At 44.9% G+C, this 55,548-nt stretch overlaps 3 protein-coding genes across 4 annotated transcripts in view; 1 reads left to right on the top strand and 2 right to left on the bottom strand.

Annotated features, from left to right (window-relative positions):
* The window catches only part of tp53inp1 (tumor protein p53 inducible nuclear protein 1), a 9,727-nt gene extending 2,421 nt beyond the window's left edge, over nt 1-7,306 (bottom strand). Inside the window, exons 1-4 of the mRNA XM_030370207.1 lie at nt 7,082-7,306; nt 5,083-5,438; nt 1,598-2,153; nt 1-1,442 (exon numbers count right to left, since the gene is read on the bottom strand). The exon at nt 1-1,442 is cut by the window's left edge and continues 2,421 nt beyond it. Of these exons, the coding sequence (XP_030226067.1) occupies nt 1,193-1,442; nt 1,598-2,153; nt 5,083-5,209 (933 nt within the window). The 5' untranslated portion in view covers nt 5,210-5,438; nt 7,082-7,306 and the 3' untranslated portion in view covers nt 1-1,192. The remainder of the gene's footprint in view (nt 1,443-1,597; nt 2,154-5,082; nt 5,439-7,081) is intronic.
* Nucleotides 7,307-15,813: 8,507 nt separating this feature from the next.
* nagpa (N-acetylglucosamine-1-phosphodiester alpha-N-acetylglucosaminidase) lies at nt 15,814-29,352 on the bottom strand. The gene is made up of 12 exons (XM_030369936.1): nt 29,044-29,352; nt 27,917-28,122; nt 27,343-27,610; nt 25,531-25,670; nt 25,003-25,111; nt 23,626-23,754; nt 23,100-23,305; nt 22,535-22,582; nt 21,263-21,391; nt 20,624-20,755; nt 19,626-19,704; nt 15,814-18,029 (listed from the first exon to the last, which is right to left on the bottom strand). The coding sequence occupies exons 1-12, from the start codon at nt 29,121-29,123 to the stop codon at nt 17,789-17,791; spliced, it is 1,767 nt and encodes a 588-aa protein (XP_030225796.1). The 5' UTR covers nt 29,124-29,352; the 3' UTR covers nt 15,814-17,788.
* Nucleotides 29,353-29,373: 21 nt separating this feature from the next.
* ndufaf6 (NADH:ubiquinone oxidoreductase complex assembly factor 6) lies at nt 29,374-43,838 on the top strand. 2 transcript variants are annotated; one of them, XM_030369938.1, is made up of 9 exons: nt 29,374-29,664; nt 30,010-30,109; nt 30,457-30,579; nt 30,733-30,789; nt 33,178-33,280; nt 33,784-33,917; nt 35,322-35,423; nt 39,792-39,848; nt 42,658-43,838. In XM_030369938.1, the coding sequence occupies exons 1-9, from the start codon at nt 29,474-29,476 to the stop codon at nt 42,784-42,786; spliced, it is 996 nt and encodes a 331-aa protein (XP_030225798.1). In that variant the 5' UTR covers nt 29,374-29,473; the 3' UTR covers nt 42,787-43,838. The 2 variants fall into 2 exon arrangements, with proteins under 2 accessions (XP_030225798.1, XP_030225797.1); XM_030369937.1 differs by lacking the exon at nt 42,658-43,838 and adding an exon at nt 40,001-40,268.
* The last annotated feature ends 11,710 nt before the right edge of the window (nt 43,839-55,548 follow it).

Here is a 55,548-nt window from a genome sequence, read left to right on the forward strand (position 1 = left end):
TCCATAAATAAACGTTGAAGGACGCAAAGAGGATGCAAGCGACACTGGATGCCTAGAGCAACTATAGAGTGAGGTGAAAGCCTCTAAAACTCAATCTTTCAGGAGGAGAGATTAGACTTTAGGCCTGCTCCATGGTGCCGGTCTCAGAGCAGATCTCAGTCCAGCCCTGGTCTTAAGCTGAGAATGGCCTGCCCGATTCACTCCTTCCAACTGTCTGCTGCATCTTTCTAACAACAGGATTCCCTGTTGTTCCCTAATCTCCGACAGTGGCTGCTGGTGCACACTTGACCTTGTGATTCTATGTATCGTATTGCACTGAACAATTTGATTGTATACTGTGTTTTTCCCACTACCTTAGCTGCAGGGGAGAAGGCGAGATCTAGTCAATTTGGGATTAACACACAATAAGAAACAAAAGGGCGGTTTAGCCTAACTAAAGTAAAAGCCTCCTGCTGTCCAATCAAGTTTCCCCAGAGCGTTGCCAAACGTATTGCGGCCCCCTCATCCCCCTGATTCTATACAACCTCTGAATGACACCACAAGCCCTCCCCCAAACTCCTATAACATGATCTATCTGTGGCTGTCCTGGTATGGAGACGTTGTATGTGCCAATAATTAAAGTGACCTACAGCATTGATACTAAAAATTATGGAGTCCATGAAGAAGAACAGGTTGCTTCCTGGGAGGTGGGCTCAGGACAGTTGAGACTGACAAAATGGCCGGTGTATCAAAACGATGGGCGATGGATTGGGGTGATTAGAATGCCAGACATTTTTCTCACATCCCTTCTTTTAGGAATTAATCTGATGTATGATGGATGGATGGAGGGATGGACATTTGCACAGTAAATTCACTTTTAGCCGCTAGCCTGTGAGTTCTGTTTATTTTCCCTTGTTTCGAGCCTAACCGAGCCCACCAATATATCTGATCTAACTCCTCTAAATTGTCCCAAGCCAGAAATTCAAGTATGGTAGACCAACCAGATGGAAAGACGTGCATTGGTGTGTTTTGTTTTGGTCGTGTACGACATGGCTCTTTCTCTGGCAGAAGGCTGGTTATGGTGTCTTTCCTATACGGACATGATCTTCATACTGGATTGTATTCTTGGTTGAACGCTGGGAACTGATGATGATGGTGATGATGATGGTGATTGCAATGAGGACAACACGGTGGGCTGCGGCCCCAGGACCCCTCAGTAGTTGAGGTGTCTCTGGTTGGGCTGGTGGAGGTACATGGTGTTGGCCCTGCCCTGCTTGCTGGCGGCCGGTAGGCAGAGCAGGTTGCCGCGCCGCATGGCGTTGCGGGAGAGGGGCTGGCTGCGCTGGGCCCGCCGGCCCCGGGTCTGCCCCTGCTGCTGGAGCAGGCTAGCCCGGGCGGAGAGCGCCGCCGCGAAGCAGGTCGCGTGGAGGCTGGGGCGACGCTGGCTGTCTGCTACCTCCGGCCTGCAGGGGGCAACGTAGAGCAGAACAGCGCTCAGTACGTTGAATAGTAATTAACTATTACTATGACTATAACTATAACTATTATTTCACTTTAATAATTGACTTAATGATTAAGGAGGCTTTGGATAAATGCTGCTAAAAAACATGAGTCCTACCGGTGGCGGGGGTTGTCCAGGGAGCGTCGGCCCTTCTCCTTCCCAGGCGAGGAGCAGGGCGGCCCGGCCAGGCCCAGGCTGCGGTCCACCTCCAGGTTGAGGGAATGGGGCAGGGGCTTCAGGCTGAGCCGCGGGGGGCTGTGGTGCACGTAGACGGACATGCTGGGGTGCTCGATCAGGAGGTTCTCCAGGGGACTGGTCTCCAGCTGGATGTTCTTGCTGCCCCGGCCCGTGAAGCACGGGGGAGGGGTCACAAACCAGCTCTCCTCCAGGGCGCAGGCCCCCAGACGCAGGAAACCCCCATCCTCCTCCTCTTCCTCCTCCTCGTCTTCCTCTTCGTCCTCCCCCTCGTCGTCGGCCTCGTCCTCGGGCCCCCCTTCTGCGTCGGTGTCGGCCATGGAGTTGAGGGAGGTGCAGGAGGCGTATCGGACGCTGGGCGTGGCCATCGGCGAGGGGATCATCACCAGGTCTTCCTCGTCGTCTTCCTCGTCCTGGCCTGCAGGCCCAGCGGGACCACCGGCCAGGCCAGCACCGCCCGAGGTTGCCCTCGCGTCTCCTGCACAGAGAGACAAACATGAACCCGAATGAAAAGGAAACCAATGGATCACATGTACGGATCACAAACCAATGGAAACAGGACATATCTGAAAATCAAGTCAAAGTAAAGGGAGCTGGTGTACCATGGTACCCACAAAAAATATGATCGGTTAGAATCCCTTAAACTTTTGTTTTATACGTGTGGTGGACAAAAATCCGAAATCCACATTTGCCAGAACTTGGCTCTGTGCCAAAATTGTGTAGCAGTTCCAGTCGTACTCAGACCCTCTACCTGCTATAAAGGCACAGTCAAAGGGTTCACCCAGAAACACAGTGCCAGAACCGCAACCTTTAGGGACTTTGATCTCAGTATATCCTATAGGCCGCCTTACCAGCAGGGGGCATTGCAGACTGAATTTTTTTTTATCTCTGCGCTTTATACTACAAGACATGAAGGCAGACCCTCTTAGTACTGCCTCCTTGCCTTTGTTTTTTTTCAACTCTAACATGCCCAGGGTGCAGGCCATCAGTAACCACTTAAAAGTAGTAGTAGTAGAAGTACAGGCGGTCGTCAACCGTACAGAGATGCGTGTGGACAGTGGCGGACAGCCAGGCTTGAGTTCTGCTCCTAGTGCTGGAGGTCTGCAGGACTCTAATAATAACCCACTAGGCCCATAAACAGAACTGAAATCAAACAGGGATGTCTTGTCTTTCTCCAGCACAGATCCTCCATTTTAACTTACACTTGCAAACAAAGACACCCATGGCCCTCGTTCTGATTCTGTGAAGATTTGTTATGCTACTGTGCTAAATGTTTGTGTGACCATATGCATTGTGGGGCAGGATAGTCTCGTCAGTGGTTAGGGGGACTCCCAGCCGAAATTGTATGGGGTCAAACCTGAAGTTCAGCAGGATACCTTGCCCTACATGCTCCTTAATTAACTACCTAAAAGTTGATTTGTGTGTGTGTAAGACATTATTCAGCTGTTATTCATCCCATTGTCTGTTTAGAGCTCACAGTGGTGTCACGTGACACCGCCTGCCTGATCTTAAGGCCGTCATGCAGGTGGCGCCTGCACAGGGCACTTTGTTTACCGGCAAGCTTCTGTGTTTCCGAAAAGCAAGGAGCCTTGTTGATGATGCTGTGCTGTCCCCAAGCACCACACTAGGGCACTCCCAACAGATAACTGCCTCCCTAAACCCTGTCCCAAGCAATTAGCATGTAATCCTGTCAAGTGTGTGTGTCAGAGACAGCTGTTAAACACGCATGCACAGAGAAGGCAGCCTATACTTCCAGAACAAAGCATTGTAGGGTAAGAGGGCTGGTGGATGGCTGTGATCCTGTGTCGTGCATTGAATGCGGACAGGGCTGATGAACAGGTGCTATTGGGGAACAGAACATGTGCAAGGAGGTATTCTGCATTAAAGGACTTCCAAAAAAAATGTTGTAAAGAGAAATGACAATTTTTTGATGTCCATGATATCCGATGATATATCCGTGACAGGGTTAAATGGAAGGAAGACATGCAGGGCACCAGACATGCAGGGCACCCGACACGTATGCAGTGCAACACAGATCCCTTCCCTAGATAACGGCTAGGGGAGGGCAGGTTGGATCAATCACTAATTAACAAGCGATTCTCGGGTGGTGCTGGAGTCAGTGGTGTCGAGTTAAAGACCTTAGCAGAGGGAGCGGGAGCGCTGCGCGTCAGTATGGGAGCTGGGAAAACACTCCACAAAAGGTAAACAGACGCTCCACTTCAACTCACCACAATCCACAATGGCCACAAGGCTATTTGCTCAGCAAACTAACCCAGTGGCTGTTTTTAGAAGGTATTATTACTGTAAAATCCTTCAGGTGTGACGGCAGCACCAAGTTTGAACACCCAGACCTGCACTACAGGTGTCATGGGCTGTTTTGAGCTCCTGCGCAGCACTTATAATAGATCGCCTTCCCATAAATGTACGCGCTAGGCCAGCTACCTCTGGCCAGCTACCTCTGGCCACACGGGAGGCTATATTTAACCCCCCGGGGTTCTCTGGGGCTTTGTCTGACCTGGTCGCTCCAACGAGCGGAGTTTCAGGGACAGGCACAGAAGACCCTCCCCACCACAATTGGAGACCCCTCCCACTACCTCCGAGGTCAACAGGGGATGGGGTGGTGGGCATCTGAGGATATTCACAGTCCGTTGAAACTAGAGATGGGGTCAGATGGGTATAAGGGAGGGTTGGGAGGTGGTGGTGGGGCAAGTCTGGACCAGACTGAATACCTTGCCAAGATGTTACCCTGGTCAACCCCTAGGTACTGTAGGTCTGCTTCCACTTGAGCCCTGTGAATGCCTTATTAATGGCTTTACTTAGTTATACAACGTTCTCTGTAAAGTGTGTGTGTGTGTGTGTGTGTGTGTGTGTGTGTGTGTGTGTGTGTGTGTGTGTGTGTGTGTGTGTGTGTGTGTGTGTGTGTGTGTGTGTGTGTGGGTGTGTTTATCTGAAAATGGGAAACATGGGCAGGGAGGAGGCACAAAGAGGTTTGTCTGTCTCAATCTATATAAAACAAGGGGCACATTACGTTTGTGCTTGGGCTCCTGGCGGTCTGTGATGCTTTGCGTGTGTCTACTGGGATATTTGTTGCCGGCCTCTCTGGCATTGTGTGTAATTACAGGACTTTGTGTTCCCAACTGCCCAACGTAACGGCCTTTAGTCTCCTGTCCTACTCGCCACCAGGTACGCACGCAGAAATACGCAGAAAGACAATAATACAATGAATGTAGATAAAAAATAAGCATGCTTGATGCTTGGAGTTTCAGTTAAACTAGTTGTACAAGAGTGTGTGTGTGTGTGTGTGTGTGTGTGTGTGTGTGTGTGTGTGTGTGTGTGTGTGTGTGTGTGTGTGTGTGTGTGTGTGTGTGTGTGTGTGTGTGTGTGTGTGTGTGTGTCGAGGCACTCACCCAGATAGTCCACCAGAATCCAATCGTCATGCTCCTCCTCGTCTTCCTCACTCTGTCCTGGCCGATCGAGGCGACTCACATCGTCCTCATCGTCCCCGAACAGAGCGCTGGCGAACCTCTGGAACATCCCGGGGCCTTGGGGGGCGCGCGGGGGCCTGGGTTTGGGCGGGGGCCGGATTTCTGGCTCATCAGCTGCCGGTTCCTTGGCTGGGAGGAGGCTCCGTGGAAGGTGCTAAAGTGCATCAATGTGTTTTGGTCTGGGATCATACGAGGCTCAGAAGAGGGCAGGGTCTGAACATGTTCTCTTCAGGCCCAGGCGTCTCCTTAATCAGTGCAAGATACAGTACAACAAGGCCCTGCGTGGAGACAGAGTGTTTGGGTTACAGACCAATCAGACGTAGGAAAGGGTCACGTTGACGATCTAAATACACAACACCATCTGATACAATAACATGTTTATAACATGTTTAAAACGGATTCTGCCTTATCAGGAAACCCCTATGGCTATTATGACACACAGTGGTGCATTATCAAAAAAAAAAATCACATCCATATCATGGCGCCCACACCTGCACACTTATCTATAGCCAATGGGCACAGCTGATACGGAGTAAAGCATTTTTTTCCTAAATCCGTTTCTTGAGCTTATTTGCATGCAGCAGCCTACATTTACATGGAGGTGTGCGAAGTACATTTTAAGATGAAAGATAACAAAAGATATCCAAAACCATCCGGGCAAAACACATAATCGAGCCTTTATTTTCGATGTCTTTGTTGTCCTTCAGGTCTGGGTAGCAAGAGGCAGACACCAATAATGGGTCATCTTCTACTTTTCAACTACCCGAGAAGAATACGTATTAGCGTAAAAAGAAGGCTGCGTAGTTATTAGTCAACTAAAGATAATAATGAATCCCGTGTGTCATCTGCCGTCCGTCGAGCGGTTGACTGTCAGGTTCTGTACGCCTGTTCAGACATTGCAGTTGGCAGAGCTGGCACGAGCTTGAGCCTACTCGGTTTATAAAGGGGCCGATCCGATGCAGCTGGGCTATGGGGTCGGCGGACAAGGATGGCAGTTAGTAGGCCTTCGTCCTGACTAACAGCAGAGTTTTAATCTTCTGCACCTGTTCCGCTGTAAAGCGATTCATTCACGCTGTTTTTTGCCTCGATTCAAGAGGCCACTGACTGGATGCGCTGCACTTAATGCGATTACAGGCGAGCACCGGTTTAGTATCATCTTCTGCATAATGATGTGCTGCACAACCGAGAACAGCCGAGGCCCTATATATCCAGGACAATGTCGGCTCTGCGTTAAAGATGGTTTAGCATGACCCGAGTGGCTAAACAACAGCAGGCCTTGTGTTTACATGCCAAGGTCGGTACAACAACATACATTACGTAATGGTCTACATTCTGTCGTGAGTGTATGCGAGGAGAAGATGCAAGGCAAGCACGCTCACGCACGGTGGGCATTTAACGACCAAAGTACTGGGCATGTCTGGATCCAGAAATACCTGATTTTAACAGGATTAATGACTGTGATGACCGGACAAAATTTAAAATAGCAGAGCATATCGGGTGGTGTCTGGGCCGGGCCAGGGACCGCCTCCCCTGGGTTCGGCGGCGGGCTGAGGAGGAGGAGGCTGCTCTGTAACCCTACACTCGTTGGGCGTAATGCAGCTTGTTTAGCGTTAAGTTTTCTTTAGCTATATGTCGTGCTATTTTAACCAACTCGTTATTTTTAAGCGGTAGACCTTCCCGTGGGTTTGCTCTACCTAACCCTGTGCATGATGAGGGCTGATCGGCCGAATAGCGCATCGATATCCGAACATTTCTGAGCAGGCCTCTCGGATCTATTGTTCAACATAAAAGCACCCGTTCACTTCCGAAGGTGGTCGCCCCCCCCCCCCCACACTCGGATCGATGCGAAACAATAGTTATCATTTATTAAATGGTCAAAAATAAAAGGTGATCGTTAAAGAGACAAAGAACAAGCACTCACCTGCGGCAAGGAAAAATGTAAACTGTTAAAAAACGAATGATTTTCAATATAAATCCTTGTTAAAGAGGTAGATTACTTGTTTGGATAATATAAAGACCGTGGTTTCTTCACAGAAGAAATAAAAATATTTTATTGGGGACTATACATTCGGAGTCAATGTTCGTTACTTTTCTCGCCGTTTCCGAAGTCCCAACTGCTAGCTTTGTTATTGTTGTGGAGTACAGCTGATCGGTGCGCCCGCCTATGGGAGGGACGAGTCGTAAATCACAGAGCCAATCAGTGGTCGCTATTCGCTCTGAGTGACTGTCACCAACGCACGTGACAGACTCCAGAAAAGGGCATGCCTTGGCAAAGCACCGTGAGGCTCTGGGAGTGCCTCGCAAAAAAAATGTATATATTAGGAAATATTTTTTTATTTTTATATATCCAAAGCCAAATATATATTGGGAAAAACACTCATTCAACACAACTTGGTTCAATTTCTTGAGTAAGACCACGCTACATAAATAGTAGCATATATAAGGTAATTCTACCCGTGGCTTTTAAATTCGCAGTTACTCAGTGATAAAACACCTGACGTATATGGAAAACAGGTCCGTACCTATAAGTTTGACCTTTCTTCTGTTCTCTATCTATTTAAAAATGTATAAAGGATATACAGAGGGATGCCTCTTCAAAAGCAATAACCAACTCATCTGTTATTGATTGGCCAGAAAAAAACAACTTGTGCCTAAACACATTAAGCCTCGGCCTACTCTATAAACATTCAGCCCTACTCGCTTGGAATTTGAGATTTGATAAGAGCTGGATGTTGAGGGAACGGCCCACAACCCCTACTTTGTGTAGGGTTTTGTCTGGGATATATTAATCATGCAAGACTATCTAACTAACGTGTAGTATATGTCAGTTGCAATTTTTCAATCTACCATAACACATATTGATTGAGTATTTCATTAGATGGATGGTAGCTGCATGCATCCATTTTACACACTAACACAGCATACAACATACACATTTTTAGGGATGTTGAATTGGAGAAGGACCTGATGATCAGGAGGATGGTGAGAGGACAGGGCAGACAGACGATCTAGGTCAGGGGAGGGTTTCAGATAGGTCACCCCCCTGGCTTGGAGAATTGGGGGGTAGGGCTTATCTCTACAGTCTGGAGGACAGGACACAAGCTTAGGACAAAGACCTCCTAAAAAAGGCTGATGAACCACCGCTGCTGTCATGGGAGCTTTGGTTTTCTGACCTGGCCTGTCGTCGCAGGCCCACACTTCTCTCTCTCTGCTCCACCCTTGACCTCGTCACCCATTGTTCTTCCAGGTGTTAACATTTTGGGCTGCTTAGTAAAAGAACCATCTGGTGTATCTTTTTGTGTGGAGTCACCGTACATACGATAGAAGTACATTGTTGATAATACTCTACATCTACAGCCATACTAAGTGAGTTTAGGAAAAAGTTTAGTTTTACAATAGATTAATAGATTATGTATGAATGAATGTTATACATTTATTTCGGGTAATATGATGCAACATTGCATAATGTCTTAAAAAGTCCTGAAGATTCTCAATCATACAAAACGTAACATTAAATACAATAACTTGATTATAAATCGTTGTTATACATATATAATAATATACACCAGTATATGATAACATCAATACTAATGCTAATGATAAAAATACTAATCTAATAATAGTAATGATTATACTTATAATTGTAATGATGATGATAATAATATATTGGATGTATAAAGTAGCACCTTTCAGAAAACCTAAGGTGCTTTATTCAAACGCATACCTGAACCTATTGAGATAAAGAAACACGTTTTATTAAACAATCTTCCCCTTCCACAGATGTGCCCGGACAAAGCTCTATGGCAAGCCTCACCCTGTGTGTGTAGGAGCCAGGCAGTTAGGGCAGAAGGAGAGAGAGAGAGAGAGAGAGAGAGAGAGAGAGAGAGAGAGAGAGAGAGAGAGAGAGAGAGAGAGAGAGAGAGAGAGAGAGAGAGAGAGAGAGAGAGAGAGAGAGAGAGAGAGAGAGAGAGAGAGGGAGAGAGAGAGAGGGAGAGAGAGAGAGAGAGAGAGAGAGAGAGAGAGAGAGAGAGAGAGAGAGAGAGAGAGAGAGAGAGAGAGAGAGAGAGAGCAACTGAAATACTCAAAAGAGAGAGACAGAGTGAGAGTAACAAAAGGAGAGCGATAGAGAGAACACCATGATGAGGTCAGAGCCAAACATGTCATCTTAACACAACCTGAGATCTCCATAGAGCCACTAATGGGCCGTCTCTGCTGCCCAGAGTAAGAGAAGCGTGTTGAATAATGATCATATAATAATGATATTCTTCGGACACACACACACACAGGGCTTATTACGTTATAATCAATAAGACAAGATTTGAAGTTGGTTTGCAGTTAGGAGAACGACTTGGTGCATTGTTCATTCAGTTGACATTCATTCATTTTAGTTTCTCAAATGCTTCCTGTTCAACCTGGTGCTACACAGGAAACACAATCTCCCAGTTAACTACACAATAATGTTAACTACATAAGGAATAAACCAGGGCAGGTTGCCCCTGTATTGAAAACAAAAGTATTGAATTACATTATTTTCCAATAATTGGACACAATCAACAACTGTGTTTAGATATGCAGTACTTTCATCTTTAAGCCTATAGTTTTTTATCGACTGAATCAACTGAAATTAAATATTCTTCCACAGTGCTATTAGTATATTGTTTTGACATTGTCATGGATATATCTGGTAGATAGTAGCATTTGAGTGTTGTTGTTAATGTTGGATTTGAACTGTTGAACTGTTAGAAGGCAGTGGTGTCCTGTTGTTTAAAAATAACGCAAACCCTGTGAACATTATTGACCAATCAGAGTCGAGGATTCAGCTATGATGTGGAATAAATACATTTAATTGCCTTAATATACAGCAAATACATTAAATGAAAAGCAGGCAATTAACCACAGAGACCGGCTCTGCCTATCGGGTCACCCAGAAACACACTTATCTATGACAGTCCTTGTGACACAAACCTTGCTATGTAAGCTTGTGTACTGAAGAGTGACCCCTACCCCCCTCAACCTCCCACCCACTCGCCCATGTTGTTCAGTGGTAAAACCACCAAGTGTGAATCATACAATCTGTTGTATCACACACATTGGAAAAGCACACAGTGAATACGGAGAAAACAAACAACAAATTTCCATTCAACAACATACCGCACCTGTAATGTCCTGACCTCCGGGCAGTGATAAGATGTTATTGCTCTCCCATGGCGGTTGTTGCGTCACATCCACCTCACCTCCATGTTGTTTTCATATCCTATAAATCACCTTCTACGCCCCGCTGGACTAAAGAAAGAAAAAAAGAAAAGAAACAGGTGAAAATTAAAAGAGACCCTAATAATAACATCAGCAAACTAAAGGTGTATTAGTGTTTAGAATTGCGGTCGCGTCTAGCGGAACAAGCTTGTTTGAAATATAATATAACATATATAAGAATGTCTTAATCAGTGTATAATCCCATATAAGAAATCCCATATGAAAAAAGAATAAGTATTCCTGCCTTAGAATGGGCCCTTTATATCTACATTGATAGCGGGTCCTCTTGCATGGTGCACGGCATGTTGCTACAATAGCCCGGTTCTGCCTGCTCTATTCCAATGGTTTTGTTCTGTTAAACGCTATCACAATATTGAGCAATCAACTATCATAATTGTGATTTTACTTGTAAGCTATGACCTTAGTTTTACAGACTTTAACTAAATATAATTTAGAAATCTATCAGGGACCCTCATCCCTTGACAGTTGGCTACTCAATGCTGTTGTAGAGAATGGCATCTTTTATGCAAGTACCTAATGGAACCTTACAGTCCAGTACACACCACCCTAGCTTCACCTCCATCACTTGAAAGGGAGGGAGGGAGGGGGGGGGAGCCTCAACATAGCTGCCACCCAATCCTACACACTGCCACCTAACAATCAACCAACATATTGTTTGACATTGTGCCTCTGTAGGGACAAGGTGTCTTATCTGCTTTTGTTTTTGCCATTTGTCATTTATGAGTCTCAAAACATTAACGTTCCCTTTCCGTGTGCAACTTTGCTGCCTTACATAATCTAGCTAATATTTGCTGAGGTTTGGGCTTGCACAACACCGTCCGCTCCAGATAAGCCCATGGGAACACACTCCTTTGGGTTTTTAGTCGCTGAGGCCAGTGTGTAAACAATATTAACTGTTAACTGTTTCTAAACCAAATTTTCATTTTATGTAAATTACAATAGAAACTATTTGCAATATTTTGGGACAGACAGGGGCAGAATGTTTTTGTCCTCAGAAGTAAATGTACAACCATCATGTCTGCCTTTTTGTCTACATAGTTGTTTTTCAAACCACACACATTGACCTACTATGCATCAGCGCAGATACGCTTTCACTTCTAAAAGGTGGTCTTTTGAAACATACATAATACCCTTTAAATGCAAGTATAACTTTAATAGATAAAACATATTTGGTTCCTTACCAAGTGAAACTAGATACACATTGTTTTTCCGTTGTTCAATCCTTAATGAAATATATATAGTCTCTGCTGCTATATCCTTGTCTCCTAAGCATTATCTCATTGTAATTCAACAAATATGTTCCAAAAATGTATTTAAAAATGTTTAAACGGTGCAGTGAGTGGGCGGAGCCAGTGGACTGTGCAAAAACACAGAAAACACAACAAAGGAAGCCGGTGTCAAAGTTCCTGAGAATGTGTTTAGCGTGCTGGGAAAACATGGGCAGTTTTGTGTACTCAGACGGAGCCACAGGGATGTTATACCCACCACAGCATGCAGGGCTACTAATACAACCAATCTGATGCATTCCTTCCATCAGGACACTTATCTCACAGCAGACATCTCATCTTAAATCCCATTAAAAACATCTGTAGTGCAAGAGAAATCCAATCCCATTGAAATGCCCAAAGCCCTTGATGGCTGCACTTGGCCTCCCCGCCGACCAAGAGAACATTTGGTAGTTCCTCTCTGACCTCCGTGTTGATTAACATTCCTCTCTGTTATCAAAGGCCACAGAAACAGGCATCTACAGTTCCAAGTGGTCAATTCATGTGAATTGCGTCATTGTGAACAACATTGTGAAAACTACTTCTGTGTATAGTGGTTTAAAATAGTTTAAAGACTAACATAGACCATGGTGGAAGGTATTTTTAGTTCCTGCAGATAACACTGTGTGTGTACTATTATGCAACAAACATCTTATTTAACTTTTTTGCAGCACACTAGCTATTTCATCTTGCAGTAACTCTCTGCTTAAGAAACCATCTGAATACACACTTGTTAAAAAGTTAAAAACGGAAAGATGTTGGTGGGCTTTGTTTGGGCTGAGCACAACAAGATACTCATCGACTGGTCTGCAGGGAAAGCTACTCTTTCCTCAGAGGTCAGAGGACAAAACGGCCAGTGACATTTTAAAATACGTTTCAGGAAACCCATTGACACTGGGACTTCGAACTCTGCTGTAAAATAGCAGAATTATGGCGTGATTATATTGGACTTGGATTCGAATGGCCTTATCCATTTAAACCAATCGCAGCTAAGCCTGCTTGACGAATCACAAGTGGGCATAGTGTAAGTCAATACAACGGGAGGCAAAGAGATTGGTCAAATTACACCTAGTTATTTTGAGTCACAATTTAATCACTAAAACAAATAGGTTGAACAATAACATGGTCTTAAACATCTCAAATGTGTCACAACCCCTTTCTATTCTTTAACGCTGAAAATCTCTGCCTGTGCCTTGTTCAATTTCCTACTTCAACTGTGTGGTTTCAGTGTGAGAACAAACAGATCCCGCTAAGGAGACATGTCCTCCATCTTAATAGCAATGTAGCCATTTTGTTGTTGTTATCATAACCTTCCTGACCCTGTGTCTTGCCCTGATAATCTGTGGTGTGTGCTTGTTTGTGTGTGTGTGTGTGTGTGTGTGTGTGTGTGTGTGTGTGTGTGTGTGTGTGTGTGTGTGTGTGTGTGTGTGTGTGTGTGTGTGTGTGTGTGTGTGTGTGTGTGTGTGTGTGTGTGTGTGTGTGTGTGTGGTGTGTGTGTGTGTGTATGTGAGCCAGTCTGCAGGCTTTTTAACTTGGTGTAGAATGTGGGTCATGTTGGGAGTTACTTATGCCTCTGGTGTGAGAATTCACAGCCAAACAGACTTACAAAGAGAATGGCATGTGCATGCTGCTCGCTCTATAAAATCTACTCCACAGCCACACACACACACACACACACACACACACACACACACACACACACACACACACACACACGCAAACGCACACACACACACACACACACACACACACACACACACACACACACACACACACACACACACACACACACACACACACGTCCTTACAGTTGCAAGTGGAATGCAATGCAATAATTTCCATACAGAGTTGTTGACATACAAATAAAAGCATAAAAACCAATAATAGTGCTTAAGAAATTGCTTAGTGCTTCTTTTATGTGCAACGTCTTTGTCAAAAACGTCCTTGATCCCCTTTTTGTTGTTATTATTATGTTATTCTAGAGGAAATCGCTTAAGTGAGGGAGAGTGACATACTGTTCCTAGGTTGCATCAGCTGGGCAGAGGACAGCAGGGGGGCGGGCCGGACTCTAGGAAGCCGCTGGTCCTTGGTTGTGACGCAGTGATACTCTTGAGTCTTCCATGGTTGACCTCCTTGTATTTATAAAGTTGCACTCAACTCAAACTGCTAGTAAATGCCTAACAAACTTAAACTTATTTGTGAAATTACCCCTAAAATGAAACTAGTTATTAACTTCAAGGGATATTGTGTATAATAACCACATTGAATCAATTGAGTATTGTGTGTAGCACTTTAAAAAGTGATTAAACATCTTACTGCATTTATAATAAAAATATTTATAATTGTGGATGACCAACTGAAACTGAGAGACACACCCTGTGTTTGGGGTTGGGAGGGAATCCAGCCCTCCTGGTTTGACGGGACAGCCCCAGGATCATTTAACACAGGAAACGTCCTTAAGATTCTGATGCGTCACTGAAAAAAACGTATAATTATGTACAGAAAAACATTTCTGGGGGGAGGGGGACATTAACTTAAAGAGGAGGTGCTCTAGGGAGCAACCAGCGAACACACATTCCCAATGGTTTCCGATACCGTAAGGGCTTCATTCAAGGATACAACTCAGTAAAGGTGACTTCCTGGCATGGGCGTCTGTTTTCTGGCTCAGGACATACTACCAGTCATAACTCTGGTGTTGTTTGTTTGCTAATCTGCATATGACAAAAGCAATTTTTGTGTTGAAATGAGAGAGAGAGAGAGAGAGAGAGAGAGAGAGAGAGAGAGAGAGAGAGAGAGAGAGAGAGAGAGAGAGAGAGAGAGAGAGAGAGAGAGAGAGAGAGAGAGAAACCTATTGGTATAATCAAGTCAACCGTGTACAATCATATTGAGTGCTTGCCTTAGAATACCTTATTATTATCAGCAGATGGAAACAGGATTAGTGAGCGTTCTGAGCGGTTCCCTAAGATGGCACCCATTTGAGGGTCCACAGAAATACATTACTAAATCAACCTAAATGAAGAAGACCCAGAAAAAACGTTTTTTGTATGAAGAAAAATGTTGCCCGACTAACAGCATCATTTTCAGGTGATGTATAAAAAAAATATTTTCATTTAAGGGTGTTCATATTGTAGCCAGATTAAGGATATCCGTACTTATTCAATTTGACACGCCTATTCTAAAGGACAGTAATGTTAAAATAATAAGGGCAGGATCATTCAGTGGCTAGAGCGTTTGACTTCCAGTTGAAATGTGACTGCTACCCCAGTGTCCAAAAACTCCCTGGAGACATCCTTGAGCAAGATGCCCCTGAGCTCGACCTTCTCCTTCATGACATGTATTTAGAAATCACCCCGGATGAAAGGGTTTCCTGAAGGACCAAACTGAAATCTGGACCGTAACAATAAGACATGGGCACTGCTTTTCCACACCAACAAGTCTAATAGTGGGAATGCACCAGAGGAGTGAGGCAGGCACGCTCACTTCGCACCAAAGGTGATACATCGGACTCGAGACATCATGGACAAACGCAGAGGAGGAGCGTCTGGAGGCTGGTGTGAGCGGTGGAGGTGTGAGCGGTGGAACTGGGTCACCAGTGGCTCCTGCAAGCTAATGTTGAGCATTCACTTCACTGTGGTACACAGCAGCGCTGACACACATCCGCATATCCAACGCATCCAACATGGTCGGACACATTCCTTACAGGCTGTCTTTTAGGAATTCTTTCTGATACTGAGTCATCAAAGAACATACAAACACACAAAGCTTATTCAGACTGTCTCTTGCAAACCTCCCATCAACTGTCTGCTGTCAGTAGTAGAATGTATCTTACTGTTGTTATGACGTAAGTAAGTAAGTATTTTATTGTCTCTCTCACGAGAGAATTTTTCTTTGGGCACACAGAGAGCATATTTCATTCCTATACCTTATCTGCACTGTCTAGTTCCACTAGCTCTAGCTTTAGCACTTGCTCATGCTTCTGAAACTTCTCAACCTGTCTGTTAAGGGATCTTAAAGCATCTTGACAATCTCCCCACTCTAGACAGAATAATAAGTGGAACAAAAAAATGCATCATCATCGAGTAATCTATCATGCATAACAACAGAAGACCGAAAACTCAGTAAAAATGTTTAATGGTAAAATAAACAATCTTTCTAGAACTAAACAGAATAGCAGTTCACATATTCTGTTCACAGAGTGCCAAGTGCAGTGTAGGCAGAGCATTATTCCATTTTATGGCTGCAGAGGTCAGGGGTCAACGGCTCAGAAATATGCTGGTGGGTAGGAATGTACCACAGAGCTAAACCTAGAGGGATGAACACTCCCCTCCCCCCAGATGAGGAAGAGACCAAGATGACTTTGACAGTACAAGACAATTGGCATGTGGTTGAATTTGTAGCAAAGGAGGCCAACACATTTATTTTATTAGGTCAATGGGTTTTTCAACTGGGTCTTTGAACAACCACAGCCAAAAGTAGTCTGTTATTAAACTATAACCGGGCCCTGATGTCATGCATATTTCCCATTCATCAAGTGACTGTTAGGGGTGCCACTAACAGCAGCACTAAAAGCTCCAGCCAGGTTCCGAGTTTACTTTAATCAACCACTTTTGTTCTTAAACCCTCCCAACATGCTGCAGTAAGGATAGCCCTCCTAGACCTAAGAGGAAACGAGACCAGGCGGTCACAGATGATTGCAGAAGCACAGCTGAGCGCCGCATGTTGTAAACAACGGCCGTTCCGTGCGGGCGTTAGACAACGCTGCTGCTGACCCAGCTTATATTTACATTTGTATATTTAAATACTGCTGAGAATGCTGAAAACAGAAACCAGTTTTGAACCATAATAAAAGTTTCAAATTCGTTCTGTCTTGCATTGTAGTCCTCAAAGACCTAAAAAATACCATACACCACCCAGGATATCCCAAGACAAAAAAATGCTTTGTCTCGTGGTTACAAGTTCAGGAAGGTCAACGCCTAACACACATAACACCAGAACTCTGCTGTTCTACCAGGTCTAGCGTGGACAAAGGAAGCCACACATAATGACCCATGTAACCTGGTCCTTGTCTTTCATAACACACGGTGGTTTGTCCCAGCGGGTAAAGTGGTTTGTCCCAGCAGTTGGTGAACACCTAGATTCAGAAAACTGATATCAGGCTGGTGAGAGGGACGTAATAAAAACTAGGCTGTTGATGAATCATCATCGGATCAATGTTGAAAAGGGAAAAGCAGTCCACAGAGATGGGGTTTAATAATGTAGCCAGTGGAGACACAGGTATTGTATGGTTTTCGTGAGTCTAGTCGTCACAGACTAGACAGACAATATGGAGGCCCGCCGGGCAACATGAGAGTAGTTGCTGGCCCAGTTACATGTCTCCAGGGGGAGTAGACAGCCTTTCTTTGATATTCGGAATATGTATAATTAATACATTGTTTTGTAAAAGTACATAAAAATGTGTTTCGGTGTTTCTAATTGTAGAAAGCATCAACCGTTGATATGAAAGACAACCTTATAATAAGTGTAATTTGGATTAGCGCAACCCCTATAACTGGCAATTACCCTGGTAGAGATTACACAAAGGTAACTGCTGGTTCATCACGCATATGTCTATTCATCTGATCCGTTTAATCACGTAGATAGGCATTTAAATGTCTGCAATACTAAAAGCTTCAACCTTAAAAAACATTACATTCAGAGTTCTTCATAATTTGGATAATAATTTTCCTTTCTTAATCATCCTGATTGTAATATTTGCTTCTTTCTCTGTGGTTTAACACAAAAATGTACGAGGTAAGACCCAGGTAAGATGATTGAGCCTGTATTAAGATGGTATTTGTACTGTCTATACTTCAAAACCATACATTGTCCTAGCGCTGTGAACTGCCAATCCAAAAAATTAGGCTGTCTGAATGAGATTTTTAGAAAAATATATTATTCTGTTTCAAACATTGTGCACATCCCACTTTCTATCCTGGATGATAGAAAACTGTATAGTACAGTGACTTTGGAGTTAAAGTCTGCTGCTTTAACAGTGAAGCAGCCATGTTTGTTTGTCTGTGGTTCCCGAAGAGTGGCTGTTCACCCCAAACTCAGGATCCACCGCTACGAAGAGACCATGTCTCATCTTGGGAGTCTGAATCGTCCGGTTCCACTCCTGCCTTTCTGGGTTGTGACACTTTGTTTATGTCAGTCAGGGGGACGCAGGAGTAGTCACGGCGATCTGAGATACGTCCGTGCCCTGCGGAGGCCGGAAACGCACGCCTCAGGTGAACCACCAGGCTAGCCAATAGCAGAGAAGACAGGCCTATGGCGATGATCAGCCACGTTTGCCTGGGGAGAGAGAGCAGGCTCTTTAGTTTGATTAGATGCAAAGAACAACAATCAATGAATACTGGGACATGGTACAGAACAATAATCAATGAATACTGGGACATGGTACAGAACAATAATCAATGAATACTGGGACATGGTACAGAGATACAATTAATGAACACTGGTTAATGGTACAGAGCTACATCCAATGAATACTGGTAAATGATACAGAACAACAACCATTGAATACTGGTACATGCCATGGTACAGAACTATAACCAATGAATATTGGAACATGGTACAGAACTATAACCAATGTATACTGGGACATTGTACAGAACTACAATCATGGAATACTGAAACACGGCAATGGACTACAATCATGGAGTACTAGCGCATAAGAACTCCAAACATTGAAATGCTGATGTATACAATACAAACACATTCATGGATTTACAAAATCTAAGTAGATGATAGTCTTGCCAGTCAAGACTACCATCTCTGTTTGAGATGATAGTCTGTTTGGTCCTTTTTGTTACTCAAAGATCCACTCCCGAGTTTAGAAAGCTAAACCCTATTTTCGATTTTATTGTGTTTGAGTGTTATTGTCTGCCAAAGGTCGACTATCGTGTTCCAACAACGGGCTGAATAAACATGGGCCATAACCTCGGCTGAATGCGAGAGCGAGGCATTGATTGTGGCCGTGTTTCATAGCAGAATGTTGCCATCGTTTATAGCACCCTGTGATTAATGCAAGTAAACCACCCCCCCCCCCATCCGTCATATCTTACTGTCCTAATCAACCATCTCCTTTACAAAGAGAACACGGAGAGAGAGGGAAAAGAAGTGGAACGAAAGAGAGAGAGAAAGAAAGGGAACAGAGCGGAGTGGAGCGGGGGGGGGGGGGGGTCTACTCTCCATCTGTGAGCCGAGAGCCCTTCACACAGGCAACCATGGCGACGGCGAACAATCTCTAACTTGCATATGAATGGGTTATGGATGTTAATGAAGACGTGGGCCCTGGCGGGGCGGCGGCCTCGCGCTCTCTGCGTCAGCTCCACGCGGCTCAGAGTGAGCACTAAACGCACCGCTTCAACGGCTGGGTGGGCGGGGGGACATGGGATTATCAGTGCACTGGATTTAGTCTCCATCAGTGGGGAGGAACACGAGCAGCCTGCTTAGCTCCCAAAGAGCAGTTTATAAAGAGCAGGGAGGCCAGAGATTATGTCAACACTTCTAATCAGATTTCTAATTGGTGAAGTTTCAATAAAAAAATACAGGATTACAATACATAGAAAGTTTAAACCCCCCAAATGCTTAATCCGTATGATGACAAATTTGATTTGAAATCCATTGACCTGCGACTGATCACTCCATCGCTGCCTCACTGGTGCAGAACCAACCACAGGTCTGTGCTTGATTGGTCTCCTCATTGTACTGTGACTAACTTTGCTAACTGACCCACCCTGTCCCCCCCTTAGGAATGAATGCCGTGTATCGTACCGTAACACCCTTCTTACGGTCCGGTGGTTATATTAGCTGTGTGTAACAACATCATGTCTCCTGAAGGAGGCCTATCTGACTGTGACTACTGGGATCGGTAGGGACACTCACTCTGTCAGGTACGGCTGAATCTCGGTGGCCTCCTCCTGTCTCCAGGTGGTAAACATCTTCCTTGCTAAACAGTGTCCAGCTGTGGAGAGGAGGACAACGCCAGGTAAACAACAACCCCCTTGAGAATGTCAATATTATCTTAAACACTCAACTTGTTTTCAGCCAGATCAGTCTAGCCCAGTCTGTCCCCTGCTTTATTGTGCTCCTTTCGACTCATTTTTACAAGATTTTATTATTAATTTTATTTTATTGCTGCATACTTACTTACTGTATACCGCCTTATTATCTTAGAATTGTGTACTGTTGTTATGTGTCTTATTTGATCTGTATTTTAAGTTCAGTAAAGCACTTTGGAACATTCTATCGAACAGTTTTATAAAAAAGTTGTTATTAATAACCAGTTTTAGTTCATAGGTCACCTCCTATAAGGGTGGTATACATAATCTATTAAAAACAATGATGACAATACAATAAAATACAATACCATTCCAATAACAATACATTCACAGACTGTAACCAGGAAGTAATTCTGCCAGTTAAGTTTCCATAGAAACTTCAGTTTGGAGAGCCTGGAGAGGCCTACTTCATTGCTACCCACTGCACTGAGGAGGGCAGAGTTCCCTGCCAGGTCACCATGGTAACAATAATCAGAGCACCAACTGCCCTCTCGCTGCTTTTGTCTTTACGAAAAGACAAAAAAGGGCCGGAAAGAGAACTTACCGAGGTCAAGAAAGCTTTACAGAAATGTTCAAGACCTCAAGCAGGCAGTTCATGGTAATATATTAACTGATAATATACAAATATCTACAGTATCTGTATGGGGGTACTCTTTGGCTGTGGATGTGTGCGTTGTTGTTTCTACCAGAAGATGATATTTCTTATGTTAGTTTCTGCCAATTGCACATTTGATCAGACAAGGATGCATGCATTATCTTACTTGGAAAGTATGATTGTGAACACATTTAAAGTGTGTGGGTGCGCGTCTGTCAGACACATACCTCTCTGTAAGGTTAGGTTCACTGCTTCCCGCAGTGGGTTGGTACAACTTCCTGTCTGCGGGTCGCAGGGGCACTGGTCCTCACAGTGACACTCCTCAGAACAGGAAGCACCGTGGAAACCCAGGGGACACTCTGAGAGACATGGAGACGGAGAGAGGATGAGGAGACACACAGAGACAACCAGAGAGAGAGAGAGAGAGATCGAGAGAGAGATCGAGAGAGAGAGAGAGAGAGAGAGAGAGAGAGAGAGAGAGAACAAGACAGTGAGAGAGAAAGAAAGAAAAGCAGATTGAGCGAGAGTAAGCCTATCGGCGTAATCAAGACATGTGAGAAACCACATGACAGTTTGTTAAAGCAGATGAGGAACTGCCTTTGGCAAACAAGACAGCCAGACAAGAGTAAAAACATAGAAGAGATGATCATGGGTAATAAATAAAGAAGAGAGGGGTAGGGATAAAGAGAGGAGAAAAAGAGAAGGATGGATTCATGCCAATAAAATAAAAGAAGAGGATGTAAAATAAAGTAAATGATAATAATAAAGTAAAACTGAAAAAAATGCACAGGAAAAGAAAGAGGAAACCGAAATACAGAGCAAAGGAAAGACAAAGGGTGAGTGAAGAGTGTTGTGAAGAGGCGCACCTTGTTGACACAGGTCACTATGGAAACCTGGGCGGCATGTGCAGCGTCCATGGACGGGGTCACATGAACCTCCATTGGCACAGGCACACGTTTGATTGCAGCTGTCGCCATAGAAACCTTGCATACATTCTGAGAGAGAGAGAGAGAGAAAGAGAGAGAGCGAGAGCGAGAGCGAGAGCGAGAGAGAGAGAGAGAGAGAGACTAGGTAAACAAATAGAGATTGCAATCCAACGGGACTCTCAGGAAGTTCCGGCGATGGGACAGTTTAGGTATAAACAGGACCAATCAATGAAACACATACATATTTGGCTAGGATAACTTATTTGTACTCCCTGATGCTTGCAAGGTAATTCATACAATCACCGCTCTACATTGCCATCCAGCATGCATAATCTATCTCTCTCTCTCAACTCGCTCTGTATTTCTCGTCTATTTCAGCAAGAACCCACTTGTGCGTTTCCTGATGTGCTCAACAGCTAGGAATTTTCCACTGCTTAACCCAACACTACAACCATCCATCCTGTGTCTATCTCCTTGGATCAGCCTGTGTGTGTGTGTGTGTGTGTGTGTGTGTGTGTGTGTGTGTGTGTGTGTGTGTGTGTGTGTGTGTGTGTGTGTGTGTGTGTGTGTGTGTGTGTGTGTGTGTGTGTGTGTGTGTGTGTGTGTGTGATCCAGATACCTTCCTGTTGTTTACTATCAGGGCTGTGAATGACCATAAAGCTACAACTGTTGTATAACTGCGACTGCAACTCTAACTTTTTCTAGCCTTCAGTAAGCGCATGGCTTTGAGCGGATGTTGTACAGCTATCCGGAGCTTCAAGGGGGTTGATGAGGACAGATATGCACTGTATGTCTGCAGTCAATTTAATCCCTGATCAAACGGTGAGTATGTGTCCTCTGAACTTCAAACTTTGTAGGTTTTACATAAGTAGATCATGGAGTTCTCCGTGGGCTGGGTAGTGTCACACAAATGCTCATAGCAAGTCATAATTCCCCGGAATAATGCAAGTATGTGTTATTAAGTATCTGGTTATTTATAGAGAACTAGAGCTTGTTCCTCATCTCGAGTACTTCCAAACCCTTATTTTGATACATATTATTCCATTCAGGAAACATCTTATTATAAGACAACCAGTGTACCATGAGAACTCTTGTATTGAAGTTTCCTTCAAATATGACACAATCAATATATACATACTCTATATAATCTCACACAATATTGCTCAACAATATATATGGGACTGAATGTGTGACTTTCTTGATGCACTTTACCTTCACTGCAGTTGTGTCCACTCCAACCAGCGTCACACACACAGCCTCCTGAAAAGCATGACCCAAGACATTAAAACATATCCATTGTTATCCCTTACATCAAAAAACCTTGCCCGGTGTTGTTTTGACTCATCAATGTAAAATACTCAACACTAACGCCAAGTGCTATGTTCGGGGTCCAATGTCAGCAGCCTAACCTGTATGCATCCATGAGCAAAAATGCCCCTGACCCTTCCCAAAAGAAATGACCTATATCCGTCTACAGGTCTGTCTCACTCCAAGTTGCTTTATATAAAAGCCCCTGCTAAACAACTAAATAGTCAAGTTCAAGGTGAGAACAAGAACTTGTCTGACACAAAGAAACCAGGTGTTTAGTGGATGTCCGTAACTCCCTCGGGAGGGGGTCACGCCCCAGAGTCCAAGAAAACCACGGTCCTTAACCCCCGTCCTTTACCAAATGGTACAACCCAACCAAAGGGGTGGTGGAGGAACAATACACACCAACACAAATACCCTTTTCCCTGTTCGACCTAGTTTCACTGCCCCCTCCCCGAGCTTCGCTCACCGCTGGTGCAGACGCCGTGAGCCCCGCAGGCTGGGGGCTGGCACACCAGACCCTCACAGCCGGCCCCCCGCCATCCCTCCAGGCACCTGCAGACCCCCTGCAAGCACTCCCCGTGCCCGCTGCAGTCCCGGGGATGGCAGTGGCGAGGGTGGACGCACAGGATGGTGGAGACGGCCCGCGCACAGCGCCACCTGGCGTCCGGCTTACTACAGCGTGTGTGTGTGTGTGGGGGGGGGTGGGGGGGGGGGTGGTGGGTGGGCAGAGAGAAGAGGTGAGGGGATAGGAAAGGACAGAAAAGGAGATGAAAGAAGAGAAGGAAGGATCAGTGAGGATAAAGAGTAATATAACATTTAAATCCGCATTCTAATTAAAATGTACAGAATACTTAGTAGTAAATCTGGGTTCATATCCCATTTAATCCCTTATAATGTCAGGTCTTCCGTTGTACCGAAAAAAAGAGACGGCCGATCCTTTGTAAACATAATAATGGAATAAAAGCCCATGCTTGGCTTAGCATCTTACTTACCAGTGGTCTGAAGGGTAGCTAGCCAATGAGCTGTTGACCACAAAGGTAGCGGACCCGCCTCCATCCAGATTGATTGCATTGACAACTCCATTTTTCTTGAGGAAATTTGCCACCTCCCACAAACTCATGCTATTAAATAGAGGCAAAGAACAGATTTATAGATGCATAATACATACACAGAAGAAAACCCAATAACAATGGTTTAGACCAAATTGGAAAAAGCATTTGGTTCCATGCTGAAACCCTTTTTTGTACACCTTTTCTGTTCATTTGATGTCCAGAGCAACGTTGTGTCTCTAAACATCCGTTGGTTACAAATGTCAATTTCTCGGTATTAGGTTTTTATTAACTTGTGCATCCTCATCGTCCTCATCTCTTCAGTCAAAACAACAGCTCCCACATAAGTACGCAGCTGCCTTTTGCCGATGCATTAACCCAATCCAGCAACTATCCCTCTCTAACAAGAGGATACCCATGAAGGTCCCGGGCCCTTCCACCTGCACCCCGAAGGGCAGAGAGCAGGCTCCCTGTGGGAGGCGTCTATTGATCCTCCTTGGACATGGTATTGATCCCAGATCAGCTGGGTGTGTGGGGAGAGGCCCCCTGACAAGTCAGGACACGCAGGCCACGTTGTGCAAACCAAAGACAGATCTTTAACACAAACACATGCATCCATCCCAGAGCGCCTGATGGTCTGCCACAACGGGAAGCGTGGAAGTCCGGATCAATGGGAATCGATCGCTGGGCGGGTCATTGGTGGGGGTCTTAGGGGGGACAGGGCAGACAGGTCCTATTGAGTCAGGGAGATAAATCTAGAAGCTTATTGAATCTGGTGCCAATTCCCATTTAGCTGGACGCCATCCATCAATTAGACTGCTGATGTTCTCTGCTTCCTATTTATGTCTGTCCAAGACCACTACTACTGCTACCACAAATACTACCACCATTACTGCTCCCACTAATCCATTAAGTGGGCAACCGCAACAGTTGCAGTAGTATCATCTCACTTTGTTTGGCGGAGGATATTTCCTATAAATTCTTAGGGAATAAGGAACAACTAAAACTGACCCTATTTCAACATCAGGTATCACGCCAGGAATGGCCATTAATGGCTGATCACACTCACAACCTCTGCTGGTTTATTGATGAGTATTGAAGATCCTGCAAATGACCCTAAGAAACAGGGACAACCCTTTGTCATGTGTATAGATAGTGCTACTACGATACCATCAGCCACAACAATAGACTTTCACTCACGACTAGTCATCAATGGTTAGGGTCACTGCAATGACCCCTGACCTCTCTGATTTAGGTCAGACCCCCCCCCCCCCCCTCCAGCTGATGGAGAACCAAGGCTGGCCCTTGTCAGCAGCTCACCCTCTAACGCCCGTCTGTCCGTCCACGTGGAACAGGACCACCTTGCCGTCTGCATCGTGTCCAATGGCCGTCCGGCCGGACACCACATTCACAAATTTGTTCAACGAGCCTGTCGGAGAAGAACAGCTTAGGGTTTAGAGGAACATGTATCGCTTGTACGACCTGTCTTATGGGAATACCCCTCTTGTATCTCTCTGTCCAGGCTTCTTTCTAAATCTCTAACTTATCTCAGTAGGATTTGCTGACCTGAGAAAACGCAGGAGGAAACCCATCTTACCATAGCCTCTCATCTAAGGTCTGTACTTCGTGTTCACTCATAAGCTACCAAATCCTTTCTTCAGCTTTTCCTAGTCCCTCGCTATGCATGTGTGTGCGTGTGGATAGCTTCCTCTGCTAGGACAACATACCAACTACAGTATATCAGTGTGGTAGGGGACTAGGTCTGTGTATTGTATTGTTGGTACCTGCACTGTCTAGCAGTCTGTAAGGTATGCTGTAGTGCTGGTATGAAGTCTGTGTTCCTGGTACCTGTCTCCTGGGTGTTGTCGCACTCTGCCTGAATACTCTGGTTGATGTACACCTGGCCTTTCCTCAGCAGCCACCCCACGCCGCTGACCAGCTGGACGAACGGGTTCCCCTGGTCCGTGACATCCTCTTCTGACAGGTACCTGGGGAGGCAGGACAACAACAGAGAGATACAGTGTTATTATCCGCAACGGGGGAAAATGGCTGTCGGTGAAATACCTCAAACAGGATGAAGAGGAATCAGAGGTGTCTTGGAACTAATACCATTTCTACAGTGAAGTACGTTTTATACATTAGGTCCATCTGTTCATCGACTGATGAGAATTTTTTGAGTTATAGTCGATTGTAAATGAAACAAACAGCAACATAATTGAAAGGGAATACTGAAGAACACTTTCTTAGACTAATACCATGTGTTGATGTATAACCGCTTTATGATCTTAAACGTTAACCTTTGAGACGGGTACTTCTCCATACAGTCTATTGTGGGTCATTGCGACCTAGCTGATCAACTTTGTCTCATAACGAGTCATAAAACAACATAGAAAATTATGAAAAACAAGAACAATGTGGAAACATTCATGGGTCTGGCTGGCGGGATTGAAAGAGGAAGGAACTAACTGCAATGCTGCACCTCTGACCATTCCTCAAAGACAGAAACTAATAGAAGTGAATGAGCGGCCAGACAGGGAATAAACCTGATGGTTTATCAATCTTCAAATGTTATTGTGGCTAAAGTTATGAAGGATCCACCAAAAGATCCATGAAAATAGACTCAATTGTAAGACCCTTTCAAAGTTTTAATAAAGGAAGATATAATATTGGTGTGAACAGAGCAACTAGAACTCTAAATCTAAAACTCACACCTGCTTCTTATCTAGACTGCTGCACACAACATCCATTATCCAGCAGAGGCATCAGGCCAGCTCGGCTGTTACCTCACCCCAGACAGTTTTAACACTTTCCATTGCTTAGCTCGGATGAAACAGGAACTAACCTGACCATTTTCAACTTTGCATTGCTTGGCTCAGATAAGGCAGGAACTAACCTGACTATTTCCACCTTTCCACCTGAATTAACTCTCTAGTATGACAGGACATATGGAGACAGTGTATGTCTACCTTACCCTTCACAGTCAGTGAATGGCTTGTTTTTCCCAAAGGAGCCGGTGGATTGTGATGGCTATCACCTAACAGAGCGTATGTTGCTAGTCTTGGGTTTCTCCTGCTGTCGACAGTTGTGTTTCAAAATGAAAATGGTCAAAGGAGAGGAGGATAACAACCTAGCCTTTCTCCCTCCCTGCATCTCAGATGGCTGAGAGCACAGGTAGGACTGAGGGTCTCCTGCTCAGGGACGCCCACAGGTAAACTGTGCACATGGGCGTGGGACAAATAACCCTGACTGCTATACTATCCTGGCTGCCAAAAAGGCAAGACTTTTAGGGCCCCAGCTTACTATTTACCGCTCATTTAAATGACTTAGTGGTCATGGGAATTTCAAACACAGAACCTTTTGGATGTCAAACACCCTTACCGCTGTAATTTCCTGGGCCCTAAAAACCTACAACTAAAAGAAACCCCTGACATTTAACAAATATTTGTTGTTATTATAACAAATATTACCTGTGTAATAATCACTATGTGTAAAGTACAGTGTCATTCCGTATGGGTAATAGGGAAATATTGTTAAACGAGTGGTAAGAAAATTATTCTTACACAGTAATCTCTTGTAACATGAACTGTTACAAGGACCCTAATGTCATGTGCTACCAACTCAGACCGTGCGTTGGGTCCCTGGCCGCCCCCCCCCTCTTACCCCAACACCAGAGTCCCGTCCTTGCGGATGCCGAACTGTGCGTTCTGGACACCGTTGCTGTCCCGCACCAGCCTGCCGTCGCTCACGATGTTGCCCAGACACTGGCCCGTGCTTGTGTTGAAGAAGCCCGCGTTCTGGGAGAACAGGCACCCCGCTGCCTCCTCCGTCTCCGCCACCGTGGCCCGGTGGTTGAACCCGCAGCCCCCCGGCCCCCCCGGCTCCAGGACCGACAAAGTCCTCAGGGGGTCGTGGACCGTGGTCATGTGACCTGAGAAAGTAATGAATGTAAACGCAGACGTGAGGATGACAACGAGTTTGACTGTTTAGAACGACACTTTGAATTCAGAAGCAAATTGTCTATTTCTACACAATTTGGGATGGACACAGTATAATATATATATATATATATATATCTATATATATACATATTTGTTTGAGTACTCACGCGATCCTGACTTATATATCTTCTTGTTATTGCCCCATTTTAATCCTACTTGTACACCTTTCACTCAATTAATCGATCAATCAAACTTTATTTATGGATTAATCGCTGTTCCTGCAAAACCTAACTGACCGTATGCCCATTGCGTCGCGCCGCGGGCATCTGATACGAACACGGAGGACTCGGCCAGCGGCGCGCCCCCGTGCTGGCTGGAGGGCCAGGTCTCGTAGGTCACGTTGCCGTGGACGACGGATTGGCAGTCTCTGATATGCCGGTGAGAGTGGGCAGAGCCATGGCGCTTGGCGTACGGCAGGAGGAGGTCATCGTTCATGGAGACCCTGGAAGTGGATAAAAATCAAGGATTGTCTCGTTCACAACACCTCAATGAGACATGGTGCACCCATGGTTGATCCCACATTTGCACCAGTGTAAAATAACCACCTTACTAAAATTTGTACATGAATGTTCAAGAAAGGAAACACAATTGTTACACAGCTTATGCTGTCATATTGTACATGCGCCGCGCGCACAGCACACACAAATATGCACAGGTATAACATAATAATGTTTATCCTAAGGATTTAAAAGGCACACGCCATGTAAAAAACATGAAATGAAAATCGAGAATATCAAGGCTGAGGGCCTAGTTGAGCTGCTACTGATTTCATCGATTTGAAAGATTATAATAAACATAGAGCCTATAGCTACTGCTATAGGTCATTTCCAAATCACTCAAACGGTGAGTGGTTTCAGGAAGGAGTTGAGAGGATGCAAATTGAAGGCAACATCAACCCCTGGTGGCCATTTCTTCATGTTACAGCGAGTTCTTCAGAGGACATGTTGCATTGGATCAGATAAGCAAAACTTAGGGCCATCTAGGAAACATTCTTGTTTGGCCTACAGGGTCCAGGGTTCAACAGGGTCAATACGTTGCAATGTTTTCCCAAATTATCAAGATATCGTTCATGTGTGTGTGTATGTGTATGTGTGTGTGTATGTGTATGTGTATGTGTATGTGTATGTGTGTGTGTGTGTGTGTGTGGGGGGGGGGGGGGGGTCTTCAGTAGATAAGCATGAAAAACACAATACTGAACTTAAAATAATTGCAAATAAATCTAATAAAGAAACGCTGCGCTTTTCCGTATATAGTCTACTATAGTAAAGCTAAATGGCGCAGGGTAACAGTAATGCGGAAGATAAACCTAATGTCAAAAAATAAAGTTCCGTCCTAAAATCAGCCGACACCAGCTTCATCTCACCTGTTGTGTTGGGTCTCCGAATGCAAAACCCCGAGCCATAGCAGCAGCAGCCACAGACATCTCGCTGAAACTGTTGCCATATGTTGATCTACAGTAGAGAATACACCAGCGCGGGCCTGCCCACCAAACACAGCTCCTCACTGAAGACGCTCTCGCAACATCCCGACAGTGTCATGTGAGCACCTGGTCACGTGACTCTGTAGGCCAAATTCTGTGTACGCTTAGATGTCATTCCCCAATCACATGTCTCTGAAAATAATCTGTACCTCGTTTAACCCCCTTTCTATTGCAAAATAACCACTGCTGTCTTTCTTTTGGTCTGTCTATCACCGTTGTGACCAATATCTAAGCGGAACCATGGGGCTTGGTGGGAGGACGGTTAGTGATGTAGCACACTGTAAGGGTGAGAGTTGAAGGGTATGTTGTGACTATGGCTTTTAGTGTTGGTGCACGGCATGGCATTTTAGCTAGTAAAGGTTGGCTTTTTCACGCTCTCCCGGGGACATTGTCGCCACATATAATCGCTATTCAGAGATCGGCTGAAATACAGGCCCTGCGAGGTTCATCCCACTCAAACACAGACTCACAACACAACGAGGCATACTGCATCGATCTTGTGAGGTAAGTTTAACTGTAGACGTTAGAATTATGATTAATCTATTACAATTTATTAATATGTCTATGCATGAATTATAATACATTTCAGACATCAGCACAGTTACTAGTTATAGTAAGAATAGTAACAGTAGCCCTTTCAAATACAAGTGTGTAGGGTTGGGTGGGTGTGTGAGAGAGTGTTTGTGTGTGGGATGAATGTGTAATCGCCATGTGTTAAGGATCCACCGGTATGAGACTAATTTAATTTGGGACTCCAACGAGAAATACTATATAGGCTGCTGCACCTTTATTTGTACCGTGACAACTTCCAGGCAACTGTTACATCATTCTACTCGTTTTGTTCTTCAGGAAGCGAGACTATGACGGGTTTGTGTGCTCTCTGCTGTCCCCGGAGGTCTCCCGGCGCTCATCCCTGGCCCTGAGAGCCTTCAACGTGGAGCTGGCCCAGGCAGGTGTTATAGCTGTCAGCCTCTACCTGGAGACAGTGTTTGCCTTGCTATTTGCCTTGTAGTGGTTGATATAATATAACCACTACAAGTACCACCAGCACCATTCCTGCTGTTAAAAGTAGTGACGATTAGTATAAATTCAATAATCTCTCGTAACTATGCTGTTATAACGCATATGTAGTATCTAGTAATAATAATGTACGTACAATATAATCATTTATTTAAGAAGTCTGTCTGGTCTAGAATATACATTTTCGTAAAGCGATGTATAAAGCCATTCATAAACAATGCATGTTAGATGTGATTTTATGGCCAACCTCTTTGCTGATGCTTCTGCCCTACACAGGTCAAAGACTCTGTTTCCCAGAAGACGATTGGTCTGATGCGCATGCAGTTCTGGAAGGCGACGATAGAGGAGATCTACAGGGATGACGCCCCCTTACAGCCGGTCTCCACGGAGCTGTGGAAGGTTGGCATTACATTGTGTCTCTTCTAGGAGATGGGACTGCTGTTGGCTTTTTTATGTATAAAGAAGGCCCTTTGAATAAAGTAAATGTTTTTTTTATATTTGTGTTGCATCAACCGACACTCATCAGACTGTACAATGTGTGTGGTTCTGCAGGCGGTGAAGCAACACGGTCTGACCAAGAGATGGTTGCTGAGGATCATTACAGAGAGGGTAAGAAACACCCTAACCAGATTTTAGTCGCTGTGTTTTTGTGATAGTATACTACAGGTTTTACACTGTGTAAAGTCAGTGGGCTGGCTCTAAAGCTGGAGTCTGTTCTGTCGTTTTTTTCTGTTTTGGTTGATAGTCTTTTGGTTTTTTTGCTAGGATTGTGTAGATTAGACATGTAATTCAGTTTCATTGGTAGCTCTAACACCGTGTTCACACTGTGCACGTCCCTGGATGGATCTCATAGACTTCGCATCAGGCACTCTCGAAATGCATTGTGGGTCAATCCGCTCCGTCGTCTCCGTTGCCTGCATCAAAAAGTTGAGGATTGTTAAACTTTTCTGGCAGTGACGGATCCAATCAGACCGCGTCCCCCATGCGTCAGACACGCCCCCCGTCATCAATCGACAGACGTGCACAGTAGGGGTGTGCCAAAATATCGATACTGCGACATATCGCGATATTTCGTCTTGCGGGACGTTATCGATATGCTGACGCCAAATATCGATATTTAAAGGTCCCATGACAAGAAAATCTCACTTTATGAGGTTTTCTAACATAAATATGAGTTCCCCTAGCCTGCCTATGGTCCCCCAATTGCTAAAACTTGCGTTTGGTGTAAAACGAGCACTAGCTGTTCTGCTCGCCTTTGAAAAAACGGAGGCTCAAGTGCGCTGATTTGGAATGTCTATTCTTGACGTCATCAGGAATCTCAGCTCCTCCCCTTACTCTGCCTGGCCCGCCCAGAGACGTTGGCCCGCCAATGAGACTCGACCGTGCGAGCGCCACATGTGTGTGTGTTTGTGTGAATACACACACTGTAACGCAAGTGTTTCTTGTCGGTTCTTTGACGTGTCTTGTATTTCCACAACGAGACTGTTGTGGGGGTTATGTTATCTCAGCCATGGTTGAGAAGGAATTGGGAGAAAGGAACTTTGGCTTTGACTGGCTGAAGTACATGAACTGCGTCATGCCGCCGGTTGCCGCGAGGCACCATCGCCCGGCAGCGGGCAGCCGGCAGCAGGCAGCGCGCGGTTCAGTCGACTTCAGGTTGATGTGAAAGTGGAAGAACCAGAGACGTCGCAGAACCCGACAAAGTCGTTTGTGATTCATTATATCGTCTGGAGGCGCACAAGCTTTTGGCCGTGATAATATGTATTAAATGATATAGATTTCTATGTATTATATGATATTATTTAGATATAGAGCTCCAGGACTGTATCGCAAGTGTTGTACACTTCCTTGTTATTTGGGTAACCGTTCTGTCGGACTCTCGTCTCTGGTATTTCTACAACGAGACTCGTATTGGGGGTTATCTCAGCCAAGGTTGAGAATGAATTGGGGGGAAGGAACTTTGGCTTTGACTCCCTCAAGAACATGAACCACGACATGGAGGAGAAAGGGATTGTTGGCGGCGAATGTCTCCAGCTTGAGACCCGCTGAGGGACCACCGCCGGAGGCGGAGGTGCCTAAGCGCTGCCCGGGAACAATCCCTTTCTCCTCCTTGTCGTGGTTCAGTCTACTTCACATTGATGAGGACGTTGAAGAACCAGGAACGTCGGAGAACCCAACGCGGTCGTTTGAGATTCATAATATCGGCTCACACATCTTTTGGCGGTTATAATATATATTATATGATATAGATATCTATGTAGGCTATATGATAATATTTTGATATAGAGCTCCAGGACTCCCGTGTGTTCTAGAATATTTACAGAACACGGCTAAAGGCTGTGTGCGCCTCGCCATTGCGATACATCCACTGTAAACAGAGCGAATGAAACTAAGCAATGAAATGTTTTCTGCATTTATTTTGTTTTCTAATTTTCTGTTACTTTGCATAAAATGTTTTTGTAATAAATTCTGAATTTCTTCAGTGACACAGATATCGTGATGTATCGTGGGTGAAATTTCTTGCAATATATCGATAATCGCAGAATCGCTGTATCGTGATATTATCGTTATCGTGGGTAAAATATCGTGATAGTATCGTATCGTGGGGTACATAGTGATACCCAGCCCTAGTGCACAGTGTGAACGCGGTGTAATGCCATTCTTTAAAAAATGCTTTGTTTGTCTTCCAGTGGTTAATGTTTGAAATTATGCACTTACTATGGCAGGGTAGGGGGTGTGTTGCTTTGGGAAGCTTTCAGGAAGGTTGTGTTGATTCAGAAATATTCAGGACGGTTGTGTTGATATAGGAAGCATTCAGGGAGGTTTTGATGCTTTGAGAAGTATTCATGGCGGTTGTTTTGCTTTGGGAACAATTCAGGAAGGTTGTATGGCTTTGAGTAGTATTCAGGACAGTTGTGTTGATTTAGGAAGCGTTCAGGGAGGTTTCGTTGCTTTGGGAAGTATTCAGGAAGGTTGTGTGTCTTTCTGTGTCCACAGGAGAAAGACATGGAGGACCGAGCCTACAGGAACCTCCAGGAGCTGGAGGCGTACTCGGAGAACACCCAGTCCTCGCTGCTCTACCTCCTGTTGGAGAGTCTCGGTATGAAAAGCTAATGTATGCAACGGAGGAGCTTCATGTTAGGGTGGAAAGGACATTGTCTTGGCCTGTCACGCAAGAGACCGGGATCTAATTCTCAGAGGATTTACTGGTGACACAACCAGTGAATCTGCTCATCATCTTATGTTGTGACTGTTCTCTGCCTCGCATCCACGTCGCTTAGCTATGAAAGGAGCAAAAATGTATTGATTGTTGATTGATGTATTGGATGTCACATATTCACCATTGCACCATACGGTTATAGGGGAAACGTTTGTTTATAATAGTTCTCTGTTGAGTCTGTGATGCATGTGCGGCTTACTTGTATCGGCAACTGTATAGGCTTGTGTTGCACGCCCTCACGTGTGTGTGTGTGTGTGTGTGTGTGTGTGTGTGTGTGTGTGTGTGTGTGTGTGTGTGTGTGTGTGTGTGTGTGTGTGTGTGTGTGTGTGTGTGTGTGTGTGTGTGTGTGTGTGTGTGTGTGTGTGGTTGGTTTGTGTTCCCAGGTGTGAAGAACGTTCATGCTGACCACGCAGCAAGCCACATCGGCAAGGCCCAGGGCATCGTGACCTGCCTGCGCGCCGTACCCTACCACAGCAGCAGGCGAAAGGTCTATCTGCCCATGGACGTCTGCATGCTGGTAAGTCCTATCCTCTCATCAAGGGGCAGATACATGGGCTCCTGGGGCATGCATGATGAATGTGAGGCCAGCACACAGAGTGAAAAGATAGGTCAGAGAATGGAGGAGTGACCAATGAGTGGCCTTTTCCATTCTACTATACTGGCCTGGCTTGACTTGGTTTGACCCGACATGGCAGCCCAGCGCGGCTCGGATTTGCATCTCCTTTAAAACAGGGCTAGCCTTTGGAAGGTGTGTCTTTAACTGAGGATGTGCTTGGTTTGAGTCGATGAAACAACAACAAACACACACTTATTGCTGTCTACTTCGTATTACATTAAACCAAAAAAAAAAAACATCTAGGAACTCAAACAATGATATCAACTATGATTAATTCAGTCTCAAAAGCTCATTTAGTAAACTATTTATTTTATTTTGGCTCTCAATGTTTACACATTGGATAATGTTTCACACATATTGGGTCCTTGTTCAACAAGCCTTTTTGTGTTGAAAGGGAACATCGTCAAACCAAAATCACTGCGGTATGCTGCTAACTAAACCTTCATTACCCTTCTTAGGCTTACTCTTCTTAGGCTAATATATTATAAACAATGTAATCCGTTCCCTGTTCTCAATTTGGAAGTAATCAAGTGCTCATTGCATTGTGACATTCTGAGAAGTATTACAGTGTTGGTGGTTTAAGATTAATGATGTAACTAATGAACTCCCTACTGTCCTCCCTAAGATCCAGGAAGTTATTGTTGTTTGGTTTATTATTAGAGAAGAGTTTTTATTTTTTTATTTTACGGTTGTTCTGCTTGAGTTATTGTTTTAAAGTTGAGTTAAAGTTGCAAGCACGTCAATTTATACAAGAAAGTTCACTTGTCCTAAAGGCATCCGGTAAGATATTGATACTTTCTAGCTCTGAACAGTTCATGCCCCTCCTCAACCTGCGTTGCTCCTTTTGGCCTCTAGATGGCCCTGTTGTTATAATTATTTTTTTACCGTTTTTGTTTACATACACTTGCCTTCAGTACAGTAAGTTTCTCTTATATAAAATTGAAGAGCATGCTCTATTCCTTTGGTCCAGAGACTTTAAGAGATTTTTTTCTCCCCCTAAAACTTTGTCTGTGTGGCGGCCAGTCAGACAAAGTAAACCCATCCCTGATTGGACACAGTGAATCACGCCCCCACTGTCCTGTATTTCATCTGGCATTACACATGAGGCCATCATTAAGTTACCTCTGCTCTATGACCCATCCATAAGTTTGTCCGCTGAGAACTCTGTGTCCCTGTCCAGAACTCAAACATGCTAATTAAATATCACACATCCACATCAAGTATCTGATTAAAGGTATTGAAAAGAGTGAAAAAAACAAGTAATCCATTGGACCAATATGTGTGTGTGTTTGTGTGTGTCACCAGCATGGCGCCTCACAGGAAGACTTCATCCGTGGAAGCCGGGAACAGAACGTACGCGACGTCATCTACGACATCGCCAGCCAAGCTCATGTTCACCTGGAACACGTAAGCATCAAAGCTCCTTCTCCTCTTAATGAATACAGGAAGTCAGAGCAGCTCCTCCCCCACCTCCATGAACTCAATCCAAAAAGTTAGAGCAGGTTACTCCACTTAATAAAGACAGGAAGTTAGAGCAGGCTCCTCCCCCTCCACTTACTGAAGACAGGAAGTTGGAGTAGGCTTCTCTCCCTCCCCTACTGTACACAGGAAGTTGGAGTATGTTCCTCCACTAACTGAATACAGGAAGTTAGAGCAGGTTCCTCCCCGCCGATATCTTAACACAGGAAGTTGGAGAAGACTCCAGGAAGTTGATAATATGTACTGGCTTCATAAGCTTAGAGTAAAGTCACTCTGGCTCAGTGAAATGTGTAATAACTGTCTTGAAATGCATATCACCAGTGTTCAGTGCAGCTTATCTGGGAAGTGGTTATACGCAGAGTGTTCATAAAGAATTAAATGCACAAAATAAGGCTTCCGAATGTATTTCATGAATTTGGGTTTGCAAATGCAAAATATTTTCAAAAGCCTTCATATTTTGCAAAACATCCATTGTTAAGTGCAAAATGTATCTGTACATCCAAAACATCTAACATCTATAATAACAGAACTCTCTGACAGGATGTCTTTCAGACTAATCCTTACATTCAGCATCCATCCCGAATGGAATTTAAAACTCGAAACTTGTCGAGAGGGAGAGAGACTCATACTGTTCGAAGCAGCACCATAATTGCTTCGCACCAATAACCATGATAAAACCAAAAAAAAAAAAAAAATTGAAAATATATTTTACAACCGTGTCAAAGCCTGAGTCTTTCCCTAGTTAACGGGGATGTTAGAGGGGACTCTTTGGGATTATACTCTTGCAGTTCATCCCTTGGCAACAGCACTGTAGATACATGATCAAAGACATGGACCCTGCTTGTTCACAGTCACGCCTCTGACCCTCTTATCAAACCACTGCAAAATCACTTTCTTCCTCCAAATCAGAAACCACCCACACACTCAGCCCAATAGGCTGATCCGTATACCCAGACCATACAGATGGATCAAGCTAAGCACTTGGCAATAACAAGAAGCAGTGAATATCTTAGAGATCCAATATTCATAGCCCGACCATTGAAATCAAGAAGTGCCAAACATGAATTACATTAAGAGACAACAGCAGCAAAATCTGGACTGAAAACATACACAGATAAACGCAGCTTTGAAAAAAAAAAAAAATTGTCGAAATCTGAGAAATTATTTGAGAAAAAGATCTTATCTGAAAATAGATGGATCCAAACGGTATGCACATTCGTCTTCAGTACTTAGTGTCTGTAAAGGCTACATTCTTAAACAAAAGGATGAACCTCACCTAAAAACAACTATCTCAAATTGAAAATTGCATAATATTTAAATTCTTCTTGGACCCCTGGAATTCCCTGTACGACAGAGCGTAAATAACTAGTTAATCAAGACTGATGGACTGAACACTTTTTACCACTGTTCAGCCATTGGTGCACCTTTTTGGTGTGAATGGAATCGGATCGAGATCCTGGAAAATCTGTGCCACCAATCTTGCACCTCAAGACCAAGTGACGTGTCTGGAACACTGTTCCAGGAGCGTTGCTGGGTGAGGCAGGGAAAGGGTCAGGGCTGTCTGACGTGAGACGCTATCATGTGCAGCGAGCAAACTAATCACAACACTCAGCTGAGGACGATTTGAAGCCGCAACCGATTATCGCAACGTGCCAATGCGGTTCAGGTGATCCGATCGCGTTTCAATACAGAGAACAATTTATGTGTGCATAATGCCATTAGCTGGACTGTCCCTTTGCTGTGCCATGTGTGAGGGTACAATACGGGAATTTTCTGCTTGTGTGAAAAGTATACAAAACTAGCATTGCCTCAAAGGTTATCCCAGTATTTTCCCTGGAGCTAGGTTTGAAGGGTGTTGAGTAATGGGTTGAAAACACCTATTTTCAAAAGGAAACAAATTCATCTCCCAAAGCTCCAGGAGAATGGGTCTAATTAGCACCATAGGAAAGGTGCTACCCAATGGTAGAATTTGTCTTTGGACGTCATGTCCTCCCTCAAAGATTGTATTCATGCCGAAGGATCGCGCATTGGCCCATATTTTTACCCTTACCGCACTGAGAAAAGCCCATGTACATAAAACAGAAATATAAAGTATTCATGCTTTGTGGATTTTAAAAAGCATTTATTCCATCTGGTACAAAGGAGCATTTCACAGATAGATGGGGAGGGGTATGGGCTGGAAATCATATGATTGAGTAAACACAATGACTAATAATAATAAATGTTAAATGTTAAAATCAGAAACAAAGCAACCAGCTATTTTAAAAAGTGAAGTAGTAATGTAAGTAATAGTAATACAATAAACTGGACGTTCTTGTGTATCAGAGGCATTGACATGCATGAACAGTATGGGTAGAGTTCTCAACAACCTGAATCTCATAATTTGCTCGTTCCTATGACTAAATAAACATAACGGGTGATATATTGTGTGAATATTTAGGAACGAGCAAAAAAAAACAGAGTAGTGACTATCTTGTTTACACATTGTTCAATGTGTAAACAAGTAATCTGAAATAAATCGGCTGATTTCATCATAGCAGATATTTAGGCCGACACGGCTTAAATATGTAAAACAAATCCATCTGAGTTAGGCTGGCTGTTGTGCAGGGTCGAACCTAGTAAGGAACACCACTAAGACTTTACTGGGTTCCTCCAAAACCCGGGCTGCATCCGAAAACTCATACTTGCCTGCTATATAGTAGGCATTTTGTAGTACGTCACAAATATAGCGCGTCCGAATGCTCAGTACGCATTGTGTAGTAGGCAAAAATGTCAGAATGCGTACTACCGCCACCGTATACAACGGTAGGTCACTACGCTATCCCACAATTCAATATATATGAATAGAAAAATCAGTAAATTATCGCAGGTGACTTTAATTTTGCTGGCATCTGATGTGCAGCGTACAGAGGGGAAATACGTCATCTACAAACATCCGGTGGTGTTCGGAAGCATTCTGAGGCGTTCTACGCATAGCTGTAGTGTGTACTACATTAATGGTCAAGTAGTAGACACTGCACAGAAATAGTATATACTTAGTATTCGGATGCACCCCAGGACACAGGGTGGTGACGAGCAAACCCGGTTTATTGTAGAAGTTGAAGGATAAATTATCCTCATAGCAGGTGTAACAGGCTGCCATGTAGGAGATCTGAGTGTGTGTGGTAATGGCTGGTTTAACCTATGGGCATTGATTGTTTGATGCACCACAGGTGTGCAGCCGTACCCAGCCCCAGAGTCCAATCAGTCTGACTCGGGCCAGTCATCTACCACACACACTCCGCAGCTACAAAGATCCACAGTCCTACCAGGTTTTACTTTGACAAAATGCTTTGCTGATGACCTTGTACTGCTCATTGCCATTGACGGTGAACAGGAAAACGGCCAGCATTTTGCCCTTTCAAAATCGATAGAATACTCCAGAAACATTAATTCCAGCCTGACAATACAGAAATTTAATTTGAGTTTGACTTTCATGGCCATGCGACATTTTGGCATGGCTGAACTTTAATTAACAGAGAAAGCCTGAAGCGTTTTTTACACAATCAGAAAGATCCAAATGTGTTCATGAGTAGGAAAGTGTGGATTCTATCAGCTTACCACGACTTCTAAGAGTGAGAAAAGCTCCCTAAAGAAACCCAGCATTCAGAGCTGTGGAAGAATATAATGCAAGTGCACAGGGCTGTTATCCGATGGAGATCAATATTCAAAAACAAGCCATCAAGTTTATTTTTTAATATCCCCAATCCAGCAAGCCCCAGTCCAATCAGTTTGAAGCCCTACCAGCCATGGGCTGACCCAGGGTAAGGGGCCCCGCTGCCAGCTGATTCTCTCCAGCCTCAGGGCTCCAGTCCCGCATTCATCCCAACCGCGTTATCTCTGGAAAGAAATGACAAAATATCAGAGAGAGAGAGAGAGAGAGAGAGAGAGAGAGAGAGAGAGAGAGAGAGAGAGAGAGAGAGAGAGAGAGAGAGAGAGAGAGAGAGAGAGAGAGAGAGAGAGAGAGAGAGAGAGAGAGAGAGAGAGAGAGAGAGAGAGAGAGAGAGAGAAGTTTTACGCACTGTGGAGCTCAACTTTGTCCTCTCAAAGATGATGGGTGTTTATTGACACAGTCTCACTATGTGAGATAATATGCTTAACCAATAGGATATTGTCTCTGAGGAGCAGGGATATCATTTAATGCCCTGAGGCCGCTGCTAGATGCCTCAATTAGCTGTATTGCTTACAGCTATATATATAAGTGTACACCTCAGTAACTGACAGTAATGGCTTTGTTTGTCTGATTCCTCTTCACAGGCTCGGAGCTTCAGCAAAAACGTTCCTGCCTCTGCTGCCCCTGCATTCCTCCAAACGGTACACACACACACGCATGTCGCACGCACACAGTAAATTCAGCCGCGGTGAGACCTTCCTCACATTACACTATTGGTTCCTCTTCATCCTCCTCACCCGTCTGGTTTCTCCACCTCTTCCCACTGGTTGCTCCATTGACGTGAAACATAAAGGTATTTAAACAACGCAAACAAAGTGGTGATGAAAGGATTTTTGCCCTCGTAGGGTTAAATATATGGTTAATGTTTTTATTGAATTTATTTATTTTTCATGTGTGTGGGCAAATCACACTGTCCCTAAAACAGTCACAATTGAAGTTGAAAATAAATAAATATATAAATGACTTCAAACAAATTTTAACGAGAAACGATAAATAAACGATAATATCCTTCATATGAAGTAGCAGATTTCTATAGATAGAAATAGGCCCCTCCTCTCTACTCAAGAGCATGCGCGGCATGACTCATACGACTTAGGAGAGAGAGAGAGAGAGAGAGAGAGAGAGAGAGAGAGAGAGAGAGAGAGAGAGAGAGAGACCTTAATGGAAGCCGATAATGCCCCTTGTGCACAGCCACATGACCAAAGAGCAGGAGGCGGCTGATGTGCGTAACCTCGGAAACCAAAAAAAACATCTGCGCTCACGCGGCGTCGGGCCATCTTGCTGACACGTGTGAGCGCTGTGTCGATGAGCGCCTCACAGCCCTACTCCTCCACCTCCTCCGGCCTCTTTGTCCACTACATCAACCTGCTTCCCCTCCTGAGTGCATCCTTCACGCAGCACTTTGGCACCCCACTTCTCCTCTCTCCTCCCCTGGCTGTTTATTGTTGACGCACTCTGCCGGCTCTTAATGCGGCCGCAAATTATATCAATTATTTACATTTGCAGAGAATTTTCTTACCTCATCTCAACTTCAGCTCTGTGATATTTCCAAAAAATCAGCTAATATTCCGTGTGTGTGTGTGTGTGTGTGTGTGTGTGTGTGTGTGTGTGTGTGTGTGTGTGTGTGTGTGTGTGTGTGTGTGTGTGTGTGTGTGTGTGTGTGTGTGTGTGTGTGTGTGCGTTCTGTACCTGTGTTTGCTCTGCTCTTCTGAGTGTCTTTCGTGTTCACATATATAATGCATATGCCGTGCTCTTTGGTGCACGTGTGTGTGCGTGTCGCCTGCTCTCCGCGCCAACGCCCCTCCTGAAAGTTGAATGTGCGCATTGAGATTCATTTCATGTTGTTGCCGTGTGATGTGGTGCGGCGTGGCCTGACACAGCACTGATGTGCTGCCGGCTCCTGGTTCTCCTCGCCTCTCTGTGTGCCCATGCAGCCCCCACACACAAAGTGAGTCCTTTATCTCCTAATTAGAAAGGAACATCCAACCCCAGACAAGCCTGTGTACGCCAAACTCAGTCCTGCTCTCAGAGGGGCGGCCCTTTGAGTCTTTTGTTGACTTGAGTTAATTAATTGAGGTGATGGTATTTTGAAACTGCGTAAATAGTTTTCGTTTTATGACAGTTCCGGGAGGTACGTCTCTCTCCGAGAGAGAGGGGGAGTAAGAGAGAGAGGGTGATGGAGAGAGGTAGAGGGAGAGTTGTTTATTCTGCTTGCGGTTGTTTACTCAGTGGGGAGAACAAACCCTCACCACTGTGAGACAGCAACAGCTGGCTACAAGTAACCTACAGCTTGAGCTAAATAAATGGTGTATATTAAAGGAGGCATATTATGGTGTTCTCCCAACAAGTAAACATAGTATATGAGTTCCAGAAACATGTTTTTGAAGCTGCTTGCTGGAAATTGCTTTTAGAAAAATAAAATCTCACCTACCCTATTCCCATCTGTTTCAGTCCCTTCAGAATGCTCTGTTTCTGGTGTCTGTAACTTTAATGCAAATGAGCTGCTGCCCATTGACCAATGAGCTGTCAGAGTGAACCACAGCATGGAGGTGAAGTGATTGTTGCTGTTTGCGGACTCCTGGAGCTCTATATCTATATAATATATAGGTATTATGTAATATTATATCTAATATCATGGCCAAAAGCTATGTGTGCCTTTGATGATATTATGAATCATAAAGAATGTGTCTGACGTCTCTGGTACTTCCACAACAAGTAAAGACCATGGGGTTATCTCGGCCATGGTTGAGAAGAATTTGGGGAAAGGAACTTTGGCATTGACTCTCTGAAGTCCAGATTGATCGGCGGCACAGCGGGAGCTCCGGCGAAGAAAGCTCGGCGGCAGTCCGGCAGCTCCGGCGGAGATAGGGATTGTACTCCCAGGTGCTGAGCTGCCGGGCTGCCGCCGAGCTCCCCTCACCGGAGCTGCTCGTCCGCTGGTTCACAATTATTAGCTATGCTCTGATTGGAGGGGGTGGGGAAGTGGGAGGTAATATTCTAATGTGCCCCCTTCCTACGTAGGAGGGGGCGCCGAAACTGGCTCGCTCGTTTGGTAACTGTAGGCGGGGTACTTTCAGAAATGCATATCTCACTCAAAAAATCATGTACCAACTTTTTTAAAGTTTGCATGCTTGTGGGAGCACCAGAGACCCAAAACAACACCCCAAATCCCAGGAAAAGTTTTGTTTTCATAATATGTCCCCTTTATAGACGTTATAGAATAATCATCATGATAATCAAAGTTCAACCCATGTATATCGACAGACTTTTCTATTACAATTAAATTATAACTGTATCAAATGAGATATAAAAGTTAAGTTAGTAAAGATCCCAATCGTTTTTTTCTTCTATCTTACAAAATTGTAGCTCCATTTTTAAGCGAGCTTCCCCCAGTAGCATGCTGACTGCACACAGACCCCCTTGGCAGAGCTCTTCTTCTGTGGTGTGCAGGTGGTGCTGGAGGACTACCTGCAGAAGGTGCGGCGGGCCGACTTTGACGTGTTCCACCCCAGCCTGAGGAACAGGAACCCCCTCCTCGCCTTCCAGCTGTACCTGCGCTCCTGGAAGAAGACCTACTGACCGCCGGACCACCGCTCTCTCCCTCTCTGGCCCCGAGTTACAGAACACCCTCCCGATGAGTCAGGGGCAGGCCGCTCACTGAGGAGGGGGTGGAGTCTCAATGTGTGTGTGGGTCTGAACAGAACAGAACACTGACCATCACCAATTCTCCAAAGCTGCTTGTTGTGGGCGGCTTCTGTCCCTGAACACACAGGAGCACGGACATCCACTGTTTTCAAGCCAACCCTTCACCTACTGTTGCACAGTGTTGCTATTGTTCTGCATTGGTCCTGGTATTACTATGGTAAAGTATTGGTCACCTTGTGTACTCATTCCAGGTCTACCAAGACTGGCAACGATTCCATTAATATGCTATGGTACCCATGAACCGTGTGTGTGTGTGTGTGTGTGTGTGTGTGTGTGTGTGTGTGTGTGTGTGTGTGTGTGTGTGTGTGTGTGTGTGTGTGTGTGTGTGTGTGTGTGTGTGTGTGTGTGTGTGTGTGTGTGTGTGTTCAGTAGGGTTGTCCTGGTACTACTGTTTAAAGTAGTAGTTTATACTAATCCACAAACATAGGCTGTGCACAATTTATTTATTACAATTACCCCGACAAGCTCTGGTGAGGTGCTATAAGTATGTATATATTTATACTTGGAGTCTTATGAAGGACTTTACTTCTTTGAAATCCCAGACTTAGTAGGTCAGGGTAACAGTGCGCCGAAGCAAGGCACAAATGTCATTGTTCTTCATTCTTGAAAACGGCACTGGGTATACTGCGATGTCTTTCTGGGCAGCACAAGAACTGTATCTTTTACTGGTCGGTCACTGGTGAATGCACACTGGAAGCGAGTGGTTGTGGTGGACGAGTCCTGGGTGTGTGAATGTGATTTGATTCTGTAAATGTATAATGCTTTGCTTCCGAAAAATACATCTATAAAATATGAACCAGGTAAAAAATGGATGGATATATTTTTGGTTGTATTGGGCTGGACAAACTAATGCGATCATCAAATTGTGGTTTGGATAATGGGCTACATCTAGCAAAACAACATCAAACTAGCACTGTAGACTCCGAGCTGCCATTTGCTGATCTGTGAGTGTGTGTATCTGCGTGCGCACGTTTTGTAATACTTGGGTAAATGTCAACATCTCAGTAGAGATGTATCTTATTTAGTTTTTGGGGAAAAATGTTATCAACAAGTAGAATGGTATCCAAAAGATGTAACATACACGTGTAGTTGTATGAAAATATATATATATTTGTAATATATATATGAATATGTGTGTATACATATATGAATATGTGTATATACATATACAAATATACATATATATATATATGAATATGTGTATATACATGTATGAATATGTGTATATACATATGCACATGCACATATATATATGAATATGTGTATATACGTATACACATTCCCATATATATGAATATGTGTATATACATATATGAATGTGTCTATATACATACACATACTTGTATATGAATATGTATATACATATATATGTATATGTATATACGTACATACATATATATATATATGTATGTACATATACATATATATATATGAATATATATACACACACACACACATGCATATACATATACATACATATATATATTGTGGCGACCCGGCCCCAGGAATATCTCTCTCACTCAGGAAATCACTCCACGCCAAGGTCCGATCAATGCCCTATCTCTCCGGCCGGGCCGGTCTCGTCCCTGGAGAGGGAGGTCGCTCCCGTCGGTATGGCTGTTCCAGCGGTGTGTTCTGTGTCGGCGGGTGTCTTCCGGGCGTGAGGGTTCCCTCGGGGCCGCTGGGGAAGGTCCGCTAGATCCACAAGTCGGTCCGTCCGTATCGGGTCCTGGAGGTTCCCTGCTCCGCTCAGACTCCCAGTTCTCTCTCCTACGAGCGCATCAAACAGCCTTTTAAAGGGTACCTGGTCTTACTCGTCCTCTCCCGCAGGTGTTCTCCATTGCGCCGATTAAGAGTGACGCAATGGACGCTCCCTTGCTCCGACTGGTGGATATCGGCGGTATACGCCATCCACCACCTCTCCCTCGGGCCGCCTGGCCGGAGGGTTTGGGACCGGGTTGCCACACTCCTCCACCGCTGGTTGAAGCCTTGGGTTGTCTCTGAGTGACCAGAGACAGGCATCTCGGCGGGACAGAGCGTCGGCGTTTGCGTATTTCCTGCCCGGCCTGTGGTCCATCTGGAACCTGAAATACTGGAGGGCCAGGAACCACCTCGTCACCCGTGCGTTCGAGTCCTTCGTGCTGGCCATCCACTTGAGTGGCGCATGGTCGCGACAAGCGTGAACTCCCGGCCCAGGCGATAGTACCTCAGCTTGTCCAGTGCCCACTTGACGACCAGGGCCTAACCCACTCGACGACCAGGGCCTAACCCACTTGACGACCAGGGCCTAACCCACTCGACGACCAGGGCCTAACCCACTCGACGACCAGGGCCTAACCCACTTGACGACCAGGGCCTAACCCACTTGACGACCAGGGCCTAACCCACTTGACGACCAGGGCCTAACCCACTTGACGACCAGGGCCTAACCCACTTGACGACCAGGGCCTAACCCACTTGATGACCAGGGCCTAACCCACTCGATGACCAGGGCCTAACCCACTTGATGACCAGGGCCTAACCCACTTGACGACCAGGGCCTAACCCACTTGACGACCAGGGCCTAACCCACTTGACGACCAGGGCCTTACCCACTTGATGACCAGGGCCTAACCCACTTGATGACCAGGGCCTAACCCACTTGACGACCAGGGCCTAACCCACTTGACGACCAGGGCCTTACCCACTTGATGACCAGGGCCTAACCCACTTGACGACCAGGGCCTTACCCACTTGATGACCAGGGCCTTACCCACTTGATGACCAGGGCCTCTTTCTCCACAGTAGAATAGTTCTTCTCGTTGGGGAGGAGCTTTCTGCTGATGTAAGTCACTGGGTGTTCCTCTCCCACCCGGACCTGGGAGAGTACCGCTCCCAGACCCAATTCAGACGCGTCGGTGTGGACTATTAGGGGCAGAGAGAAATCAGGGGTTATCAGGACAGGCTCTGAGCAGAGGGCTAGTCTGAGGTCACCGAATGCTCTCTTGGCTGCCTCCGACCACGTTACCCGGTCTGGCAGGGCCTTCCAGGCAGAAATGGGGGACTCGAGTCACATGACTTGCCTCGAGTCAGACTCAAGTCGCAAATTTGAGGACTTGAGACTTGCTTGACTAACACTGATAAAAGACTTGACTTGACTTGACCTTGACTTGGTCATGACTTGAGACAGATGACTCAAAATGACTTTTTTAAAGTTAGATTAAGTTAGAAATGATGTTGTATTAATATATATATTATTTTATTTTGAAACATGATCGGGTGATTTTACAGTGCAATGAATGCACGCATCTCGGGTGATTGCGCTCTGCAAGGACAAACTGCCGCTGCGTGAGCAGGTCATTGGAGCAGGAGTCATGGAGGCGGCAAGACCGAAAATGATTAAATTTGGGTTCAAGGATTACATTGTCGATGATAGTAAGAAAAAGAGGACAGCGGTATGCAAGGTCTGCAGCTCAAAAATCAGTGACGCGATCACCACAACATCAAACTTCTTCCGTCACTAGAAAACCCACAAAAGAAGGTAAGCTACGTGACTGCGTCTTTGACTGCGAGATTGACTGATTGACTTGAACTGTTCTCGTATACAGCCACCTAGAGGTTATATTTGATTCTGTTCATAGGTTGGAGGTAATCATCATAAAAACATTTTCAAACTATTCACATAATGGTTTTGGAATGTGTTGCAATAGTTTGAGTTATTGTTATTGTTAAGACATTGTTATTGTTAATGTTGAAATAAAACTCTAACTTATGAACCACTCTCTTTACCGATTTTTAAATGTGGAAACTGGGTTAGATAATCAGATTTTTGTATGACTTGACTTGTGACTTGCTTGACCTGAGCAATGACTTGACTTGTGACTTGCTTGAGTCTCACCACAGTGACTTGGGACTTGCTTGAGACTTGAAGGTTATGACTTGAGACTTGCTTGTGACTTCTCCTTGCTTGTGACGTTTCCTCCAGTCCCAGGCGGCACTTGGCGGGGTTGGCTCGCTGTGAGTCCGGCCCTCCTCAAATCCCCCAGGACCGCCCGCAACTGTCGGAGGTGGATGTCCCAGCTGGCGCTGTGGATGATAATGTCATCGATATAGGCTGCTGCGTTCGCCTGGTGAGGCTGAAGGAGCTGGTCCATCATCCTCTGGAATGTGGCGGGAGGGCCGTGGACGCCGAATGGGAGGAACGTATACTGGTATAAACTCCCCGGGGTCACAAACTCCGTCATCTCCCAAGCGGTTCTGTTGAGCTATACCTGCCAGTACCCCTTGGCGAGGTCCATGGTGGTAAGTTTACGGGCGGGGCCGAGTCGCTCAATCAGGTCGTCGACCCTGGGCATAGGATAGGCGTCAAAGTCCGAGACCTCTCCGGAAGTCTTTGCAGAATCTAAAAGTTCCATCTGGTTTGGGGACCAGGACGGTGGGGCTAGACCAGGCGCTGCGTGTCCTCGATGACTCGGAGCTGGAGCATCCTGGCGACCTCCTCCCGGATCGCATTCCTATGGGCCTCCGGGGCCCGGTAGGGGGGGCGTGACGCCTGGCAACGTCTTGATGTCGTGTTGGGCCACCGTGGTCCTCCCGGGTACTTCTGAGAAGACGTCCTGGTGCTCCTCGAGGTCTTGCTTCTGGGCTGGGCTGAGGTCCTCTCCCATGGGAACCACCGGTATGTCGCGTCGGGCGGCCAGAACCAGGGGTGCCGGAGCCGGTGGGTTAGCACCAGTCCGCCACTGCTTCAGCAGGTTGATGTGGTAGAGTTGGGTGGGTTTGCGTCTCCCGGGCTGCTGTACCCTGTAGATCACCTCCCCCACCCTGTCGACCACCTCGTATGGCCCCTGCCACTTGGCCAAGAACTTGCACTCTGCCTGTATATATATATATATACACACACATATATATATATATATATATATATATATATATATATATATATATATATATATATATATATATATATATATATATATATATATATATATATATTTTATATATATATATATATATTTTATATATATATATATGTATATGTGTGCGTATATATATATATATATAAAATGTATATATGTATATGTGTGCGTATATATATATATATATATATACACACACACACACACACACACACACATATATATATATATATATATATATATATATATATATATATATATATATGTGTGTGTGTGTGTGTGTGTGTATATATATATATATATATATATATATATATATATATATATATATATATATATATTATGTATATATATATGTGTGTGTGTGTGTGTATACTGTATATATGTATGTATAGATGAGTATATGTGCCAGACAAACGGAATCGAAATTACGTTTATCTATGACCCACAGTGCAATAAGAATAAATGGATACAATTTGGTAAAATAAAAAAAGATACATTTACATAAAATAGGGGGGGGATGTATGTGTGTGTGTGTGTGTGTGTATAAATAGTAAAATGCTCTAAAACCCTCCCTTTGAACATTGTTACAGAGAGGTGGTAAGTGGTCTGATAATGAACGCCCTGGCGGCTCTGGGTGAGTGCAGCAGTGAACTCCTAATGGAGGGACTGTGAATGAGGTCTGCATCTTCAACACCCAGCCGTCCTAATTACCTTGTAGTCCAGGGAGGCCTGCTTGTTTATGTATGTAACCTGCGTGCACTCCATCGGACTCACAGACCGTTGGACTGGAGTCCGCGTCAGCCAGAGTGATTGTTTACCTCGCTGAAATAATAATTAAAAGCACAGCAGCCCTTAATTACAACGTGTGTGTTGGCTAGATCACTATTTTGCTAATGGTTTGTTTAGAAAGTCTAGGTGTGTGTATTCAAACAGAAGTTCAAGTCTTCCTCTTATTACCATATATATATCAAGCAGCCTGTAGCTACAAGTATTGAGTGATGAAATATATTTCCCATGAATGAAATAAGCCAAAAATAATGATGCAGTAGTGAAAAAAGTGATGATACTTGTTAAAAACATGTGTTTTGGTTAGGTGTGTAGGTGGTTGAGATCTGTCTGTAGCAGTGAGATCGGAGGGGGCTCTTGGGACCAGATTAGAATAGATGTTGGTCGTCAATTCACTGATCATGTACTCTCTTAACCCACGACAGTAGTGGACCAGGAACAGGGTAGGAGATGAAGGTAGGAAGAGCGTGAGAGAAAGAGAGAGGAAGTTTGACAAATTGTATTCACTCCATGCCATTGCCAAGCCTGTCTGTTCCACTCCTCCACTGTGTATTTTAGGGACCTCTGACCTTCCACTGTGTGTGCTTGTCTGCATGTGTGGGTGTGGGAGTGGGTGTGGGTGTGTGTGTTGGTGTGCACGTGTGAGCAAGAGAAAGAGAACATTTGCTTTCATTATCTTTGTAGAATCTGTGTGGCAAATTGAGAAAATAAATCACTCTCATCATAGATGAGTCTGTGGTTAAATAAGGACAGATGTTATCTTTCTATTAAATTTTCCCATCTAGAAAGGTGTCACCAACTACTGTTGAAGGTTTTACCTTTTGGTGACCAAAATTGAGGCTGTTGAACTGATAAAAAAAAACGTGATATTACCCAGCCTTCTTTATTCAGGATTTTTTATATTTTATATTTTTTCAGAGACACTCACACCTCAATAGACTCAAATGTCTTGTATGAGTGTTCCCCTGGATCTTTGGAGGACTTCGTTGAGAGATGGTGGACCACTTTCTCCCTCACAAGTGGCATAAACAGACGAGGTGGATGGGAACAGTTCTGCAACACAAGGGAGACCAAAATAAAATCGAAAGGAAGGTCCAAATATTTATGTATGCGGGTGCTTACCGGCCCGGGGCCAATCAGGGGCCCCAAAAAAAAATAAAAATAAAAAATCGCTCCACCCCCCCCCCCCGTCAACAATCCCCCCCCCCCCCGTCAACAATTGCTCCGAAACCCCTCCCCCCCCCCCCCCCGGTCAAAAATTGTTCCGAACCCCCCCCCCCCCCCGTCAACAATCGTAACGGGGGGGGGGGGGGGCCCTTGAACATCCTGCATACGAGCCCGTCGTTGCCTTGTTACGCCACTGGTCTAGTCTATAGAGTTTTTGTGTTGAATAAAACATTATTATTTGAAGTCTTTCCACTGTCCCTTGAGACGCCACATGGCTAGCCCTGAGACATTGCTAGGGCACTTCAAAAACATTGCGGTGCAACAAAGCAAGCTCTGTGATAGAAGCGATGTATATAATTGGCTCATTCTAAGGTAATGAAAACACAATGATTCTCATGTTCATGGGACTATACTGTGGTTCCCAGACGTGTGGGAACTCACCCTTTGGGGATTGTTATGGTGTGAATTGGCCACCTCTACTAGCCAACGGTAGACTCATTACACGGCACCTGTTGGTACTAAATACGTGGTTTATGTTAATATTTATCCTTGTTTAATCTGTATTTTTATTGATACTTATTATATTGAGATTTGCTAACTGAAAGCACGTTACCGGCTTAACTAATTATAAATATTGTTTCATGAATTTCCCTCTTGTTCTTGAGCTTCGGTCACATATGCGGTCCATTTAAAAAAATCATCCATTATTCACTATGATACTACATACAACATACAGGTCTTTATTTTTGTCCAATCGACATATAATGTATACAATGATATACAGTTTGTATTAACTGGTGCCAACATCAAAGAGATGTGAAGGGGATAGAATGACCGGTAACGTCTTAGGGTGCACTCACACTAGGCCAGCCTTACCGTACACATTGAGTGTGCCATCTTGAATTGTGCTGGTTGACATCACCGGATGAAAAGCTAACCCAATCAGATAAGAGCATGGGGAACTTTTAATCTATGATGAGCTTTCAGTCTCGATATGACATAGCCGTGGCACCGGGGGTAAGATAATGTGCTGATGGACTTGGAGCAATCAGAAGTCACTGCACTGATAAACAGTGGAGCCTCACATTCCCTCCTTCCAACATATACTTTCAATGTTACTACCCCTCTTCCAAACCTCCACTTACAATGTTACTATCCCTCTTCCAAACCTTCTCTTCCGATGTCTCTCCCTGTTCCAAACCTCCTCTTCGAATGTTACTCTCCCTGTTGCAAACCTCCTCTTTAAATGTGCCTTTGGCAGCGAGATTGCTTCACTGTAGGAATGCAAACGAGGCTCTGGCTCAATCAAAGCGTATACTCGTTACGCTCCATTTGAGCAATGAACTGATTGCTGAAGGAAACTCTTTAAAAAGGAAGATTGTCTGGTGCTAGAATGGTAATGATATTGTGGGAGAGCAGGGAGTGTGGGAGTGTGGACACTGTTAATTCATCACACTTTGAAGCACGTGTAAAATATTATTCAAATTGAAATTAGAAAAAGCTCCTGCTTCAACGTTCCAGAATTTCAGCGACCGATTAGAGATTTAAAGAGCAGAAAGAAAGCTTTTCTGATCACGTAAGCAAATATAAATATAAAAACAAACACTTCCTCGCTCAGAGACTTTCACAGACATGTTTAACACAGCATCTCCAAAATCACAGTAAGAAAGACAAATTAAAACTTATACTTGAATTCAGCTGCTATAGACTTGACCACCCTGACATAGTCATGGTTAAAGAGGAACCCCCCCCCTCCCAGGTAACGGTATATTTTGTTGGTTTAGGATGTTAGGAGCTTAGCAAAGAAAGAATCCAGTGATGCATTCTGCTGAACAAGCCCAATTCATTTGAGACCTTTGTGCATGTCGTCATTGGGTATCTTGCAGACATTTGGAATCTAACCCAGAACATTTTGGGTAGAACCTTCCAGCCACCACTCCACGTTTTAGTATGGTCTGAATTAATTGAAAATGTTTGAGCAAAAAGGAAATTAGTCTGTTGATTGCTATTTCAATGCAGGGCTACCGTAGCAACCTCAAAGTGTGAATGATCCGACATGCTCCACGTGTGCACTGTCAACAAAATAAAGAATATTAATGCCAGCCGTTTAATGCAGGATGCTTTAGCGTCAAAACACTCCAAATTAAACTTAATGCTGCACCTGTTTTTGAAGAAGAAGTGTGTATACAATTAAATACTGTCTAAAGAACAGAGTTCTGAATTAAACAGTTGCCATGGATACATGTCCTCGTTTCAGGTGACCATTGAGCAGTTCTCGTGTGACCAAGGTTCTGTGACAGACTGCATTAAGGACATAGTGGAAAGTCTTGCTGTGCTCTGGAACACTGATGTCTGTGCTGGTCCAAACACACCAGTTAATGAGCTTGGGTTTAAATAGCCGATGTAGAAGACGAGAGGAAGCCAGTACGAGTTCATTCATTGTCAACATAAGGTTGTGTTTCAAAACCCTAACTTTTTTGGTAGTATCAGCATTTCAGCAGTGACACCCATTAATATGAGTTCCCCTCGCCTGCCTATTGTTCCCCGGTAGCTAGAAATGGCGTCAGGTGCAGAATGAGCACTAGGTATCCTGCTCCTCCTTTGAAAAATGAAAGCTCATTTGGCACCACATGTCGTCATAAGGGGCCAAGTTACCTCCCCTTTCTCTGCCTTGCCCGCCCAGAGAATTTTGCCCGCCAATGAGACGATGAGCTACGATCGTGCGAGCGCCGTGTGTGTGTGTGTGTGTGTGTGTGTGTGTGTGTGTGTGTGTGTGTGTGTGTGTGTGTGTGTGTGTGTGTGTGTGTGTGTGTGTGTGTGTGTGTGTGTGTGTGTGTGTGTGTACACACACTGTAAGCAAGTATTGCACACTTCTTTGTTATTTGGATAACCGTTCTGCTGTTATGGCGTGTTATGGCACATAACACGTCGGGTTCTCTGACGCCTCTGGTATTTCCACAACAAGACTCTTAGTAGGGATTATCTCAGCCATGGTTGAGAAGGAATTGGGTTAAAGGAACATTGGCTTTGACTCCCTGAAGTACATGAACCACGACGGATGGACGATGGAGGAGAAAGGGATTATTGCCCGCGATTGTCTCCCGCCGGAGCCCCGCTGCCCCCTGCTCGCTGCCCGCTGCCCGCTGCCCGGTGGTGGCTCGGCAGCGGGCAGCGGGGCTCCAGCGGGAGACAATCGTGGTCAACAATCACGGGCATCATCCCTTTCTCCTCCATGTCGTGGTTCAGTCTACTTCAGATTGATGTGGAAGTGGAAGAACCAGAGACGTCGGAGAACCCGACGCAGTCAAAATATCGTCTGGAGGCGCACACAGCTTTTGGCCGTGATAATATATATAATATATAATATATATGTATAATATGATATTTTTTAGATATAGAGCTCCAGGACTCCCGCTGGAGCACCCGGAGTGTTCTAGAATATTTACAGAACACGGCCAAAGGCTCTGTGCGCCTCGCCATTGCGATACATCCACTGTAAACACGACCGCATGGTACCGTGGCTGCAAGCTGTTCAGGGCCACACCCCCACCCTCCACATTGACCCACCCTTAACGTTTGTGGCACGTTTGTGGAAAGCTCATTGTGGGAATGGCTCGTAGTGGCTGTAATTCTGCACCAAGGCTGAATTTCTTCAACATCTTCAAGTAATGTATTAAGGGCCCACTAACAGCTATATAAAAACATTCATAAAGCATGCCATGGGATCTTTAAGGACATGTATCTCTCTGACAATCAAAACATGTAGGCCTACGCAAGTAGCATTGGATAAAAGCTTGGCTAAACGACTTAAATAGTTAATAGTATTCACTCACACAGTATTCACTCTTGGAGGACACTCTGGCAAAAGCTCTCAAATACAACCTCCTCCAAGTCAGGGCTGTGTGTCTTCTATCATGACACCTTTTTAGAATTAAACACTACTCAGCATGAATCCTGACTGCATAAGTGAAAAAAAGTAATTTGCTTGAATATTTCCCAACTAAAGTTCATTCCCATGATTGATCAACTCTTTTGTACAAGCAGTCAAAGCTCCGCCAGAGGGTAATGGGAAAGCATTTTATCTGCTTGCAGGTCGCACCCTCAGCTGGCATTGTTGTCATAACAGGGACTTGAAAGGCTTTCAAGATATCAATCAAGGAAACCAACGTCCCAACGCTGATGCGTTAACACAGACGTGTCAAATGCTTGGTTTGTTTACGTAAGTACTGGCTTCACTACAATGATCCCATGTAGTGAACTGATGAGGAGTAAACTCGATGCCTCTGGTATCGTGGTTTCGGGGCTGCATATGACTCAAAGAGTGGTGAAGGTTCAACAGGGTTGTTTATTCAGAAATACGAGGTAAACAGACGTGCACTCTAGAGCTGGTTGAAGCAGCATCCGCCCGACCATAGACAATCTCCAGTCAATATAGATATGGGAGGAAGGGTAAAGAAGCCTCGCATATAGGGTCTGATTCATCACAGACCCATAAAACCTCCATTGTCTTGACCACTATGTGTAGAAGCAGAAACTAGTCAGAACTGGGGATAGCACTACCAATGTATGGTCCATTAACGTAATAATGGTAGCTTTGAAATTGTGTGGACGAATGAGGTAATAGAAAACATTTATTAACATCACTTAAAAGCCGGCATACTTGATTGAAAGAAGGGAACATGAAAGCTACTGGGTGTATCCACACCAGGTTTGAACTCGTTGTTGCATGCCCTTCAAAACCCAACACTGGACGTCAACCTGGAAGGACTGTGGTATGATGGAGAGAACTGAAATCTGACAAAAAGGTCTCACTGCCCTTTATCTGTGTTCTTATAACAATGTGAGCGAGAGCGAAGAGGGCATTCGTCCTGTGTGTGTGTGTCCTTGTGTCAATCTGTCCCTCTGTCTATAGAGCTCACTTTGTCCCCATTCTGCACCCACACACTCACCTCCTTCTCCTGCGTCTGTTGAGATTACGCACACGCTCTTAAACAGCTCCATGTCACACCCACGACACATGGGACCTCTCGGGTTGCACTCCCTGCCTCCGCACTCTGCGCGCTGACGAGATCGGAGAGCATCTCACTGGATGGGCCCCGCGGTATTCGCCCCCGCTCCAGTACCACGATAGGGCTGGCACTTCTTCTCTTGGATGCAGATTTCACCAAGGAGGAAAAGAGAAACTCTGGCCATTCCCCAACCCCGATCCCCCCCCCCCCCCCCCCCCCCCGCCTGCTCCAAAAGATAAAAAACATCTGCACGAAATCATGATCCCCTCTTCCTCCTCCTGCTCCCCCTCCCCCCACCTCCTCCCCATCCTCCTACGCAGCTCCTCCACCCCGTCCCCCCTCCTCCCCTGGCTCCCGACCCACCTCTCACTCTTCCCCACCCCCCCCCCCCCCCCTTCTCCTCCACATCCCTCCTCCTCATCCTCCTCCTCCTCTCCCTTCTGCTTCTCCTGCTCTGAGCGTGCTATGAGCCGAACATAACAAATAGCCTTCTAGTTTGTACAGCTGCCCTGTGCCGCAGGAGCCTGATGTTGGCCAAAGGGAGACCACACACCAAAAGCATGCCTGCTAATATGTTTGATAGTGTATGTTTAAAGTTAATTTTTAACCGTGGAAGGGAAGTCCCTGTACAGCATACGACAAAACACCATCGGTGGTGCTTTATATAGTGTCAGGCAGTGGGGCCGTATGAGATCTCTTGTGAACAACATCGTTTTGCTCATGCCTCTTCCATCGCTCCCTCCGACTCTTCGGTTGCCCACAAGCTCGAGGGC

This window comes from Gadus morhua, chromosome 11 (genome assembly GCF_902167405.1).
Source record: "Gadus morhua chromosome 11, gadMor3.0, whole genome shotgun sequence".
In the NCBI taxonomy this organism is placed as follows: Eukaryota; Metazoa; Chordata; class Actinopteri; order Gadiformes; family Gadidae; genus Gadus; species Gadus morhua.

Bases quoted from the DNA above. Each gene is read 5' to 3' on its own strand.
- nagpa (XM_030369936.1), bottom strand. From the start codon at position 29,123: ATGGCAACAGTTTCAGCGAGATGTCTGTGGCTGCTGCTGCTATGGCTC. The intron at 23,306-23,625 runs GTAAGTAAGATG...CACACGCTGTAG, and splicing joins AGCTACCCTTCAGACCACTG to TAAGCCGGACGCCAGGTGGC. The intron at 21,392-22,534 runs GTAAAGTGCATC...TCTCTCTCTCAG, and splicing joins TGGACACAACTGCAGTGAAG to AATGTATGCAAGGTTTCTAT.
- ndufaf6 (XM_030369937.1), top strand. From the start codon at position 29,474: ATGGCTTTTAGTGTTGGTGCACGGCATGGCATTTTAGCTAGTAAAGGT. The intron at 30,580-30,732 runs GTTGGCATTACA...GTGGTTCTGCAG, and splicing joins TCTCCACGGAGCTGTGGAAG to GCGGTGAAGCAACACGGTCT. The intron at 39,849-40,000 runs GTACACACACAC...TGAAACATAAAG, and splicing joins CCCCTGCATTCCTCCAAACG to GTATTTAAACAACGCAAACA.